The 72,089-nt window shown below is 38.3% G+C and overlaps 2 protein-coding genes across 2 annotated transcripts; one reads left to right on the top strand and one right to left on the bottom strand.

Annotated features, from left to right (window-relative positions):
- Positions 1–4,090: 4,090 nt before the first annotated feature.
- Positions 4,091–59,861, bottom strand: LOC147911653 (membrane-bound transcription factor site-2 protease-like). Its single transcript, XM_087427836.1, has 10 exons — positions 59,787–59,861; positions 56,316–56,464; positions 54,878–55,111; positions 46,052–46,131; positions 42,367–42,506; positions 41,260–41,440; positions 20,934–21,028; positions 20,386–20,575; positions 18,655–18,730; positions 4,091–4,313 (listed from the first exon to the last, which is right to left on the bottom strand). Exons 1-10 carry the CDS (start codon positions 59,859–59,861, stop codon positions 4,091–4,093), a joined length of 1,443 nt encoding a protein of 480 aa, XP_087283962.1.
- Positions 25,564–29,087, top strand: LOC147911654 (uncharacterized). The gene is made up of 5 exons (XM_087427924.1): positions 25,564–25,743; positions 26,107–26,185; positions 26,653–27,036; positions 28,253–28,605; positions 28,986–29,087. Exons 1-5 carry the CDS (start codon positions 25,564–25,566, stop codon positions 29,085–29,087), a joined length of 1,098 nt encoding a protein of 365 aa, XP_087284050.1.
- Positions 59,862–72,089: the final 12,228 nt, after the last annotated feature.

Genomic DNA, 72,089 nt, shown 5'->3' on the forward strand with positions numbered 1-72,089 from the left:
TTTTACCTCATGCTTATATTATCTATTCAAATAAATGTGAAAAAATAATTTAAAAAAGGGGGAAATTGTAAATTCTTCTGTCTGAGATATATATTATTTTTTTTAAAATAGACTTTTTGGAGCATTATTAGGATCAGAGCAAAACTGTGTGGAATATACAGAAGTTTCCCATTTGGGCCTTGTCCTGCACATGCACAACCTCCTCCACTATATTCATCCTGTACCACAGTGGTACATTTGTCACAATCAATGAACCTACATTGACACATCATTATTACCCAAAGTCCATATTTCTATTAGAATTCACTTTCTGTGTTGTACATTCTATGGTTTTTGCCAAATGTATAATGACCTGTATCCACTGTAGCAAAAGCATACAAAATAGTTTCACTATCTCTGTACACCTCCACATACGCCTATTAATTACATTTTTACCTAACAATTGCATATGTGACACATCAGCTTATAATTGGTATCTCCAATTTATTTCTCCTGAACTTCAGACTTAGATAAAACTTCATTTTAAGGAAAACATTTACATGTTTTTATACATAGGGGCCATAAATCATCATCTTATTTTTTTACATTTGTTGATATGATTTTAAAGTCCTTTTCCACCTCTATGATCACATAAATATTCACAATCTTTTTCTTGTAATAATTTTGATTTTATTTTTAAATATTTAAATCTTTAATCCACATATAATGTATTTTGATGGTGGTGTAAACTAAAGATCCAACTTTGTGTTAGAGTAGCTTAAAAAATAAAACACGGTAAATTTGCTGATTAAAAAAGGCTATAGTCACAAAAAAGTACACCCATATGTTTTATTTACCTTAAAAAGTGATACTCCCATCTATTCCAATGCTGAAAAGCACTCCATAGTTAAAATGAGTGTGAGGTGAAACATGAATGCAGTTATCAGAAAATAAATTCTTTCTTCCCACTCTTTTATCACATGCTTACTTACTCAGCTGAATTTTACGAAAGGACATATCTACTGAAGTTTGGTCAAACATTAAACAAAAATAAAAATAGGTTATATTATGTGTCATCTAGTATTGTGGTTCCTAAAGGTGGTGTAATACAATCAGAGAAGAGAAGTGGAACAGGTTGATCTATCAGAAAATGTGCTAAATTCTCAGCCTATTTTATCTGTATAGTGGTCTGTAGCAACAAAAAGAGAATGTTTGTGTAGAAGGTGGAAATGGGGAGAGTAGGAAGAAAGTTCTACAGTACAGGTTAAAGACTGTTACAGTTAAAATACTTTCTTGAGAGATTTCCCAAAATGCAGACTAACTTACAAAGGACCTCTCTCTGGAATAAATAAAGAGGAAACATGACAGTCTTCTCATATATGCCATTTCCAAAACAGTAGCAAAAGCCCAGGAACTCCATTTAAAAATTATCCTTTTCTTGGACTGTGATACACTTTTTTTTTTTCTTTTTTTGGTGAGAAAGATTGGCCCTGAGCTAACATATTTGCCCATCCTCTTCTACTTTGCATGTCAGATGATGCCACAGCATGGCTTGATGAGTGGTATGTAGGTCTGAGCCCAGGATCCAGACCTGCGAACCCCAGGACACTGAAGCAGAATGCAGGAACTTAACCACTACGCTACCAGGCTAGTCCTGTGTAATATACTTTTGTATAGAAATTACTTGAATGGAAATTAAATGCTGCTTTTAGAGTTAATTGTGCAAAAGCAAATAAGATCTTACTGTAAGTAAAAGGGAAAGAATTCAATAGAAAAGAGTACAAATTTTAAGAAGCACAGGAAAACATATAGATAATGGTAAAGCATAAAATGCTGGAACACATTATTCCCTTATTGGTAGACATCAAATCTTACTAATTAAGATTTATTCAAGTTAAAGCTTAAAAATGAATTATAGAACAAACAATATAAATACAAAGTAGAAAAAAAATACTTGTGTACCATTAGTATTTGGATATTTAAATAAATACCTCAGGACAAAATGATGACCAAGAGCCACACATCCACAAAGCATTTATTTACAATTTACTGTTAAGACAATAACTTATAACAACAATTATCAAAAGGTCAAGTTTAACTGCATGTTTTTTCAAATCGAAATGCTGAAAAGAGTATATACATTCTTTACAGACTATAGGTAAAATGTAAACAATGTAAAGTAGGAACATTGAGAATAAAGTTGAACTGTTAGTAACACTTTCTTAAATCCTCAAAATAATTCATTTTCCAGTTGTTCTACAGAAACCAAAATGCATTATTTCCATAAAGAAGATAACATGCCAGAGACATAAAGACTACTTTTTTGTTACATATTTACAGCAAATATTCAATAATAATTTTTATAGTTTACTTAAATAGAAACATGCTTTTCTGTTTAATAAATAACACTAATCTTCCTTGATTCAACCACATTTTTCAAGCATTTATGATATCTCATGAACTGTGACAGAAATGCAAAGACTGTCCTTGACACACATGCAAGTAGAAGAGACAAACACATATTTCCTTTCTTATGTAATGAGGTCTTTCTTATACAATTATCTGAAGAAACTTGAAATTTATTATGCTATTAATATGTGATCTCAAAGGATTAAGAATAAAACCAATGCCATATTTTCCTGGGATAAACAAATAATTTGTCTGGTTTTAGTGCTGGTATTAACTGCTTTAATAAAATGTTAAAATTATATGCAATATATACAATTTGTTTAAGAAAGAAATCTGTACTGAAGTCTAAAGAGATGTGAAAGGTGATAAAAGAGTTTTAGTGGCTGTAAAAGCAACTCGATCTGAAAAAAGTAACACCACGGATTATCTCAGTTAGTGAAGTTATCGCTTTGAGTGTACAAAAGAAGCATGCAGTTTTCATCAAACTCATGCTCATACACTTCTAAGACTAATCTCTTCACACTGGCTTGTTGACTTACCAATTTCCCAGGGTTGTATCTCAGGTCTAAAACATCTTGAACCAGGCAGGGCTCTTTTGGGCTCAAGACTTTGTTCCTAGGCTCTGGCAAATCCATGTTTATATTCATGTGTAGCCAAGCTAATCATACTACAAAGTCTTGCATGGACGCACAGAGGTAGCTTAGGGGCAAGATGGAAGGCAAGGACTTATTTAATCAAACCATACAGTGAGATGAGGGAGCAGCTGATAAGACAGAGCATGGCTCAGGGATTAACATCGTTGCTTGTTGAATCAGGATCCTAGGAGCTAGGCCTCATATGACCCTAACAGTACAAATGAAAATAGCTAAGCTGGAAGGGTTCCAAGTTGCAAAGTTCTATGGAGGATGGTAACAAGGATTCCCGAAGAGTCACATTTATGCTCTTTCAAAAGACTTGCCTTAGTTCTGATTTTCTACTCTAAGTGCCCAACTGACATGCTGCAGATATGAGACTCTTTGTGTGGCTTACTCTGAATTTCAAGGCTCTTTCTATTTTATGAAGGCATAGAGGCACATTAACAAAGAGGCAACTCATGTGGGGCAAAACATGTCTCATGTAATCATAGGTCTTACTTCCAATTTTATTCATTTATTTGGCAAATATTTTCCTTTGTTGTTTTATTTAATTTTACTAATTGAATTGTAATCAGGCTTCACTTTTCAGAGTAGAAAATAATACACCATTAGTTTTAAAAACACTTTTCAAAGAAGATAAAGGAGAAGAGACATAAGGCAAGAAAATGCTGATCCTTCCACTTGGCCAAATTCTGGTCACCATCAAAGCCTGATCGTGATCCTTTTTCAAAATGTTTTTCCTGATTAATTCAACCCAATTCTGTTCTCATTTACACTTTTTAACACAATATGTAGTCACACAAAATGATATTATGTGAATTTGTACTTGTTTAGAAATTGTTTCACAAGCATCTAAAGTATGTAGTCAGTGCTTTATGCCTTTCATTTCTTTTGTTTGTCCTCCACCCCAGAGTCTGGATACTCTGGATATAAGAGTAGCTCAAAGTTGTTGGCTAAGATGTAATTTTAAGGAAACACTTTATATTTCATACCAGTAAGAGTGGCAATGTGTATTATAACACACCCATACATTGTAACTCTGAGATTCTGACAGATCAGTGCAAAAATTACCGTGCTGTAACCATCCAGAGTCCCAGGGTCACGTTGGCAGCCAAAAGTACACTGCCACCAAGTAAGATGAAAAATCCTATCAGATCTTTGACACCATTGTCTCCAATCATTGAGGTAAGGGTGGCATCCAGGAAAGAGTTTAAAATCCACTGTCCACCCAAAGCAAAGCAGGGCACTCCATTAACAATGGCCAGAGCTCCTGAGAGGGAAATCAGGTACCTGTTTATAATTAGTTAAGGAGCAGAATGTGAATGGAGTGGAAGCCATATTTCAGTGAGTCAAAAGAGTTATGTTAAGATTACAGCTAATTTCTCTAAAAGCTCTGCCCAAAGCACAGTCATTACTTTATACTTTAAAACTAATAAACTTTACATAGCAATTTTAGGATCACAGCAAAATTGAGTAGAAAGAATAAAGAGTTCTCATATTCTGCCTATTCACACTCACATATACAACCTTCTTCACTCTCTTCATCCTGGACCAGAGTAGCACAATTGTTACGACAGATGAAAAGCTACTCCTGACACATCTTCATCACCCCAAAGTCTATAGTTTACATTGAGGCTCATTTTTGGTGTTATTCATTCTATAGGTCTTGACAAATGTATAATGACATGTACCCACCATTTTAGTATCGCACATAGTAGTTTCACTTCCTGCAAATCATGTGGGCTCTGCCTGTTCATCCCCTTCACCTTAAACTCTGGCAACTACAAATATCTTTTGTCTCCATAATTTTGCCTTTCTAGAACATCTTACAGGTAGAAACCTAGAAGTAGGTAGCCTTTTCAGAATGGCTTTTTTCATTTAGTAACATATATTTAAGTTTCCTCCATGTCTTTTAATGGCTTGATAGCTTATTTCTTTTTAACCCTGAATTATATTCCATTGTCTTGATGTACCTAAATTTATATACCTGTTCATCCGCTGAAGCACATCTTGGTTGACTTCAAGTTTTGGCAATTATGAATAAAGCTGCACAAACACAAATTTTCAATTCCTTTGCCTAAATACTAAAGAGAAAAATTGCTGGATCATATGTTAAAAATATGTTTAGTTTTGTAAGAAACTGCCAAACTTTCTTCCAAAGTGGTTGTACCATTTTGCATTCCCACAGGCAATGAATAAGAGTTTGTGTTCCACCTTCTCAACAGGTTTGGATATTGTCAGTGTTTTGGATTTTACTCATTCGTGTAGTGGGATCTCTTTGTTGTTTTAATCTGAATTTCCCTGTTGACATCTGATGTGAAGCATCTCTTCATATACTTTTTTGCCTTCCGTGTATCTTCTTTGGTCTACTGTCTCTTCAGATCTTTGAACATTTTTTAATTGGGTTGTTCATTTCTTACAGTTTCTTAAATATTGAATAACAGTCCTTTATCAAATGTAACCTTTGCAAATATTTTCTACAATTGGTATCTTGTCATTTTCTTGACGTTTTTAGATAGTAGAACTTTTTAATTTTAATGATGTCTAGCTTATCAATTACTTCTTTTATGGATTGTGCCTTTGGTATTGTATCTAAGAAGTCATCTCTATACCCAAGATCATTTTTATTTTCCCATATGTCATCTTCTCGAATTTTATAGTGTTGCATTTACATTTAGGTCAATAATCTATTTTGAATGAATATTTCTGAAAGGGTGTAAGATCTTTGTCTAGATTTACTTTTTCTTTTTTTGGCATGTGGGTGTCGTATAGTTCCAGCACCACTTGTTGACTATGTTGCTCCATTGTATAGCCTTTGCTCCTTTGTCAAAGATCAGTTGACGAAATTTATGTAGGTATATTTCTGGGCTCTCTAATCTGTTCCATTAATGTGTCTATTCTTTCACCAATATCAAGCCATCTAGATTACTGTAGCTTTACAGTATGTCTTAAGATTGGGTTGTGTCAGCCCACTAACTTTGGTCTTTTCCTTCTTTATTGTTGTAGCTATTCTGGGTCTTTTCCACCAAAGTTTAGAATCAGTTTATCAATGTCCACAAAATAACTTGCTGGGATTTTGACTGGAATTATATTGAATCTATAGATAAAATTCGGGAAAACTGACAGCTTGACAATATTGAGTCTCCTATCCATGAACATCGAATATCTCTCCATTTATTTATTTATTCTTTGATTTTACTCATCAGATTTCTGTAGTTTTGCTCCTGTAGGCATTGTATATATTTTGTTAGATTCATACGTAAGCATTTTATTATTTTGGATGAAATAATATTGCATTTTATTTATTTATTTATTTAGGTGAGGAAGATTTATTTATTTATTTAATTTATTTATTTTGGTGAGGAAGATTGGCCCTGGGCTAACATCCGTGCCCATCTTCCTCTAATTTATATGCGGATGCCTGCCACAGCATGGCTTGACAAGCAGTGCATAGGTCCACACCTGGGATCTGAACCTGCAAACCCCAGGCTGCCAAAGTGGAGCACACGAACTTAACCACTATGCCATGGCGCGGCCCCAATAACACTGTATTTTTAATTCCAAATTCCACTTGTTTATTGCTGGTATATATAAAAGTGATTTACCTTTTTAATATTAACTTTGTATCCTGCAACCCTGTAACTGTTTATTAGTTTCAGAAATTTTTTGGTGATTCTCTCAGATTTTCTGTATAGGTGAATGTGTGATGTGTGAACAAAGACAGTTTTATTTCTTCCTTCCTAATATGTATACATATTATAGTCATGCACTGCATAATGTCGTTTCTGTCAATAACAGAATACATATATGGTGATGATCCTATAAGATTAGTTCCATATAGCCTAGGTGTGTAGTAGGCTGTACTATCTAGGATTTTATAAGCACTGTAGAGAAGGAAGAAATTTTCCTCTACCCTTCTAGGTTCTTCTGCTTGGTCTAAGACATAAATGGACACAAAACAGTTTAACAGGAGAAAAATAAACAAAAGTTTAATAAAATGTATACATGGGAGAAACCCAGGAAAACCAAGTAATTTGCCAAAATGACCAAACCCCTCACCTTAAATACCATCCTCAGCCTAATTCAAAAGAAACTATTGGGGGAAGGAGAGTCAGGAACTTCAAAGGGAAGAAAGATAATTCACGGGTAGGTGAAAAGAAGCATACATGTGGTAAACAAGAGTTTGTTCACACTGAAACAGAAGAACACAGAGGGGAGCCCAATAAGCAGGGTTTTCTAGGTTCTTCCCTGTCTACCATGTAGTTCATGTTATCCTAAGGTGACAGGTTACATCCCGAGACAGGTTTTTTGTTTTTGTTTTTTTTTAATCTGAATTCTTTTAGACAGGTAAGGGGGAGGTAGCAAGGAAAATTTTCTGAGTCTTTCATTTCTTAAAAACAATTAGCCTAAAATAATCTTCATGTTAGAGAGACTTATGTTGGGTGGGAAATTTTGTTCCCCTTCAGTACACTGTATGATCTCTGCACAATGATGAAATTGCCTAACAATGTGCATTCTCAGAATGTATCCCCATTGTTAAGTGATGCATTACTGTATTACCTTGTCTTCTCTTTTGCTGTAGCCAGGACTTTCACTATGATGTTGAAAAACAATGGTGAGAGAACGCCTTGTTTCTGGTCTTGTTTCTGATCATAATGGGAAAGCTTCAAGTTTCTTATCATTAAGTATGAAGTTAGTTGTGGATTTTTGGCAGACATTCTTTATTAAGTAGAGGAAGTTACCCTTTATACTTAGTTTACTAAGAGGTTTTTTTAACAATCATGAAAGCGTTTTGGATTTTATCAAAGGCTTTTTCTGCATCTATTGATATGATCATGTTATTTTTTACTTCATTAGCCTGCTGAAGTGATGGACTATATTAATTGATTTTTGAATACTGAACCAGCCTTGCATACCTGGGATACATCCCACTTAGTTGTGGTGTGTAATTCTTTCCATACATTGTTGGTTCAATTTGCCACTATTTTGTTGAGAATTTTCGCGTCTATGTTCATGAGATATACTGATCTATAGTTTTCTTTTCTTGTATTTGTCTGGCTTTGGTATTAGGGTAGTGCTGTCCTCACAGAATTGCTCAGAATATATTTCTTCTGCTTCTATATTCTGGAAGAGATTGTAGAGAATTGGTATAATTTCTTCTTTTAAAGTTTGAATGTAAAAACTCATCAGTGAACCCATTATAAGCCTGCTACTTTCTGTTTTAGAAGGTTATTAATTATTGATTCAACTTCTTTACTAGATAGAGGCCTATTAAAATTATTTATTTGTTCTTGCATGAATTTAGGCAAATTGTGTCTTTCAAGGAATTGTTCCATTTTATCTAAGTTATCACATTCTGAACATAGAGTTGTTCACAGTACCAGTTATTATCCTTTAAATTTCCATGGGACTTTTAGTGACGTCCTCTCTTTTGTTTCTGATGTTAGTAATTTGTGACTTTTCTCTTTTTTTCATAGTAAGCCTAGGTAGAGGCTTAGTGATTTTTATTGATCTTTTTAAAGAACCAGCTTTTGATTTTGTTGATATTCTCTGTTGATTTCTAGTTTTCAAAGCCACTGATTTTTGGTCTAATTTTTATTATTTCTTTTTTTCCATTTTTGAATTTAACTTGCCGTTCTTTTTCTAGTTTCCCAAGGTCAAAGGTGAGATTATAAACTTTAGATCTTGCTTATTTTCTAAAATATGAATTGAATGGTAAAATTTCCCTTTAAGCATTCCTTTAGCTGCATCCCACAAATGTTAAGTTGTATTTTTATTTAGTTCAAAGTATCTGGTTATTTTTCTCAAGATGCCCTCTTTGACCAAACTGTTATTTTAATGTTTTGTTTAATCTCCACATATTTTGGGATTTTCCTTATCTTCTCATTATTGATTTCTAGATTAATTCCACTGTGGTTTGAGAGCAGACATTGCATAATTTCTATTCCTTTTAGATTTAAATTTGGTCTACCTTGGTTAATGTTCCATACGATCTTGAAAAGAATGTGTATTCTGTTGCTGTTGGATGAAGTAGCCTATAAATGTCAATTATACCCAGTTCATTGATGATGCTGTAGAGTTCAACTATGTGCTTTCTGGTTTTCTGTCTGCTGGATCTGTCCATTTCTGATAGAGGGTATTCAAGTCTCCAACTATGACAGTGGATTAATCTATTTCTCCTTTAGTTCTGTCAGTTTTATCTTCCATATTTTAAACTGTTATTAGGTGCATACACATGGATTCCTATGTCTTCTTGATTACTGACCCCTTCATCCTTTTTATTTCTGATCAAGCTCTTTGCTCTGAAGACTGCTCTCTGTGAAATTAAGATAGCTACTCGAGCTGTCTTATTAGTGTTAGTGTTAGCATGGCATATCTTTCTCCATCCTTTTACTTTTAATCTATATGTTTCTTTATATTTCAAGTGAGTTTCCTGCTGATGACATATAGTTGAGTCTTGTTTTCTGAGCCAGTTCAACAATCTCTGTCTTTTAGTTGGTGTATTTAGAGCTTTGACATTTAAAGTTAATATTGATATAGTTGGGTCAACCTCTACCATTTGTTACTGTTTTCTATTCACTGTCCTTCTCCTTTGTTCCTATTTTCATCTTTTACTTTTTTTTTCCGCCTTTTGTGGTTTGTTTTTTACAATTTCATTTTTTCCTCCTTTCTTAGCATATTGTCTGTGTGTATGTATCTATCTATATATATACACACACATATGTGTGTACATATATGTAACATACATTTTATTTTTTTTAAATTTTGTACATTTTTTAGTGGTTGCACTAGAGTTTACCATATATATTTACAACTCTTCCAAGTCCACAAGTTCTTTATAATAACAAAACATTCCTAACTCCTCCAATTTCTTATAACTTTGCTCTCCTTCATTTCATTTACACATAAGCATATATAATTGAATATATTGCTGCTACTATTATTTTGACCAAACTATTATCTGTTAGATCAATTTAAAAAATGAAAGTTTTTATTTTATCTTCACTTATCCATTTCTAATGCTCTTTGTTTTTTTACATAGATCTGAATTTCAGACATGTCCCATTTTCTTCCTCTCTGAGGAACTTCTTTTATTTCTTGCAAGGCAGTTCTACTGGCAACAACTTCTCTCAATTTTTGTTTGTTTGAGAAAGTCGTTATTTTTCCTTTACTTTTGAAGAAGAATATCACAGGATACAGAATTCTAGGTTGGTGGTTTCTTCTCTCAAAACTTTTAAATATTCCACTGCACTACCTTCTTGCTTGCATGGTTTCTGAGAAGATAGATGTAATTCACATCTTATTCCTCTACAGGTAATTTTGTCCTCTGGCTTCTTTCAACATATTTTCTTTATCTTTAATTTTCTGCAGTTTGATTATAATAAGCGTACGGGTAGGCTTTTATTCTGCTTGGTGGTCTGAGCTTTTTGAATTGTTGGTCTGGTGTCTGACATGAATTAGGGGAGAACTCAAAGTCATTATGACTTCAAATATTGCTTCTACTCCTTTTTCTCTTTCTTCTTCTTCTGGTATTCCTGCTACACTTCGTTACACTGTTTATACTTGTCCCAGTTTCTGGATATTTTGTTCTGTTTTGTTCCCCCCCAGTCTTTTTCTCCTTGTTTTCCAGTAGAGAAATTTCTGTTGTCAAATCCTCAAGCTCAGAGATTCTTTCCTCAGTTGTGTTCATTAAATGAGTCCATCAAAGTCATTCTTTATTTCTATAATGTCTTTGATGTCTAGAATTTCTTTTTTTTTTAATTGATGTTTTAATGGTTTCTAACATTGTGAAATTTTGGGTTGTACATTTTTGTTTGTCCATCACCATATATATGACTCCCTTCACCCTTGTGCCCACCCCCCAGCCCCCCCCCCCCCCGCCCCCTGGTAACCACAGTCCAGTTTTCTCTGTCCACGTGTTGGTTTATATTCCACATATGAGTGAGATCATACAGTGTTTGTCTTTCTCTTTCTGGCTTATTTCACTTAACATAATACGCTCCAGGCCCATCCATGTTGTTGCAAATGGGACGCTTTTGTCTTTTTTTATGGCTGAGTAGTATTCCATTGTATATATATACCACATTTTCTTAATCCAATCGTCAGTCGAGGGACACTTAGGTTGCTTCCACTTCTTGGCTATGGTGAATAATGCTGCAATGAACATAGGGGTGCATAAGCCTCTTTGGATTGTTGATTTCAGGTGCGTTGGATAGATTCCCAGTAGTGGGATGGCTGGATCATAGGGCATCTCTATTGTTAATTCTTTGAGGAATCTCCATACCGTTTTCCACAGAGGCTGCACCAATTTGCATTCCCACCAGCTGTGTATGAGGGTTCCTGTTTCTCCACATCCTCTCCAACATTTGTTGTTTTTTGTCTTGGTGATTATAGCCATTCAAACAGGCATGAGGTGGTATCTTAGTGTGGTTTTGATTTGCATTTCCCTGATGATTAGTGATGTTGAGCATCTTTTCATGTGCCTATTGGCCATCTGTATATCTTCCTTGGAGAAGTGTCTGTTCATTTCCTCTGCCCATTTTTTGATCGGGTTGTTTGTTTTGTTGTTGTTCAATTGTGTGAGTTCTTTATATATTATGGAGATCAACCCCTTGTCAGATGTATGTTTTGCAAATATTCTCTCCCAACTGGTTGGTTGTCTGTTCATCTTGATTCTGGTTTCATTTGTCTTATAAAAGCTCTTTAATCTGATAAAGTCCCACTTGTTTATTTTTTCTTTAGTTTCCCTAGTCTGGGTAGGCATGTCATCCGAAAAGATTCCTTTAAAACCAATGTCAAATAGTGTATTGCCTATATTTTCTTCTATGAGTTTTATAGTTTCAGGTCTCACCTTCAGGTCTTTGATCCATTTTGAGTTAATTTTTGTGAATGGCGATAGCACATGGTCCACTTTCGTTCTTTTGCATGTGGCTGTCCAGTTTTCCCAACACCATTTATTGAAGAGACTTTCCTTTCTCCATTGCATGTTCTTAGCACCTTTGTCGAAAATTAGCTGTCCGTATATGTGTGGTTTTATTTCTGGGCTTTCAGTTCTGTTCCATTGATCTGTGTGTCTGTTTTTGGACCAGTACCATGCTGTTTTGATTACTATTGCTTTGTAGTATGTTTTGAAGTCAGGGATTGTGATGCCTCCTGTTTTGTTCTTTTTCTTTAGGATTTCTTTAGCTATTCGGGGTCTTTTGTTGCCCCATATAAATTTTAGTATTCTTTTTTCTATTTCTGTGAAGAATGTCATTGGGATTCTGATTGGGATTGCATTGAATCTGTAGATTGCTTTAGGTAATATAGACATTTTAACTATGTTTATTCTTCCAATCCACGTGCATGGGGTATCTTTCCATTTCTTTATGTCATCATGGATTTCTTTCAATAATGTCTTGTAGTTCTCATTGTATAGGTCCTTCACCTCCTTGGTAAGATTTATTCCTAGGTATTTTATTCCTTTTGATGCAATTGTAAATGGTATTATCTTTTTGAGCTCTCTTTCTGTTAGTTCATTATTAGCATATAGAAATGCAACTGATTTTTGTAGATTGATTTTGTACCCTGCAACTTTGCGGTAGTTGTTGATTGTTTCTAATAGTTTTCCAACAGATTCTTTAGGGTTTTCTATATATGCAATCATGTCATCTGCAAATAGTGAGAGTTTCACTTCTTCGTTACCTATTTGGATTCCTTTTATTCCTTTTTCTTGCCTAATTGCTCTGGCCAAAACCTCCAGTACTATGTTGAACAGGAGTGATGAGAGTGGGCAGCCCTGCCTCGTTCCTGTTCTCAGAGGAATGGCTTTCAGTCTTTCCCCGTTGAGTATGATGTTGGCTGTGGGTTTGTCATATATGGCCTTTATTATGTTGAGGTACTTTCCTTCTATTCCCATTTTACTGAGAGTTTTTATCATAAATGGATGTTGTATCTTGTCAAATGCCTTCTCTGTATCTATTGAGATGATCATGTGGTTTTTATTCTTTGTTTCGTTGATGTGATGTATCACGTTGATTGATTTGCGGATGTTGAACCATCCCTGCGTCCCTGGTATAAATCCCACTTGATCATGGTGTATGATCTTTTTAATGTATTGTTGTATTCGGTTTGCCAATATTTTGTTGAGGATTTTTGCATCAATGTTCATCAGCGATATTGGCCTGTAATTTTCTTTCCTTGTATTGTCTTTGTCTGGTTTTGGTATCAGGGTGATGTTGGCCTTGTAGAATGATTTAGGAAGTGTTCCATCTTTCTCTATTTTTTGGAATAGTTTGAGAAGGATGGGTATTAAATCTTCTTTGAATGTTCGGTAAAATTCACTGGAGAAGCCATTGGGTCCTGGACTTTTATTTTTTGGGAGGTTTTTGATTACTATTTCAATCTCTTTACTTGTTATTGGTCTATTCAGATTCTCCATTTCTTCTTGGTTCAATTTTGGGAGGTTGTATAAGTCTAAGAATTTATCCATTTCTTCTAGATTGTCCAATTTTTTGGCATATAATTTCTCATAGTATTCTCTTATAGTCCCCTGTATTTCCATGGTATCCGTTGTAATTTCTCCTCTTTCATTTCTAATTTTATTTACTTGAGCCTTTTCTCTTTTTTCTTAGTAAGCCTGGCTAAGGGTTTGTCGATTTTGTTTATCTTCTCGAAGAACCAACTCTTTGTTTCATTAATCCTTTCTACTGTTTTGTTGGCCTCAATTTCATTTATTTCTGGTCTGACTTGTAGTATGTCTCTCCTTCTGCTGGCTTTGGGCTTTGTTTGTTCTTCTTTTTCTAGTTCTGTTAGGTGTAATTTAAGGTTGCCTATTAGGGCCTTTTCTTGTTTATTAAGGTGGGCTTGTATCGCTATGAGTTTCCCTCTCAGGACCCCTTTTGCTGCATCCCATATGATTTGGTATGGCATATTATCATTTTCGTTTGTTTCCAGATAGTTTTTGATGTCACCTTTAATTTCATCAATGATCCATTGGTTGTTCAGTAGCATGTTGTTTAATCTCCACATTTTGTCACTTTCCCAGGTTTTTTTTCATGGTTCATTTCCAGTTTCATAGCCTTATGGTCTGAAAAGATGCTTGTTATGATTTCAATCTTCTTAAATTTATTGAGGCTTGCTTTGTTTCCCAACATATGGTCTATCCTAGAGAATGTTCCATGCGTGCTTGAGAAGAATGTGTAGTCAGCTGTTTTTGGATGGAGTGCTCTGTATATGTCTACTAGGTCCATCTCATCCAGTTTTTCATTTAAGTCTATTATTTCTTTATTGACTTTTTGTCTGGATGATCTATCCATTGTTGTAAGTGGGGTGTTAAGATCCCCTACTATTATTGTGTTGTTGTTGATTTCTCCTTTTAGGTTTGTTAATAGTTGCTTTATGTACATTGGTGCTCCTATGTTGGGTGCATATATATTTATAAGTGATACGTCTTCTTTATGGAGTGTCCCTTTTATCATTATATATTTCCCTTCTTTGTCTTTCTTAACCTATTTTATCTTGAAATCTACTTTGTCTGATACGAGTATGGCAACACCTGCTTTCTTTTGTTTGCCAGTAAGTTGGAGTATTGTCTTCCATCCTTTCACTCTGAGCCTGTGCTTGTCTTTAGTGCTAAGATGTGTTTCCTGAAGGCAGCATATTGTTGGGTCTTGCTTTTTAATCCATCCTGCCACTCTGTATCTTTTGACTGGAGAGTTCAATCCATTTACATTTAGGGTAATTATTGATATATGAGGGCTTAATGTTGCTGTTTTGTCACTTATTTTCTGGTTCTTTTGCATTTCCTTTGTTTCTTGTCCCATTTGTTTTGGACTGCCAATTCAGTTTGGTTGTTCTGTCTTATGACTCTTCTAGTTCTCTCTTTGTTTATCATATGTGGTTTTGCTTTGATTATTTGTTTAGTGGTTACCTTGAGGTTTGGGCAAAAAATCTTGTGTATGAGATAGTCCATTATCTGATGGCCTCCTATTTCCTTAAGCTAAGTCAATTCAATCACTTTCCTCTTCCCCGTCTAAGTTGTTCTTGTTATACCTTATTCTATCTTGTGTTGTGGCTGTGTGTTTACAGTGATGAGGTTAAATTTATTTTTGGTGAGTTTCTTCCTTTGATCTTTGAATTTGGTATTTAAGTGGTTGTTAACCTATTCTGGTAAAGATCTACTATTTTTCTGAGTTTGTCTACCTACTTTTCTCCTTGCTCCAAGCTTTGTGTTCCCTTTCTCTTCTTTTTTCAGGCCTGAGGGCCTTCTTGAGTATTTCTTGTAGTGGGGGTCTCGTGGCCATGAACTCCCTTAGCTTTTGTTTATCTGGGAGAGTTACTATTTCTCCATCATATTTGAAGGATATTTTTGCTGGATAGAGTATTCTTGGCTGAAAGTTTTTGTCTTTCAGTATTATGAATATATCATTCCAGTCTCTCCTAGCCTGTAAAGTTTCTGTTGAGAAATCCGCTGAGAGCCTGATGGGAGTTCCTTTGTACTTTATTTTTTGTTTTTGTCTAGCTGCCCTTAATATCGTTTCTTTGTCGTTGACCCCGGCTAGCCTTACCACTAGGTGTCGTGGTGAAGGCCTTTGTCTGTTAATATATATAGGTGTCCTTTTGGTTTCGCTTACTGGTATTTCCTGCTCCTTCCCCAGATTTGGGAAATTCTCAGCTATTATTTCCTTGAATAGGCTCTCTGTTCCTCTTTCCCTCTCCTCTCCCTCAGGAATACCTATAATTCTTATGTTACATTTTCTAATAGAGTCAGATATTTCTCGGAGTCTTCCTTCATTTCTTTTAGTCTTAGTTCTCTCTCCTCTTCCATCTGGAGTATATCTGTATTCCTATCCTCTAAAGTACTAATTCTTTCTTCCATATTCTCAGCTCTGTTCTTTAAAGATTCCAGATTCTCCTTTATCTCCCCATTGTGTTCTTCATCTCCATCAGCACTGATTGGTTTTTCTTTATGATTTCAATCTCTTTTGTGAAGAAACTCCTAATCTCATTGAATTGTTTGTCTGTGTTGTCTCGTATTTCGTTGAGTGTTTTTATGATAGCTGTTTTGAAATCTCTGTCATTTAGTTTATGGATTTCTGTGTCTTCGGGGTTGATTTGTGGGTGCTTGTCATTTTGTTTCTGGTCTGGTGATTTCATATATTTTTGCATTGTGGTTCCTGTGTTGGTTTTGTTTTTCCTCATCCTGGAAATCTTGGTTGCAATTTCCACCTGCAACCACTGTCTGGTGGTAAAGGGCTGTGTAGTCTAAGCCCCCTGCGCTCTGCCCCGGTTTTTCTGCTGCGATCCGCAGTTTGGTTTTTTTTTTTTCCCACTGCGATCCACGGGTCCAGTCATTTGATTAGGTCTGCTGCGGATCGCTAGGTCTGGTCTTGTTGGTTGAGCTGCAGAGTCCGGTTTGTGGGGAGGGGGGAGTTCTCTCTTTTGCCCTCTGGGTCCCTGATGTGGGAGGCTTCTCGTTTGCCCCTCTTTACCCACTCTCTGGGGTGCTCCGATGTTGATGGTAGCCCTGTGGCTCCTCTGAGTCCTCTGTGCGGGAGTTTCCCACTGGCTGAGAGTCCGAAGAGCCACAGTTTCCCCGCCAAGGGCCACCCCTCCCCTCTCTCTGGGAGCCGCATGGCCAGGATCACTGATCTGATGGGGAGGGAGAGGAGTTCTCCTTACCTCTCCCCACTTCCTCCGGGGACCCAGCACGTTCTGGTCTCAGATGTGCGGCAGTGTGTATCCCTCCGCTCTAGCTTTTAACTGTCTGGGATTCTGTTGCTGGCCTGTGACTGTTGCTTTTGTTGTATTTTGTCGGGGGAAGAGTTCACGGGAAAGCTCACTCTGCCATGATGCTGACGTCACTCTCCTAGAATTTCTTTTTGATTCTCTAAATTTTCATTTCTCTTTCTTACATTGTCCAGCTGTTCTTTACTTATATAATAATGACCTTAGTATTTTAACCACTGGTTTCTCAAATTCCTGCTCTGATAATTCGAACATTTCTGCCATATCTGATTGTGGTTCTGATGTTTGTTTAGCCATGCCAAACTTTTTTTTTTTTGCCTTTTAGTATGCCTTACAAGTTGTTAAAAGTTGGACATGATATATATACCATGGAAAACTGAAGTAATTAAGACTTTAGGAGGGTGGTGGTAAAATTTGGACGAATGGCAAGCATTCAATAGTCCTATGATTGGGACTCAATGTTTTGGTAAGCCTGTGGCCCTGGGCTGTAAACTTTGTTAATGCTTATCTCCTTCTCCCTACCTTCTTAGGTAGGACAGGATGAGCATAGGTGGCCAAAATTGGGTATCTGCCTTCCTGTGGTTGGTTAGGCTCTGGTAAAACCGCAGCAGGTTAAGCTAAAATAGTTTCTTCAGAGGGCAGACCTTGTTAAGAAGAACAGAATGCTGTGATATATTTCAAAACAGTTACTTTTCCTCTCCCTTTGTTGGAAGCCGGAGTGAATTTTTCTGTGATATTCACTAGGAGAACCTAGTAAAGTTCCTGGAGATGAAATTCACAAAATTATGGGTTTCCCCTATGACTGGGTCTTCTGGAAATTTTTTTTAACTCTCAGAGTCATCCACACTGAGCCTCTGGCAAGTCATCAATCATTGTGCAGCTTTTTTCCTCCCCAGTAGTGGTTTCTAAATAGGATTCTGCTTGTGGAATTCTGCTCTAATAAGTTGTGATTTTCTGTATCTGCTGGTCCGTCTCCAGATTTTTGGTAGCAGATTGCCCTGTGACCTTGCATCTCTGATGGATCTATGAAGAGTTAGTTTTTATGTGTTGTTAGCATGGAATGGCCTCTTCTAGACTACTTACATGCTGAAGCAGAAAGTAGAAGTAGCTCTTTTGAGAACTCTAGTATTTAAAAAATTTTTAAAGTACAAATTCCTTGAATAGATCAAAATAAGGGCCAACATGGTACATAATAGCCTAATCTTTAATGAGTTTCCAAGAAGGTGAGTCTAAATCAGGGGTCAACAAAATACAGCTCATAGGCCACATCCAACCCACCATCTGATTTTTCCAAGTGACACTTTACTGCAACAGTCATGCAAACATGTTTTTTTAAACATATTGTCTACGGCTGCTCTCACACTGACAACAGCAGAGTTGCAGATGTAATGGAGATCATATGGCCTGCAAAAGATAACATGTTTACTATCTGGCCTTTTAGAGACAAAAGTATGTTGACCACTTATCTAACCTTTAATGATATATTAAGAAAATGAATTGTGGAAGGAATAAGAAATGAGAGAAAATTACCTTTTTATTCATATAAAGTACTATCTTACATTAAAAAAAATATGATTTTGTCCCTTCAGTTGTATTTAATTTTACTATATTCTTTCCAGTGATAGCATAAAATCTCTAACAAAGCAGTGGAGACCAGAGTCATAATTGGATTATATATTTTTTAAAAAATCATTCTTTTTCCACTTTTCGTTTTGCAAATCATTGAGAAAAAAATTCATAAAAGTTTTAAAATAATAAAAATAAAGCCTTCTAAACTGTTCAGTATATTTATCAAATTCTATATCATAATCAATTTTTAAAACTACATTTTCATACATAAAAATATGCTAAATATTTTATCTAAGTAACACATTTTAAATATTTTTCACATCAGAAAGGATACTTGACAAATGTCTCCACAATCACAGGCAGATCTATGCTTAGAAAGTTGAAACGTGGGACAAAACTGGTTATACTTACTAAAAGAGAAAAACAATATTATTCATACCATATAAGCCCCAGCATCATGAATTATATCAACATTGAGCCAACTTTTCAAAATACCATCAAATACTGAGGCAGCCTATTAAATTAGTTGAGAAAAGTTCCTTCCAAATATACACAGGCAGGCTATATAGCTCACATATGAAAACAAACAATTATTCTAGAGCATCTAATGCAAATCAGCATAATGCACAAATTCAAACCCAAGTGTGTATTCCTATTTTGAGGTGAGAGTAAGAGAAAACTGATTTATATGCAGTATGACTACCAAATATGGAGAATAACTTAAAAAATATAGTAGAATTTGCAACAAAGAGAGTTTTTACCCTTTCAAAGCAGTATAACCTTAAAACCACATTTACTTCAATTATTATGCCACCTAACATATTTCTGGTCTGTTATTTTTTTCATTGTTTAAACAGGATTAAGATTAAGGGATTATTAAAGCCTGTACTAGTCTGTGGATTCAATAATCCAGTGTTTGTTCAAACAGTTAAAACTCCTCTCCAATAATTACGTAGAACCCATGGTACACATTTCTGAATTACTCTAATTGGTGACATTTTTTCTTTGTGTTGTATTTAACATTTGCAGTCTAGAGTCATTTAGTGTCAAACTAAATGTATAAGAATGACTCGTGTTATGCCTTGAAAGCCTTTTAAAGATTAACATAAAACTCAATTGTCTATCAAATGATGAATAAACAAAATATGGTGTGTATATATAATAGAACATTCTTCAGCCATAAAAAGGAATGAAACAATTATACATGTTACTACAAGGATGAACCTTGAAAACATTAGGCTAACATAAGTCTGACATAAAAAGCTAAATATTGTATAATTTGTTTCATACAAATAATCTAAGATAAGCAAATTTATACAGAGATAAAGTGATTATTGGTTGCCGGGGACTCAGGAGAGAGGGATAAATGGAGGATAACTGCTAACACAGTACAAAGTTTCTTTTTGGAGTGATGACCACGTTCTAAAGTTGATTGTTGTGATAGTTTGTATAACTCTATAAACATACTAAAAGCCATTGAATTGTACACTTTGAAAGGATGAATTGTAGTTCAATAAAACTGTTATTAAAAAAGTGACAGAAAATCTTGTACAACAAAATGAGTTATATCATTTTCAGCCACATGGAGAAACTATATATTTAAGCCAATCACGTTGTCACCGTTACTGGCCCAGTTTTGAAATTACATTTATACAAAATTCATGTGGCATGCATAAATTACTTTATAGTCCCATCTCCTTCTCTCTTTATAGTCTCTCTCCTTCTCATCTGGCATTCTCTGGAGTATTGTACTCAAAATTTTTTTGAGAAATTTGGATAAATTTAATAAATGTCACTTATTTGACTTTGGCATAAATGGTGGTAAAGGAAAATGTGTCAATCTCTACAGGCAGGAATGGGCTTCAACTGCATCTGGCTTTATAAACTCAGATTTTTCGCTACTGCTTAAATTTCATTTAAAGCTTATTAAGAACAAGTTAACAAAACTTTGATAAGTGATAACATTTGTAATATATGAAATCAATGCAAAGATTTTCACTGAATCTCTACCATTGAGAATATATGTGATAATGATTTTCTGGGAGTCCCCCACAATAATACCTACCTGTGTAGTGAAGGTGTTGTGGATGTCCTATGTACAATGTATCAATTTGAGGTGGATGTTTCACTTTTATTAAGCAAGTGTGAATTTCCAAAGAAGGTACTATGCAGAAACTTGAACCTTTTTTACAATCTTTACTGGTCCTACAAACTTGCGTGGCTTCAACTGCTTTCCGGACAGGTAGACACGAATACTATAACCAAAATATTAGTTAATTAAAAGTGATTTATAAACAATAAAAATGCAAGTAACATTCCTTCAATATTTTTCATGTCATCTACACATTAGAAAAATAGGTATATAAAAGAAATGACATTTATATGTACCTCCTACAAATTAGGTTGAAGTAAGATCTGACCAAGTAAGGTATTATTACTATAAAATGTTAAAGATTATCCAAGAAACATTAACATATGAAATAAAGAGATTTTAGCAAATGATATAAAGCACACAAATAAAAGAAAAAAGTTATCACATATTCCATTTTAATTCTACATACTTATTTTATAATAATATTATAAGATAAGCAAAGCTGCTTCACGACAACTTACCAAATGCTTATTAAAATTATTTCTGTAGGAAAAGCACACATTTGTGAGGCTGTGATTGTTACAACATTCAGTGGAAGCATCTAGCCGTTTATATGCTGAAGAGAAATACAGTTGGTTTATTAGAATCTGTTCCATAGAAGCATATTTTTAATAATTTTGCTTTCAAGGCAAAATACAATAAGTAAAATGGTATATAAATTCAGAAACAATTGTATAAATTAGAGTTCAGTTTCATGCTTTTTGCTATAGTTTGAAAAGGAATACATTCAATTTCTAATCAAGAAGTAATATTATCATCACATAAACTTACCATAAGGCTAGAGTTCCAAGATATCAGTAGGTTTCACAATATCTCTTGTTGCTCAACTAACTAGCTATTATTATGTGTCCATATGCCACTGACCCAAAATTACTGTACGCAGAAATAATGTTTTATGCCTTCTTATTAGCAATTATTTTAAAAAATTAACAACTAACAATACCAACTTGTCATGAAGGATTGTGTACAACATAGAACTATAAGTAAAAAATTTGGTAATGCTGATAACACTACTGATACATATTGATACAGGTGAGCACCAAGATTGCAAATGCAAATACTTACAGGAGTTATACAGATACCAAATACATGAAGCAGATCATGTGTAGAAAAAAACAGGAAATGGTGAGAACTATGAGAATTGTGAGAATTAAACAGCACCTTACCCTTCTCTAAGAAATTCAGCTGTGCCACTCAACTTGCAGCCCAGTATTGCCAGATTTTTCCCAAGAGAAAGGAGAAATGTGGACTCACATGAAGCCCTTAATTTCTAAAGACTTACTACCAATTAAAATAAAAAGGTTGCAAGCCAAATCTAACACAACTGTTAATCCTAGATTTGATATTTAGACTTCCATACATTGGACCTCTGGGTTAGGATTCTTCCTATGGTGATAATTCCAAAAATATCCACGATTGTACTCTCCCTGGCAAGATTAAGTACATGCCTGACATGCGGAATTTTCCAATAAAGATTTAATATTTTAAGTTTCCATGTGAGAGCTACAAGATATATTTTTTATTAACCTTTATTAATTTAAAAAGTTCTGGTTTTGGAAGAAAATACAATTTTAGAATCTTTTTTTACCTGATAACATAAAGCAGTTTCTCTGACTCAATTCTTAACCTTTATAATGGGGATGCTACAGATAATCATTAATTAATATATTTCTATCAACAGTGAAAGGTTAATTCAATTCTACTTTCTATCAATCACACAGGCCAATCCAAGACTGCAATAGGAGGTCCAGGAAGCATTCATAGGGTCAATTTAACTCTAGGAGATGAGAATTAACCTTTAGGTAACCCCAGTCTGGAAGACAATTAGAAAAATTTAAGTCCAGAGCAGTTCCATAATTCCACTACAGGAAGAATCAGTACACATCCTGAATGTACCTTATACATCTGAATGTATTTTATACATTCAGAAGGTATACTGAATTACATTGTAATTGAACACGGATATTGTTAATTGGATTACAGGCCTCAAATTTGGGGACATTTTCCTTCACATCTATTCAAAAGGAAGGAATACCAAAGCTACTGAAGGAAGTAAAAATTATATTAAAAATTAAAAAGTTACTACCTTAGAGACAGGCACCTCCACGCCCTAAGGATTCCTGGTATAGGGGGGAACGTTTATCGATCCTGACTGACTCTATTCATGAAAGACCCACCCTAAACTGTTCGGGGAAGAATTGAGAACAAGAGAGTGCTCCAGAGGGATAAGTTTGGGAGGGTCGGGGTGGAGGGGGTCCAGATGGGAACGCGTGTGTGTAACCTGATAATCGCTCGCTTTGCGCCATAGCAATTCGCGCCATAAAATGTAACTGTTTAAATGTTTTGAATTAGCCAATCATGTAAGACCGCGCCAACCTTTTCCCGCTTTGTGCTCCCAAACCCTATATAAGAATTTGCCCTTTAAGGTCCGGGGTCGACTCCTCTGTCTCCTGTGAGAGATACGTGTCGACCCGGAGCTCCGCTTAATAAACCTCTTGCGTTTGCATCAAGATCGGTCTTCTGTGTCTGTGGGTCCGTGCCTTCCCGAGACTGGAGTTGGGGTTTCCTTTTTGGGATCCTACATTTGGGGGCTTGTCCGGGATCTACGCTGTCACCCCAGACTCCGAAGACCCCTTGGAGGTAAGCCTGAGTGACTAGGTGTGTGTGTGTGTGTGTGTGTGTGTGTGTGTGTGCGCGGTGCTGCAAAGCATTGTTTTGGTTTCGGTATCGGGGCAGCCGCCGCTTCGGGCCGTGAGGACCGAGCGGCTGCAGTGGCAGACGTGCTGGGAACTGCAGGCTGCAACCCTGGGGGACGCCCCAAGGGACAAGGGGAGTCGGGAAAGCCTGACCACCCCCTTTCAGGTGGGAAAAGAAACGGCACTCCTTTTCCCAGGGAGAACACGAAAACCCCTCCCGTCTGAAGCCGCCTTCGGTTGGCTTGTAGAGACGCCGACCGGGCAAGGTTGTTTATGTTTTGGTGTGTCTTTGGTGTTCGTTGTTCTGTTTTTGTTCGTCACGTGGACCTCATTTGACGGGATGGGACAGACTATGACGACCCCCCTCTCCTTGACCTTAGACTACTGGACTGAAGTGAGAGCGAGAGCGCACGATTTGTCGGTAGAAATAAAAAAAGGGCGTTGGCAGACTTTTTGCACCTCTGAGTGGCCCACCCTCAATGTGGGTTGGCCCCCTGAGGGGACGTTTAATCTAACTGTTATTCTCGCGGTGAGGGCTATTGTTTTCCAGGAGAGACCGGGGTCCCATCCTGACCAACGACCATATATTACAGTGTGGCAGGATCTAGTGCAGAACCCACTCCCGTGGGTTAAGCCATGGGTAAAAGCGGAAAAACTAGGCCCCCAAGTCCTGGCGCTACAAGATGTGGAGACACAGAAAAAATCGAAATCAACTCGAACAGCAGAGTCGGAGACCCCTTCGGCCCCCCCCCGGGGTCTACCCTGAGATTGAGCCTCCTCCCGAATGGCCCCCTTTCTCGCCCCCCCTTACCCCCCTCCCGCTCCAGGCCCACAATCAGGACAGAGGACAACTGGCTTGGGTCCCTCCGCTGGAACCCGAAGCCACCGCGGAGCCACTCCGGACGGGCCTGATACCACGGTGGCGCTCCCGCTAAGAGAGTATGGAGGTCCTGCGGGACCCAACCAGCTGTCACCCCTCCAGTACTGGCCTTTCTCTTCCTCAGACCTGTATAACTGGAAAAATAACCATCCCCCCTTTTCAGAAAACCCCGCTGGATTAACCGCCCTGATAGAGTCCCTAATGTTTTCCCATCAGCCCACTTGGGATGACTGTCAACAGCTCTTACAGGCGCTCTTCACCACGGAGGAGAGAGAGAGAATCACACAGGAAGCAAGAAAGAACATCAGGGGCACCAACGGGCAGCCGGCAACGATAGCTGAGGTGGAAGAAGGGTTTCTACACAATCGACCCAACTGGGACTATAACACGGCTGAAGGTAGGGAGGCGCTGTCCATTTATCGCCGGGCTCTAGTGGCGGGTCTCCGGGGAGCCGCAAGGTGGCCCACCAATTTGGCTAAGGTAAGAGAGATTCAGCAAGGACCCACTGAACCCCCCTCCGTTTTTCTAGAACGATTGATGGAGGCTTATCGCAGGTACACGCCCTTTGATCCGTCCTCGGAAGGGCAGAAGGCCTCTGTCATTATGGCCTTTATTGGACAGTCAGCCCCAGATATAAAGAGGAGATTGCAAAGACTAGAGGGGCTGCAAGACTACGACCTGCGGGACGTAATAAAGGAGGCCGAAAAGGTGTATCATAAAAGGGAGAGTGAAGAGGAAAAGCGGGAGAGAGAGAGAAGGGAGGCTGAGGAGAGGGAAGACAGGAGAGACAGGAGACGAGAAAAAAATCTAACTAAAATACTGGCCGCAGTGATAAGAGAAAAAGAAAGAGAGTCGACAGGGCCAGATCACAGACAGTCAGGGAACCTGGGCAGCGCCCCACGACCGGGCTCACGCAGACGGCAACCCTTGGACAAGGACCAATGTGCCTATTGTAAGGAGAGAGGACACTGGGCAAGGGAATGCCCCCAAAAAAGGGCCACACCCAAGGTGTTGTCTTTAGGAGAGGACGAAGAATAGCAGGGACGGGGCTCGGGCCCCCTCCCCGAGCCTAGGGTAACCCTAACTGTTGAGGGGACCCCTATGAGTTTTCCGATTGATACTGGAGCTGAGTATTCAGTACTGAAGCAAAGTTTAGGGAAATTAAAAACTAAAAAGACTCTGGTTGTTGGAGCCACTGGGCAGAAACAATACTCATGGACCACTTCCTGGACAGTGGACTTGGGGAAAGGAAGGGTGTCCCATTCCTTCCTAGTGATTCCTGAATGCCCGACTCCGTTGCTAGGTCGAGACCTTTTAACCAAGCTGAAAGCTCAAATAGATTTTGCTCAACCTCGGCCTACAGTATCCTGGTCCGCACCTACCCCCATGATATTGGCCCTGAAGCTAGAGGAAGAATATCGGCTCCATCAGCAGCCTAAGCCTAGAGCTCGATTCAATATCGATAAGTGGCTGACCGAATTTCCAACGGCATGGGCTGAAACCGGGGGACTGGGGATGGCTGTGGGAATTCCCCCAGTCGTGATAGATCTCAAGGCTGGAACCCTCCTGATAAGGGTGCGCCAATACCCGATAAGCAAAGAAGCCAGAGAGGGAATCCGCCCCCATATTCAGAGGCTGCTCCAACAAGGAATCTTAGTTCCTTGCCAGTCCCCTTGGAACACCCCCCTCCTGCCTGTAAAGAAGCCTGGAACTAATGATTATAGGCTGGTCCAGGATTTGAGAGAGGTAAATAAGAGAGTGCAGGATTTACACCCTACCGTGCCAAACCCATATAACCTACTCAGCTCCCTCCCCCCATCACGAAAATGGTACACTGTCTTGGACCTGAAAGATGCATTCTTCTGCCTACGGCTTCACCCAAAAAGCCAATTACTTTTTGCTTTCGAGTGGCGCGACCCTGATATGGGGATCGTTGGACAACTGACTTGGACGAGACTACCTCAAGGTTTTAAAAATTCCCCTACCCTGTTTGATGAAGCCCTCCACAGGGACTTGGCTGATTATAGGGTTAAAAACCCTCAAGTGACTCTTTTACAGTATGTGGATGATCTACTATTGGCGGCGGAAACCCCGGGAGATTGTGAGAAAGGAACCAGGCGCCTCCTGGCCGAGTTGGGTGAGTTGGGGTACGGGGCGTCGAGAAAGAAGGCACAGTTGTGCCAGGAAGAGGTAGTCTACTTAGGCTACACACTAAAGGACGGCCAACGGTGGTTAACCGACGCACGGAAAAAGACTGTGACCCAGATTCCTGCCCCAACCTCCACTTGCCAGGTAAGGGAATTCCTGGGGACAGCCGGCTTCTGCCGATTGTGGATCCCTGGGTTTGCTACCCTAGCTGCTCCACTGTACCCATTGACTAAAAAAAAAAGTGGAAACTTTGTCTGGACTTTAGAGCACCAGAAGGCTTTTGAGACTCTAAAACGGGCATTATTAGAAGCACCCGCGTTGGCCCTACCAGACTTGACCAAGCCTTTCACCTTGTATGTAGATGAAAGAAAGGGAATCGCCCGGGGAGTCCTAACTCAAGCCCTTGGGCCCTGGAAGTGCCCGGTCGCATATTTATCAAAAAACTGGACCCGGTAGCCAGTGGATGGCCCTCCTGCTTAAGGGCGATCGCAGCCACCGCCCAGCTGGTGAAAGATGCAGATAAGCTAACTCTGGGCCAACAGATAACTGTAGTAGCCCCCCATGCCTTGGAAAGCATTATCAGACAGCCTCCAGATCGATGGATGACCAACGCCCGGATGACTCACTACCAAAGTCTGCTCCTAACTGAAAGAATCACCTTTGCCCCACCGGCCATCTTAAACCCGGCCACACTGCTGCCCGAAACGGATGACGAAATACCCGTTCACCAATGCGGCGACATCCTGGCATCAGAGACGGGGACCCGACCCGATTTGCCAGATAAGCCATGGGCTGGGGCCCCTAATTGGTACACCGACGACAGCAGCTTTATGGCAGAAGGTAAGAGGATGGCTGGGGCCGCCGTGTTAAACGGGGAAAAAACTCTGTGGGCAAGCAGCTTGCCGGAAGGGACTTCTGTACAAAAGGCTGAGCTTATCGCCCTGACACAGGCGTTGAGGTTAGCTGAGAATAAGACTGTAAATATATACACGGACAGCAGGTATGCCTTTGCTACTGCCCATGTCCATGGGGCTATTTATAAACAAAGAGGGCTGCTTACCTCGGCCGGAAAAGATATCAAAAATAAAAAAGAGATCCTGGGCCTCCTAGAGGCTATACATTTGCCTAAAAAGGTGGCAATCATCCATTGCCCAAGTCATCAGAAAGGCACCGACCCTATAGCTCAAGGGAACCGCCTAGCGGACTTGGAAGCCAAGCGGGCGGCACTAGGACCTATGGTCCTGGCTCTCCAGGAAGCTAAGGTCAACAAAACTGACTCCGATGGGGAACTAACTAAAGAAGAGAAAGTCCTTGCCGTTGCAGAAGGGCGAGAATATCTATCACATCTACACCGGCTAACCCACTTAAGCCCTCAAAAACTAATTAAAATTATTGAGGCCTCCCCGTACCAGGTACCAGATTTGAGGAAGACGGCTGAAAAAATTTATAAGGATTGTAGAGCTTGCGCTCTCACAAATGCTGCAGTTACCAAATACCGCACTGGACACAGACTCCGGAGAGATAGGCCCGGAACCTATTGGGAAATAGACTTTACTGAAATCAAACCGGCCCGGTATGGAAATAAATATCTTCTAGTATTTATAGATACCTTCTCGGGATGGGTAGAGGCTTTCCCCACCCGAAAAGAGACTGCCTCTGTAGTAGCCAAGAAGATATTGGAAAAAATCCTCCCGAGATTCAGGATCCCAAAGGTAATTGGATCTGACAATGGTCCTGCATTCGTTGCCCAGGTAAGTCAGGGACTGGCCAGTCAACTGGGGATCAATTGGAAATTACATTGTGCTTATAGACCCCAGAGCTCAGGCCAAGTAGAGAGGATGAATAGAACAATTAAAGAGACCCTAACTAAATTGTCCATAGAGACCGGCGGTGATGACTGGACAGCCCTCCTGCCCTTTGCCCTGTTCCGTGCCCAGAACACCCCACAAGGGCCCTTAAAACTTACACCCTTTGAGATTCTCTATGGAACCCCTCCCCCCTTTGGCACAAATAGGAATACATGACCCTGACATTATACCTTCTATACCTTTGTCAGCCCGCTTGAAAGCACTTGAGGCCGTCAGGCGCGACATCTGGAACCAGCTAAAAGAGGCCTACCAGCCTGGTGATCTGCTCATCCCGCACCAATTCCAGGTTGGGGACTCTGTCCTTGTGAGACGACATCGGACGGGGTCATTAGAGCCACGTTGGAAGGGGCCCTACGTGGTGCTCCTCACTATGCCCACAGCAGTCAAGGTGGACGGTATAACCTCTTGGGTTCACGCCACACAGGTAAAGAAGGCACCCCAGAATGCAGCAGATCTCTGGAAGGTGGAAAAGACTGATAACCCTCTTTTTTTTTTTTTTTTAAAGATTTTATTTATTCATTTTTTTCCCCCCACAGCCCCAGTAGATAGTTGCATGTTATAGGTTCACATCCTTCTAGTTGCTGTACGTGGGACTCGGCCTCGGGTTGGAGGGAGAGGTGGTGCCTCGGGGCACGCCCGGGATCCGAACCCGGGACGCCAGCATCAGAGCGCGCGCACTTAACCACCAAGCCACGGAGCCGGCCCTGATAACCCTCTTAAGTTGCGTTTGCGTCATGGGAACAGCGAGCAGCTTGTCCAATCCTAACCCCCACGCTCCTCAACTGCTCACGTGGCAAGTCGTCTCCCAGGTAGGAGATATAACCTGGTCAATCCACAAAACTGCTCCCCCTTGGACATGGTGGCCAGACTTACACCCTGACCTTTGTAAACTAGTTATTGGAGCCCCCGGTTGGGACTTAGAAAGGTTCACAGATAACAGTAGGGCCCCATCCCCTCCGGGACGCCATGGGTCGGCGAGACAAGCCGGAGGGTGCGGCACCCCCGATCGCCGGAGTAGACTAAAGGCAGTGCCCTTTTACGTGTGCCCCGGTTACCACAGACCTTGTTCAATTAACTCCTGGTGCGGGGGCAAGGAAGACTTCTACTGTAAGAACTGGGGATGTGAAACCAGTGGGACTACTTATTGGAAACCCTCCTCTTCTTGGGATTTAATCAGGGTTAGAGCAAATTACAGCCACCAGATAAGTCAGTGGACATGGAAGGGAGGACGAACAATTAATTGGGGCCCAGAATGCAATACCTGGTGCCACCCCTTAACCATTCAGTTCACAGAAAAAGGAAAAACAATTAAAACCTGGACCGGGAATGGTCATTCATGGGGAATAAGATTATACAAAGAACGATATGATGATGGCCTGACCTTCTCTATTAGATTAAAAATAGAACCTCCCGCCAGCAGACCAATAGGGCCAAACGGGGTCCTAGCCGATCGGAGGCCCCCTCTGTCCCAAAAATCCCCCACCAGCAGACCGATAGGGTTAAATAGCCCCAAACCCCCCCAGGCAAAGTCCACAACCCTAAATGGGACCATGGATATGGTCACCAAATCTGCCCTGCGACCACCATCTACGCCACCTCCCGCAGTACCTACTGGGCAAAGATGGCACAGACTGTTTAACTTAGTACGGGGAGCTTACTACGCCTTAAATGGCTCCAACCCTGAAATGACTGAAGCATGCTGGCTATGCCTAGCGGTCAGCCCCCCTTATTATGAAGGAATTGCCACCATGGGGGTCTATAATAACACCACAGACCACACGACTTGTCTTTGGGGCAAAGAAGGGCGGCTAACCCTAACGGATGTGTCGGGGACCGGTTCAGGACTATGCTTAAGAAAAATTCCCCCGGGCTACCAGGCTCTATGTAATAAGACTGAGGTCAGCCTTCCGACCACTCCTGGTTATTTTTTGATACCAGGGCCCAATAGGTGGTGGGCCTGCTCCACAGGCCTGACCCCCTGCATCTCAACTGGCGTACTCAATTCATCACAAGATTTTTGCGTGCTTGTGCAGTTGGTACCTAGAATTTATTATCATACTGCCAATAGTTTCGAGGATGAATTTGACCAGAGATCCAGATTATGGAAAAGAGAACCAGTATCCCTCACCCTGGCTGTACTCCTGGGACTGGCAGTTGCCGCGGGCGTAGGGACTGGCACTACGGCCTTAGTCACAGGAGAAAGGGGATTAACTGCCTTGAGCAATGCTATAGATGAAGACCTCAGGACTTTAGAACAGTCCATCTCTAAATTAGAAGAGTCCCTCACCTCCCTGTCTGAAGTAGTGCTCCAGAATAGAAGAGGATTAGACCTGCTGTTTTTAAGAGAGGGAGGACTTTGTGCGGTCCTTAAAGAAGACTGCTGTTTCTATGCAGATCACACAGGGGTAGTCCGAGATTCAATGCAAAGATTAAAGAAAAGATTAGACATGAGGCAGCAAAGCAGGGAGGCGCAACAGAGCTGGTTTGAATCCTGGTTCACTAAGTCCCCCTGGATGACGACCTTACTATCCTCCCTAGCAGGACCCTTGCTGATTCTTTGCCTACTTTTAGTTTTTGGACCGTGTGTTTTCAATAGAATTACTGCTTTCATAAGAAAAAGGGTCAATGCAGTGCATGCTATGATGCTCCAACGCCATTACCAAGCTCCCCCACGCAATGAGCCACTGATAGTAGACACCGAAAACTAAGTTCTAAGATTAGAACTAGGGACAAAAGAAGAAGTGGGGAATGAAGGAAGTAAAACTTGTATTAAAAATTTAAAAGTTACTACCTTAGAGACAGGCACCTCCACGCCCTAAGGATTCCTGGTATAGGAGGGAACGTTTATCGATCCTGACTGACTCTATTCATGAAAGACCCACCCTAAACTGTTCGGGGAAGAATTGAGAACAAGAGAGTGCTCCAGAGGGATAAGTTTGGGAGGGTCGGGGTGGAGGGGGTCCAGATGGGAACGCGTGTGTGTAACCTGATAATCGCTCGCTTCGCGCCATAGCAATTCGCGCCATAAAATGTAACTGTTTAAATGTTTTAAATTAGCCAATCATGTAAGACTGCGCCAACCTTTTCCCGCTTTGTGCTCCCAAACCCTATATAAAAATTTGCCCTTTAAGGTCCGGGGTCGACTCCTCTGTCTCCTGCGAGAGATACGTGTCGACCCGGAGCTCCGCTTAATAAACCTCTTGCGTTTGCATCAAGGTCGGTCTTCTGTGTCTGTGGGTCCGCGCCTTCCCGAGACTGGAGTTGGGGTTTCCTTTTTGGGATCCTACACTACCTAGATGCATATTAAAATGCCATAATCCATGGCTGTGTTAGCTGTGTTGCCATAATGAAAGACTAAAAGTTGGGTGGCTCAAACAGCAGAAATTTATTTTCTTATAGTTCTGGAGGCTGAAAATCTTAGATCAGAGTGCCAGCGTAGTTACGTTCTGGTGAACCTTATTGATGGCTGCCTTCTCACTGTCCTCACATGTCAGAGAGAAAGTTCTGATCTCTCTTCCTCTTATAGAGACCAGTTCTACTAGATTACGCTGCTACTAGATAATAATCTACTAGATTATTACCTCCTGATAACCCCTATCTCCAAATACAGTCTCATTGACGGTTAGAGCTTCAACTGCGTATTTTGAGGGGATACAATTCAGTTCTTAGCAACAGTTTTCTTAAGTGTCCACCTCTCCAGTGGCTAAGCCTATCATTAAAATTAATCTTGTAGTATGTTAAATGATTTTGTAGTCACTATGATTCCTGTTAGAGGCGCATGTATATTGATTAATGAATTACTTAGCTTTTGTAATTCAACACAGTTTATAATATTTTTTACAAGAACTACAGGAAATGTGTCACCGACTAGGTACCCTGAGGAACTCAGGGGTGGGTTCGGAAGCATTTAACTATTTTTCCAAGTTGTTTTTCTCTCTTTTGTTATGTTAAGGAGATGCAACCAACAACCACCTGAAACTAACCACGCCTCACTGCAAGCCCTATGCCCCTGACCTTTGCCTTACTATTTTTTTTTTGTGAGGAAGATCAGCCCTGAGCTAACATCTGCTGACCCTTCCTCTTTTTGCTGAGGAACACTGGCCCTGGGCTAACATCCGTGCCTATCTTCCTCCACTTTATTTGGGACACCACCATAGCATGGCTTGACAAGCAGTGTGTCAGCTGTGCGCCTGGGATCTGAACCAGTGAACCCCGGGCTGCTGCAGCGGAATGCAGGCACTTAACCGCTTGCACCACCAGGCTGGCCCCCTTTGCCTTATTTTTAATGCAAAGATCTCTCCAGGAGGAGCTCAGGACTCATGACCATAACCTGAAGTGTACGTGGAAGAATGTTTTCCAACTGAGCCTGCACAAGCAAATGCCCACTTCTTTTGAATATTCATTCTCCACCTGAAATAAACATCCCTGCTTTTCTTTGTTCAAGGACACCAGGACTTTGGAAATAATTCCTCATGGCCTCCTATTTGCTACAAATACACTTTACATTGTAAGACAATCTCCACTGGTGTAGAGTCTTAACTCACAGGACGCGAGCCCACTTTGTTTGGTAATAGAATTGGTGACCCAGAGGTGACATACCCCTTTGTGGTGCCTGTACTGCTGGCTTGATGTCGCTGCACCATTGGGAGACCCAGCAGGTGCACTGAGTGCTTTGCTCAGAGGATCCCTCAGTGGAGGTGAGTGGCGCCAACCCCACAGTGTGGCTATAAGAGTTTTCTTCAGTTGTCTCACAAAGCCTGCTTGTTGGGGTCTGGCTTTGGGGTTTGAGTCCCCTACCAGAGGAAGTTTGGCTCAGGGTAGTGAGAGTCCCCTGTGGACAGACTGCACAACCCAGTCACTCCAGAAGGACTGATGCTTGGTGCTGGTGAAACGGGAGCAATCCCTGGTGACTAGTCAAGGGTCAAACCCCATCTGGAGATTGAATCTCATCTGGGGTGACAAAGTGGGAGTTTGAGGCCCCCAGAGGTCACTGAGTCTGTCTTTGTGTTGTGTCTGTGATCAGAGGAGGGGTACTCTTAGATGGGGTTAAACCTCCCTGGAGGTGCTGAGCCTGTTGTTTCATTTGTATGTTTTTCTTGAGGACACGACATAGTACTTTTGACAAGAACACTTGACATTTTTGACAGGGGCACTTGAGTGTTTTTGTCAAGGACGCTCAATATCAATCTTGTTTTTCCACAGTCTGGTTTTTGTAGACTCCTAGTTCTTTTTTCCTTGCCTTCCCTATCAGTGGTCGCTGGGTGAAATCCAGAATCCACCCATTTTATTTTCCCTGTAAGGATTTAGTTACATGGCCTGGGTCTAGTTTCAGGGTATTAGAGTGCTAAACCTCCTCTGGGCACAACTTTGTGGCATCTGCATGACAAGTTGCTCCCAAGAGGCTGGAAACAGACCATAACAGAAAGCACTAGAATGGAGAAATCTCCATCTTGGCAGAGAGCCCATTGGGCTACATCCTCCAGAATTGGAGGGTCATCAGGTATTCCCCAATGACCTGAAAGCAGATGATCTTTTCATGTAACACAGCCTGGCCACAATATTCACTGGAAGATGAGGAAAAATGGCTGTAAAAAGGGACCTAAATGTTAAAAGGGAAGAAATCCCTTATATCCTGTGCTTCATGGCACTATGTCTATAAGACCTTTCTGATGAAGAGGAACCTGCTCTTCCAAATCAGGAAACATGGGACTAAGGAAAGCCCACCTCAGAGTCAACCTCACTCAGATACTCCAGCTTCAGACCAGCTAGTGAGCCCTGAGAGACCCCAAAGGCTGTAACAGGGCCAAACCCTTTATTATCCCCCTCTAACAATCCCTCTACAAGGAACTGGACTCTCCAACAACAAACGACCCTTCACCCACCTCTTCCAGATAGTACAACTAGATTAGAAACCAGTTACAAACCTGGGATATATCCCCTAAGACAGATACATGACAGTGAGGGGAGATTTATTAATGTGCACATCCCCTTGTCCACCTCTGATCTGTATAACTGCAAGGCACACACTAAAGGATTAAGGGCTGACCCAGAATTCATAAACCTGACAAAGGGAATCTTCTCCACTGATAATCCAATCTGTGCAGATATTCAAAGCCTGTTAACTATAATCCTCACGGCTGAGGAAGAGTCATCTGTTATGTTAAAAGCTAAGGAACAAGCAGATAATATGACCCTAGATCAGACATTCACAAGCCTAGTGAACAGGCTGTACCAGGGACTGACTCTGGGTGGAATCCCAATGATCCTGATGATCAAAAAGCTAGGATAGGGCTGGCCCCGTGGCTTAGCGGTTGAGTGTGTGCACTCTGCTACTGGCAGCCCCGGTTCCGATCCGGGGCGTGCACTGATGCACCGCTTCTCCGGCCATGCTGAGGCCACGTCCCACATACAGCAACTGGAAGGATGCGCAACTATGACGTACAACTATCTACTGGGGCTTTGGGGTGAAAAAAGGAGGAGGATTGGCAATAGATGTTAGCTCAGAGCCCGTCTTCCTCAGCAAGAAGAGGAGGATTGGCATGGATGTTAGCTCAGGGCTGATCTTCCTCACACACAAAAAAGAGGCTTTTCCAAAAAAAAAAAAGCTAGGATATTTTTGGGGTTTGCTTTTGAAACCCATGAAAATAGTAAGACAGCCACCCATTAACTGGTCTCAATTAAGAGAGGTCCAACAAGGCCCTGAGAAAAACCCCTCTGCTTTCAGAGGCTGTGGGACTGCCTCAGGAGATATACAAATTGGGACCCTGAGGCTCAGGGCAGTACAACGGTTCTTAATACCTGTTTCATATCACAAAGTGCTCCAGACACCTGTAGGAAACTCCAAAAGTTGCCTATGGGTGCTGATACTAACCCTGAGCAAGTAGTAGAGGCTGCTTCTAGGGTGTTCAATAACCTGGATGAAACTGAGGATGAAAACGAAGACAAGAAGATGAAAGCCAAGCCACCGTGTTAGCTGTGGCCCTCCAGTCTACACAAGCTAACCCGAAGGAGAGAAGGAAGACACCATAGGTGAGTGACTCTGGCCCCACTGAGGGGCCAAAAAAGCCACCAACAAAGCTGGGGGCTATCCCCATAGAGGGAAAGGATTGAACAAGACAGCAACTTCCCTTGACTACAGATGAGATGTGATGGGGCTGTGGGGCTCCTTGGTCAGCTCGAGGAGCCCTGGCTGACCTTAGCAGTAGGAAGAGAACATGTTAAAAATTCTAGCTCCATACTGGAGCCACATTCTCCATGTTGAATAGCCACAAAGAGAAACCTTTCTAAAGAAAAGTGTGACATAAAGAGGTATCGGGAAAAGGAGAGACCAAAAGGTTTCTGGAGCCCCTGACCTGTGAAATAGGATAAAAATGCTGGAGCATTCTTTTCTGTATATACCAGAATGCCCTTGTTCCTCCTCTAGGGAGGGACATAGATTATAAAATTAGGGACCTCCATAAGCTGGATCAAGATAAAACAGGGGCCCAAGTCCTCAAAAGTTGGGGAGTTGAACCTATGGCCCTATTGCAGGATACATTAGCACTTGAGAAGGAAGAGATCCCCATAAATGTTTTAAGCTGAGCTAACTCAGGATTATGGGCACAAGGACAGGTGGGGAGAGCACCTGTGCCATGCCAGTAAAGGTGAAATTCAAGCAGATAGGTTGCTGGTCCTGGGTAAAACAATACCCCTTGAAGCCGGGAGCCATAAAGAGGACTCTTTCCTGTAATCGTTAGGCTTTTAGAACAGGAGAATATAGATTTGTAGAAGGCTGGGAACAGAGGAATAGAGATTTGTTCAAGACCTTAGTCCCGTCAATGCTATGCAGTACTGGATTTATAACGGAAATATCTTCATTTCGTTTCTGGCAGAGAGCTCCTAAAACTCTTGTAATTTCCCATATAAGAACCACGGGGTGGGGTGGCCCAGTGGCATAGCAGTTAAGTGTGTGAGCTCCACTTCGGTGGCCTGGGGTTCATGGGTTTGGATCCCAGGCATGCACTGATGCACCACTTGTCAAGCCATGCTGTGGCAGCATCCCATATAAAGGAAAGGAAGATGGGCACAGATGTTAGCCCAGGGCCAGTCTTCCTCAGCAAAAAGAGGGTTGGCATCAGATGTTGGCTCAGGCCTAATCTTCCTCACACACACACACACACACACACACACACACACACACACACACACAAGCCATAGGGGCATCCTTTGTTATCATAAATACTTTAGTCCAATCTTTTGAAAGCCCCTAAGGCTGGGGGTTGGGTCTCAGTGAAACCAATGGTGTGATCTGGGGGTTGGAATTTTAAGTCCCATCCCCCTCCCCACACCTCCAGGGTGGGGAAAGGGGCTCAATCAAAAGATTGAGTTCAATTGCCAAAACCAATGATCTAATCAACTATGCCTGTATAATGAAGTTCCCATTAAAGGCCAAAAGGGTGGGGTTTAGACGGCTTCTGGGTTGGTGAACACATGGAGATTCAGGGAGAGTGATGTGCTGAGAGAGAGTCTGGGAGCTCCTCATCCCTTCCCTGCATACTTTGCTCTACACAGCTCTTCCATCTTGCCATTAACTAAAATGTTTTCCTGAGTTCTGTGAGCTACTCTGTCAAATTAAACCCAAGGAGGCGACTGTGGGAACCTCTCATCTGTGGCTGGTTGGTCAGAAGCACAGGTGACAATGTGGACTTGCAAGTGGCATCTAAAATGGGAGGCAAAGAGTAATCCTGTGGGACTGAACCCTTAATCTGTGGGATCTAATGCTGTCTCCAGGTAGACAGTGTCAGAATTGAGTTACATATGTTAAACTTAGCTAGTAAGGGATATAAAGTGTATAAAGAGAGGGCACCAGTATCTAAAGAGACTGTAAAGTATTTGGGGTTCATGAAAGACAGGGAATAGCTATGGGAGCTAAACCAAATGTTGGGACCCCTAAAGAGTGGTAGGCTATTCCTCAAAGCAGCTAGACACTGGCAAAAGGATGGCCCCCATGCCACCTGCCTCTTAAGCAAGAAAGCAGAAAATGGGCCAACCTATGACAGTGTGGACCCCCCATCAAGTCTCTAGCCTACTAGAGACTAGAGGACATCTATGGCTATCCCATAATAGAATACTACAATATCAAGCAACGCTGCTAGATTCCCCTCAGATTTCCGTAAAGCCCTATAATACTTTAAACCCAGCTACCCATCTCCCTGATTCCAGTGGGCCTATTACCCATGCTTGCCCAGAGGTGATTGATCAGGTTTATCTAGCCACAGAGATCTCCAGAGTGAACCATTGCCTAATGCAGAGGAAGTATGGTTTGCAGACGGGAACAACTTCATGAATAATGGACAAAGAATAGCAGGTTATGCAGTAGTGTCTCTGCTGGCAACCACCGAGGCCAAGGGGCTGACACCAGGCACCTTCGCCCAAAAGGCAGAAATAATTGCATTAACCAGAACTTTGGAACTGGGAAAAGAAAAAATAATAACAATATACACAGACTCTAAATATGCTTTCTCTGTAATTCATGCTCATGGAGCCATTTGGAAAGAAAGAGGACTCCTTAATAACAACAGTAAAGAAATTAAACATGGCCCAGAGATCCTTAAACTGCTGGAAGCAGTACAGGGCCCCAAGGAAGAAGCTGTCATCCATTGTAAAGGCCATCAAAGTGGGGAATCAGAGGCCATAAAAGGAAATAGCAGATGCAGCTGCTAAAAGAGCCACTATATCAGGAGATCTTCTCTAATTGCCAGTAATTCCCACTCTACCCTTCTGTGAGTCTACACCAGCGTATTCTCCTGATGAAGTAAGGGAAGGCACAACACAGGGTTATCAGTGGGCCCCAATAGGTAAGGGCTGGATGATAAACCCATGAGAGATAATTTAGGTCCTGAAACAAACAGCTAGAGGGCTCCTTAAGAGTGTTCATGATTCTACCCATTATGGAAAAGAGATCTTACACCTATGGCTGACCAAGGACATAAGCACCCCAGGTATAAAAGAACTTATTGAGAAAATAACTGGACAATGCATATATTGCCATAAGAATAATGTACAAACCAAACTTCCTCTACTTCCCCTGGTCAAAGCAACTCAAATTTAGGGAAGTTTGCCAGGGAAAGACTGGCAAGTTGATTTTACTGTTATGTCCACAGGCCCCGGAGGGTACAAATACCCCTTGGTGTTTGTGGACACACTGACTGGATGGATTGAAGCCTTTCCTTGTAGGTGACAAAAGGGCAAATGAAGTAACAAAAGTGTTGTTAAAAGGGGCCGGCCTGGTGGCGCAAGCGGTTAAGTGCGCGCGCTCCGCTGCGGCGGCCCGGGGTTCGCTGGTTCGGATCCCGGGCGTGCACTGACGCACTGCTTGGCAAGCCATGCTGTGGCAGCGTCCTATATAAAGTGGAGGAAGATGGGCACAGATGTTAGTCCAGGGCCGTCTTCCTCAGCAAAAAAAAAAGAGGAGGATTGGCAGATGTTAGCACAGGGCTGATCTCCTCACAAAAAAAAGAAAAAAAAAGTGTTGTTAAAAGAAATAATTTCCCATTTTGGGTTGCCTAGATCAATTCAGAAGGCAATGGGCCAGGCTTTATATCAAAAATAACCTCCGAAGTAGACAGAGGTTTAAAATTTAAATGGAGGCTACATGCCAGATGGAGAGCACAACTGTATGAAAAAACTAAGTAGGCAAACCAAACTTGAAAGAAAACCTTGGTTAAACTGTGCCAAGAGACACAGGGAAATTGGGTAAAATTACTGCCAATAGCCCTCACTCAGATAAGGCCAGCTCCAAAAGGCAAACTGAAGCCTAGCCCCATTAAAATAACCTATGGGTGGCTATTCCCTAAAAACTCAAGTTCACTCAAAAACCCAGACCCAGAGGTTTCCACGGCAACCAAACACACAATCAATCTGAAGCAGGTGGTAGATGCACTCAGTAAGTATGGAAACCTGTCTTCTCTTGCCTACAGAGGTCAAACTCCACCCATATGAATCAGGAGATTGGGTCTATCTTACAACTTGGAAAAGCAGTTCGTCCCAAGATCAGCTAAATCCTATTTGGGTATGGCCTCGCTTGGTGTTACTTGGTGTTACTAACCACACACTATTTCCTAAAATTCCCAAAAATTCCCTTGGGACCACCTCACACAGGTAAATAAGGTGCCCATGCCTGAACATCAAGAGAGATCATCCCCGACAACTGATGACTCCGAGTTTTCCTGCAAACCACTCTCTGATTTGAAACTCTTGTTCAGGTGACACCATGCAGATAAGTAATGACTGGCTATTCACCCCAGGCTCTGCCCTGGATCCTAAACAACCCCAGCACGGTATGCTTCCAAGGAGGTTGCATGTTCCTGGGCAGCAACACTAGGCCCATCAGAGAAATGGGCAACCCAGTATCTAGACTATAAAGAGCTGGTGGAATCTACAGGGCGAGCAAGTGTGCCCAGAACCTAAACATATATTAAGCACACGGAGGCTATAAAAATACAGATGGTTGTTACAAACAACTCGGGGCTATGCCTCCAGTGGCCCACAAACCTATTTGAAATTAGCTGGAAATTCTATTCCTCTACTGGACCCTGTGACAACGCCCATGCTCATCAGGAAGCAGTTACAGAAGATACACCTTCGACCTGTGCCCCTCAAGAATTAGGAGCAACATAAAACTGGGGGGGGGGGTGCCCCAAGAAACTCAAATGAGGGTTTGGAAGCATTCAACTCTTTTTCTGTTGTTCTTTCTCTTTCGTGTGTTAAGGAGATGTAACCACCAGCCATCCTGAAACTGACCAAGCCTTACCACAAGAGCTATGCCCATGACCTCTGCCTTACTTTTAATGCTAAAATCTCTCCAAGAGGACCTTAGGACTCATTACTGTAACCTGCAGTGTATGTGCAAGAATGTTTTCCAACTGTGCCTGCACAAGCAAATATCCCCCTCTCTCTTTTCTGAAATAAAAGATCCTGCTTTCCTTTGTTCGAGGACACCATGACTTTGGAAATGATTCCTCATGGTCTCCTATTTGCTGCAAATACACTTTACTTTGTGAGACAACCTCCACTGGTGTAGAGTCTTAGTTAACTCACCAGTAGGTGAACCCACTTGGGTCGGTAACAAAAGGACTTAAAGTGTGAAATAATGAATTATCTTTCATAAAGAAGATTACAAGTTACAAAATGACCTGTCTTCTGAAATGTTTTGAAAGATGTTAACTAGCACTCAAAAAAGGGAAACATTCACTAACATTACAACTTCAAAGAATCAAGTTTAGCTAGTAAATAATCTTACAATCACTAAAAATGACAAGCAGACTTGCCTCCTGCTAATGATGTGCCAGGAAGTACCGAGGACTACCTATAAAATTTGTAGTCAATAAAAAACAATATTCTGACTCTAATCAAGTCTCTAGACTTAATGAACACTTTACAGGAAATCTGCATGACAGAAAAATGGGTTAATGATGACATGAAGAAGGATGCAACCAGAAAAATTGACATTATGAAAAATTCTACAAAAAAATTACTCAATTTCTTCAACAAATAAATGGCATTTCAAAAAAATAGGAGTGGAAATTGTTGCAAATTAAAAGAGACTTTTAAAAGATATAACAACCAAATGAAATAAGCCAACTCTAAAAAGACAATTAGGGAAAACTAAATACAGTGTGGGAATCAGGAATTATTGTTAATCTTTTTAGGTTTGAGAAGGAGACAGTGGTTACGTTTTTAAGAAGTCATTATCTATTAAGGATATATACTGACATTAATGGATAAAAAGCCTACTTTAAAATACTATGAAAAAATTGGGATGATTAGATTAAAAGATTGGCAAATCTGATCATTGTTAATTAACACATTAGGGCATGTATTTACTGGAATTTAGCTATTGCTCATGGTAAGCTTGAATGCTTAGCTCTTTCGAAAGCAGAAAGAATTAGACTCTGCTGTCCTGAAAGTGAAATAAGACATTCTAGAATTAGTTAAATTCAATAACATCGTAAAGTTCAGGAAATATATATGGTAGCATCAACTTACTAAGAATAATGTCTAGTAGTTTGGACCTATTATTACTTTACTGATGAATAAAGTACTATTTCAAAAAAGTTAGAACAAAAGAAATTCACAGACATTTTCTAAGGATTGGTAAATGGCAAGTATGTTCTGGTGCTTGAAGCGTTTTATTATATTGAGGAAATATACACACCTCTAACTGGAAAGCTTAACTGCTGTAAAGTTGAGGCACTTATACAGTAACCTATTTGGGGCTCATATGTGATAGTATCTAGACATTCATTCCAATTTTGCACATTTGTAACAGGACAATCCTGTAGGTGAGTGACAAGGTCTCCCACAAACAGACCTCTGGATCCAACAGAAGGTGAGTCCTTGGGAAGAAGGCAAAACCAAATCAGATAATGTACAACTATAAGCTGTAATTAATCTGAGCAAATAATAAAGACATTGAGCTAAGTAGGATATTTTGAATAATGCAGAAAGTATTCAGCTAAAATGGCTTTGAATCCAAGCTAAAACGGCTTGAATCCAAGACACAGAATCTTAGAAAATTCTACGATTTTAAATTTTTTGGCAACTGAAATAAAATTCATTTGCTGATTCATAATATTAAAATGATAATAAAGTCTGTCCCAGGCTGCTAATTTATTTATTTTTTGTAAAATTAGTCATCATTTGCCTATGCAGGCTTTACTTTCCTATTTCCTAAGTGGGTAAAAGTATAAGACAATTCTTTTTATAAATATAGTCCTAAATATGCAGATAGAACTGTTAGCAATATGAATCAGTAAGCCAGTTGCTGCTCACAGGTAATTTTCCTTTCCCTACATCTGAATGAAACTCTTGATCTTATCAGTTTACCATCTAAGGATGTGAAATACAGAGTTAAAGAAATTACCATCACACTACTATTAAATGTTCTGGCTGGCAAGCCTAGGTTTCTTCTTTTTTATTTCTTGGGAGTACATATATTTGCTCAAAAACAGGACTCCCAACATCAAGCTAAATGATGTATTTTATCTACAGACTACAGGTAGAGACTCTTGATAATATCTTTGTAACTCAGAACAAAAACAATTTCAGGGTATTTTGAAAAAACCAATGTGTTTCAAATCATTATATGTCAGATCTGAAATTCTTTAAAAGACGCTGTTATAGAAACAGCAATTACTTTAGAAATTATAGAAATAGCAATTTCTTAACAAAGAATGAATCATTCTGTATATTAGGAAAACTTGAATAAATGCTTCTTACAGAATATGCTAAGTATTAACTCACCAATTTGGTGAAAAACTACGTCACTTAATTTATTATTTATCTCAGCGACTTCAGTGATAAGCACCCCGACTCCAGTGTAGTAAAATGGCAAGAGAATTACAAGGAGCAGAACGAGAGCTAAAATACTTAACAGTGCAAGGATGAAATTATGCCAGATACCTGAAAAAAGAGAAAAAAAGAATAAGCACAACCAAGGGCAGGGATGATGCAGGTGTTTGGACTTCATAACGCCTGAACATTCTGATAAATTAGTAAAGTGATGAGAAGTCATTGTGTTAGAGGCCTCTTTCATTTGAGATGTTGAAATTGAAACATGAACATGTGAATATCACATTTGGAAGACCATATGCTAATACAATTTAACACTAATAGAATTCATATCAATCTACTATACCACTAATTTCAGAAAATTTATATATCATTTACTTACATCTGTGTGATCTTCAAAAGAAACCTCAGGGGTATAAGCAAAAGTTAATAGAAAATTTAAAATTTTCATTGAGTTTTGCTGAGCAAATCCAAATGGCACTTGGAAAAAGAGATTGTTTTCATCTTAAATGTTAAATTATCATCAAGATTAGAACTTGTAAAACAAAAAATGTAGGTATCTTACATGATGTCACAAGTATAAAACAATCATGTTTCTTAATTACAAAAACTAAAAAACTCATAAAAGAGGAAAAAATTCACGTAGAAAAGACAGAAAAAGGAAAAAATAAAAAACAAGAATGAAATAAAATAAGAACAAGAGGCCATGACCTCTAATGCCACTGGCTCACAAGAAATCACAGTGAATATTTAGGAATACAGTCTACTTATTATTTCTTTATTCAGCTGTAACTTTTTAAAGGAAAGTTAGGTAATAGAGTTTTGTGACCTTAACATATTACAAACAATATTTTATATCAATATTTTTGTTATATATGAATGCAATAATCCAGAGAACAATCCCTCAGAGTTGGACAATTAAACTCGTTCCAAGTTCTGATGCATATTTATCATTGAATATTTGCCTGATTTCCTTATGATAAACTCCACTATGTGGAAATGAGACAATTATGGAAGGTATACATTGAAGTTTTTCATATATGTCAACAAAATGCCCTCCAGAAAAGTTGTTAACAATTTTCAATCTCACCAGTTGGATGTGGAGTTGTAGTTCCTCCCCAACCCTGCTGACACTGTGTATTATTAAAACTGAAACAGTAACAACACAAACAACATGTCTACCTATTTGATAGGTTAATAAAGTCATTTCATAAATTCTCAGTGAGGATGGTCATTTTACAATGTGTATACTCACTGTGTGTAGCTCTGAAGAATTGTAGTAAAAGATACCCAACACAAAACTTATTATTTTAACTCTTTAAGTGTATGGTTCTGTGGCATTAATTACATTCATAATGTGCAACTATCACCACTACCATCTTCAGAACTTTCTCATCTTCTCCAATTTAAATTCTATACCCATTAACAGCTCCTCTCCACTCTACCCTCCTCCATCCTGGCAACCTCCATTCTACTTTCTGTCTCTATGAATTTGACTACGCTAGTACCTCTTATAAGTGGAATCATACAATCTTTATGCTTTTGTGACTAGCTTATTTCATGTTGCATGTCTTCAAGGTTTATCCTTTTTGTAGCATATGTCAGAATTTTCTTTCTTTTTAAGGAGGAATAATATTCTGTTGTATGTTTATATCACATTTTATTTATCCACTCATCTATCAACAGACACGGGTCAATTATACCTTTTGGTTGTTGTGAATAATGCTTCTGTAAACATGGGTATACAAATACTTCTTTGAGTCCCTGCTTTCAATTCTTTTGTGTATGTACCCAGAAGCAAAACTGCTGTATCATATGGTAATTGTTTAATGTTTCGAGGACCCACCATATTATTTTCCACACTGGCTATACCATTTATATTCTCATTAGCAAAGCACAAGGGTTCTAATTTCTCTACATTCATGCCGACACTTGTTATTTGTTTGTTTGTTTTTTTTTACACGTAATAACTATCCTAATGGGTGTGCAGTAGTATTGTTTTTGGAACTTCCTGTGGCTCTAAATTTTTAAAGAGATTAATATTTACTAATTTTTGAAAGCTTTCTATTCAGTGTTTATTAATCCTTTGTTTATATTGTATATTTTGCAGACAATTCACATTTCAAATTTATTACATTTTTAGGCATGTGCAAATTTTTTTAAATGAATGTACTTCTTGGTGAGAATCCATTTCTCATTATTCTTTTGAAACATTTGAGATAGATTTTCCATTATGGTCCTGCAATGCAGTACTTTTCTTTTTTTAGAATTTTTTTTTGAGGAAGATTGGCCCTGAGCTAACATCTATTCCCAATCTTCCTCTTTTTCTTTTTTCTCCCCAAAGCCCCAGTACATAGTTGTATATCCTAGTTGCAGGTCATTCTAGTTCTATGTGGGATGCTGCCTCAGCACGGCTTGATGAGTGGTTGAGTAGGTCTGTGCCCAGGATCTGAACCAGTGAACTCTGGGCCGCTGAAGCAGAAAGTGTGACCTTAGCGTGAAAGCTATGTCACTGAGCCCGTCCAGCACATGCAAATTTTTAAAAGAATTTTATGTGGTCAAGTCTATTGATCATTTCCACTAAATAATCTACCTTTAGAGTTGTGTTCAGAAGACATTTCTCACACCTGAGATTATATACATATTCATTTTCGGGGGTTTAGTTTTCATTTAATTGTGTTTTAGCTTTTAATTAAGCAAGGTGTATCTTTCAACTTACCTACTTCAGTTATTTTACTCTTTTATTCTTTCTGATGAATGTGATAATCATCGTTAAGTACCAAATATGCCATGACACTATAATGAGTGCAATAAGTAGGAGTTTATCCACATTTTTACATTTCCAATACAGGATCATATTATGTCTCCATTTATTCAAATCTTTTACATATTTCATCAAAAACTTGCAGTTTTCTCTCTTTAGCTCCTATATATTTCTTGTAAATGTTAATTTTCCAGTTTTTTTCCTTCACTTGCATTACTTTCTAAATGGGACATTTCCCCCATTACATGAACTTGTTTCATATACACAATCACTTATTTTTCTAAAGTTATACTATGATCCACCACCAAACTAATTTGTCCATTTAGGATTTTTTTTTTTTTTTTGCTGAGGAAGATTAGCCCTGAGCTAACGTCTGTGCCCATCTTCCTCTCTTTTGTACGCAGGTCACTGTCAAAGCAGTGACCTGACAAATGGTGGAGATCCACACCTGGGATCCAGACCCACAAACCTGGGCTGCTGAAGCAGAGCATGTCAAACTTAACCACTACCCCACGGGATTGGCCCTTCCATTTAGGATTTTTTAATCTTTAAATTCTTGGTTTTACCATCATCTGCTAGAAATGATCATTCAAATCTTCTGAAATTCTTATCTAAGTTTCTCCTCTTTTTGGCCTGACAGCAGTGGCTAGACTTCCAGAACAATGTTAAATAGTTGTGATGGCAGGTTTTCTTTTGATTTTTTCCTTATAATTTAAATCATAGAATACTCAAGCAACAGAAAGGGTTTAGATTAAGTTGGCCAATTTAAGTAGTGAGACTGGGGCATGAGTAGAAAAATCTGCCTACAGGTTATTCAGGGTTTAAGACTATATCAGGGGTCAAGGTAAACAAAGTCTGCAGTTATGATGAAGGGAGAAAGGTAGACACTGACTTGAATCTGGCAAGCAGTCAATTATTATTGCGGGGGGATGAAGGTTTACTTGAACAAAGCCCCACATGTATTCAGTAAGTCTAGAATGGAAACAAAAAGGGAAAAGAAAACTACCTCAATTTGCTTCTTTAAATACACAGAAGTGATTCTGAGATGATCAGATGACTTGATACATAAAATAGTAACTCATATAATTATTTCTTAAATTACTCACAGAGGTTACATCTCATAGAATATAAACCATCACTATAATAGTGTAATATAAACAAATATGATGATTTTTGCTTTTGTTCTTTATGCTTTTCATGTCATATCCAAAAAATCACAGACATCAAGGAACCTATTCCCCACGTAAAACCTCTATTATACATTTTATGGTTTCAAGTGTTATGTTTAAGTTCTTAATCCATTTGGAGTTACTTTTTATGAGTGGTGTAAGATAAGGGTCCAATTTCATGTTTTGGCATGTGTTTATCCAGTTTTCCCAACACTATTTGCTGAAGAGGCTATCCTTTCTCTATTGGATGTTCCTGGCTCCCTTATCAAACAGTATGTTGATTGTACATGTCAGGGTTTAATTCTAGACTCTCTGTCCTTTCCACGTGTCCATTTTTATGCCAGTACCATACTGTTCTGATTATCATAGCTTTGTAATATACCTTGAAATCAGGAAATGTGATGCTTCCAGCTTTGTTCTTTCTCAAGATTGCTTTGGCTTTCAGGGTCTTTTGTATTTCCATACAAACTTTAGAATTGTTTTTCTATGTCTGTGAAAAATATCATTGTAGTTTTGATAGAGATTGCACTGATTTATAGATGGCTTTGGGTAGTAGGAATCTTTTAACAATATTGACTCTTCCAATCCATGAATACAGGATATCTTTACATTTATTTGTCTTCTATAATTTCTTTTATCAAAGTCTAGTAGTTTTTAGTATACAGATCTATCACTTCCTTGGGTAAATGTATTCCTAAGTATCTTATTGCTTTTGATGCTATTGTGAATGGGACTGTTTTATTTCTCACCCACTGTTGGTGCGTAGAAATGACATTGATATTTTACCTTGATTTTGCATGCTTAAATTTACTGAATTCGTTTATTACTTCTAATAGTTTTTTGGTGGAGTTGTTAGGATAGTTGATATAATATATACATGATATCAGCAAAGTCGATTTTACTCCTTCCTATCCATTTGGATACGTTTTATGTTTTTCTCTTGCCTAACTGCTCTGGCTAAGACTTCCAGTACTATATTGAAAAGGTGTGGTTAGAGTGGGCACCCTTATCTTTTTCCTGATCTTAGAGGAAAAGCTTTTAACCTTTCACCACTGAGTATGATGTTATTAGCTTTGAGTCTGTCATATATGTCCTTTATTATGTTATGTTCCTTCTAAATCTAATTTGAGAGTTTTTATCATGAAAAGATGTTGAATTTTGTCAAGCGCTTTTCCCACATCCATTCAGATGATCATATGATTTTTATCCTTCATTTTGTTAATATGATCTATCACATTGATTTATTTGATTATGTTTAACTATCTTTGCATCCCATGGATGAATCACACTTGACCATGGTGTATGATCCTTTTAATGTGCTGTTGAAATCAGTTTACTAGTACTTTGGTTAGAATTTTTGCATCTACCTGCATCAGTGACACTGGTTTGTAGTTTTCTTTTCTTGTAGAATCCTTATGTGGTTTTAGTATAGGGTAATGCTGGCCTCATAAAATGAACTTGAAAGTGTTCTCTTCAAGTTTTTGAAAGAGTTTGAGAAGGACTGGCAATAATTCTTCTTTAAACATTTGGTAGGATTCACTTGTGAAGCTATGTGGTCCTTCGCTATTCTTTTTTGGGAGGTTTTTTATTACTGCTTCAATCTCCTTATTTGTTATTGGTCTGTTCAGATTTTCTATTTCTTCATGATTCAGACTTAATAGATTTTATGTTTGTAGGAACTTATCCATTTCTTCAAGGTTATCCAATTGACTGACGTATAATTGTACATACTATTCTTTTTGGAGGTTCACAGCAGTCTTTGTAATTCTGTGGTATCAGTTGCAATGTCTCATCTTTCATTTATAGTTTTATTTATTGTGTCCTCTCTCTTTTTTCTTCATAAATCTAACTAAACGCTTGTCAATTTTGTTTGTTCTTTTCAAAAAACCAACTCTTAGTTTTGTGTCCATTTTGTTTATCTTTTCAAAAGCCCAGCTGTTAGTTTCACTGATTTTTTTCTATTTTTCTTAGTCTATTTCATTTATTTCTGCCCTGATTTTTATTTCCTTCCTTCTAAAGATTTTGGGCTTTGTTCTTCTTTTTCCAGTTCCTGAGGAGCATTGTTAAGTTTCTTTATTTTGTGATATTTCTTGTTTGTTGAGGTAGGCGTGTATTGCTATAAACTTCCCTCTTAGAACCGCTTTTGCCATATCCCATAAATTTCAGCATGTCATACTTTCATTTTGATTTGTCTCCAGGTGTTTTTTGATTTCTCCTTTGATTTCTTCATTGACCCAGTTATTGTTCAGTAACATTTTGTTTAACTCCACATATTTGTGGCTTTTCTGATTTTCTTCCTGTAGTTGATTTCTCGTTTAATACCATTGTGGTCAGAAAAGTAGCTGGTATTATTTCAATCTTCTTAGATATATTGAGACTTGTCTTGTGGCCTAATATGTAATCTATCCTGGAGAATGTTCCATATGTATTCGAAAAGAATGTGTATTCTGTCGTTTTTAGATGGAATGTCCTGTATATATCTACTAAGTCCATCTAGTCTAATGCGTCATTTAAGGCCAATGTTTCCTTATTGATCTGTTTGGATGATCCATCCATTGGTGTAAGTGTAGTATTCAAGTCCCCTACTATTATCATGTTGCTGTCTATTTCTCCTTTTATGTCTGTTAATAACTGCTTTATATATTTAGGTGCTCCTGCCTTGGGTGCGTAGATATTTACAAGTGTTATATCCTCTTGTTGGACTGTTCCCTTGATCATTATGTAGTGTCCTTCTTTGTCTCTTGTTACAGTTTTTGTTTTTAAAGTCTATTTTGAGTGAGATAAGTATTACTAATCTAGCCTCTTTTCATTGCCATTTGCATGCAATATCTTTTTCCATCCCTTCACTTTCAGTTTGTGAGTGTCTTTAGGTCTGAAGTGTGTCTCTTGTATGCCCTATATATATGGATCTTGATACTTTAACCAATCGGCCATAATTTGTGTTTTGATTGGAGCATTTTAGTCCATTGACACTTAAACTAGCTATTGATAAGTATGTACTTATTGCCACGTTGTAGCTTTTTTTCTGGAAGTTCTAGTAGTTCTTCTCTGTTCCTTTCTTCTTCTCTTGCTCTTTTCCCTTGTGGTTTGATGGCTTTCTTTAGTATTATGTTGTCTTCCTTTCTCTTAATTTTTATGTATTTATTATAGGCTTCTGGTTTGTGATTACCATGAGGTTCAAATGTAATAACCTAAATATATAACAATCTATATTAAGTTGATGGTCTTTTTACTTAGTTCTCTTGCTAAAAGCTCTCTTTTACTCCCCTCCTCCCACATTTTATGTTTTTGATATCATATCTAACCTCTTTTTTTGTGCATGTGTATCTCTTACCCTCTTATCATGGAAATAGATAATTTTAGTACTTTTGTCTTTTGATCTTCGTGTTATCTTCTTAGGAGGTTGATCTGTTATGTTTACTGTATTTTTGGTTTTACCAGTGATATTATTGCTTTTTATTCAATAATTCCTTATTCTTATTTGTGGTCTTCTCTTTCCCTCTTAAATACGTTCCTTTAGACTTCTGTGAGGATGATTTCTTGGTGATAAATTCCTTTAATCTTTGCTTATCTGGGAAACTATCTCTTCTTCCATTCTGAATGATAACATTGCCAGGTAGAGTATTCTTGGCTGTAGGTCTTTTCTTGTCAGCACTTTAAATATATCATGCCACTCTCTTCTAGCCTGTAAGATTTCTGAGAAGTTTCTGAGAAGGTTTCTGACTTCTGAGAAGTCAGCTGATAGCCTATGGGGTTTCCTTTGTATGTAACATTGATTTTCTCTTGCAGCTCTTTGTCTTTAACTGTTGACATTTTAATTATGATGTGTCTTGGTGTGGGTCTCTTTGGGTTTATCTTGTTTGGTGCTCTCTGTGCTTCCTGTAGCTGGATATCTGTTTCCTTCCTTAGGTTAGGGAAGATTTTAGCTATTATTTCTTCAAATAGACCTCTGTTCCTTTGTATCTCTCTTCTGGGACACCTAGAATATGGATGTTAGTGTGCTTGATGTTGTCCCAGAGGTCCCTTAGACTGTCCCCATTGTTTTTAATTCTTTTTTATTTTACCCGTTCAGCTTGGGTTATTTCCTTTAGTCTTTCGTCTGGCTTGCGGATCAGTACTTCTGTATCTTCTACCCAGTTATGGAGTCCATCTAGTGAGTTTTTCATTTCTGGTATTGTATTCTTCATTTCTGATTGGTTCTTTTCTATATCTTCCAGTTCTTTGTTGAAACTGTCACTGAATTCATCCATTCTTCTCCCAAGATCAGTGAGCATCCTTATTACTCTTAGTTTGTACTTGTCAGGTAAATTGTTTATATCTCTTTCATTTAGTTCTTTTTCTGGGGTTTTCTCCTGTTCTGTTAGTTGGAATGTATTCCTTTGTCTCCACATTTTGCCTCTTCCTCTCTGCTTATATCTAGGTATCAGATAGGCTGGCTACAGCTCCTGATCTTGGAGAGCTGGCCTTATGTAAGATATGCCTTATGAGGCCCAGCAGTGTGCTTGCCTTTCATCACCAGATCCAAATATTCCAGAACTGCCCCTGCGTGGGCTACATGTGTGCTCTTGTGGCAGAGTTGCTGTTGCTGCAGATGCCTGGGGAGGCTAGGCTGTCCCCCTGGCTGGCTGGTTGTAATGCTCAGCTGCATGTGGCTGCTATGCACACTTTAGTTGGGTGTGGGAAACCCCAGCACAGTTAAATGCAAGTTCTAATAGCACATTCCTGTTGCAGTTTTTCTGTTAAAACCTCTTTACTCACACCCTACTAAACAGCTTTTTTCAAGAACACTCTTAAACTTACACATAAATATCCATATTGGAAAACAGAGAGCAGCTGATTTCTTAATGGTTCCAAAGCACAGCTCTCTTAAGCTTTTTTTTTTTTGTGCAAGCTGTATGAATAAATTGAGCAGCAAACAAAAGAAATGATTTCTTCTCTAAACTAACACAATATTTTTGCCATCCTAATCCTAGCTGAGAGGCAAACCAAAGACATATTACCTTTAAGCCTGCTTCTTTCACTCACATCCTCTTTCTTGATGAACAATAACCAGTTGTATAAACTGAGGGTCATAATAAACTTCTCCTTCTTCCTCCAGCTCACATTCAGTTAATCACCACGGTCTGAGAACTCCACTCCAAAAGATCACTTGAATCCATCCCCTTCATTCTTCTTGACACTAATTTAGGTGTTTATCACTTATAATATGAATTACTCCAACCACTCTTTAAATGGTTTTTGGTCTAACTTTACTTTTGTCCATTTTGCACACATCTATTACACCCAGGTAAAATCAAAATTTCATGGAATGGTACTTCAGAATCTGTTCCCTATGTATATCACCTATCTTAATTCCTGCACTGACTCATTCTCTTGCCATCACTCTTAGCCTTCTTACCACCATACATGTCCTAGATATAGGTCAAAATTCCTAAAGAATTATTGGTCCTTTTTTCTTTTGTTGGTGAGGAAGATTGGCCCTGAGCTAACAGCTGGGCCAATCTTGCCCTAGTTTGTATGTGGGATACTGCGACAGCATTGCTTGATGAGCGGTGCATAGGTCCAAGCCCAGGATCAGAACCTGTGAAACCCTGGGACACCGAAGGGAGCATGTGAATTTAACCACTGTGCCACTGTGCCGGCCCCTAATGGTCCATTTTAAGAGGTGTAAAGCATAAAGTATGTGGGCTCTGAGGTCAGTGGTGGGTGACTGATCAGTGTACCACTTACCAGCTCAGACTACAGGCAAGTTATCTCTGTGCCTTGATTTTCTCATCTGTAAATTAGGGTTAACAATAATAGTTTTCTTAGGATTGTTGTAAGAATAAAATAAAATGGGCACAAAATCTTCACACAGGAAACACTGCCTATTGTTCTTGTTAGCGCTGTCAAGTAGATTCTGACTCCTAGCACCTGTGTGTCCAGCAGAGTAGAACCCTGCCCAGTTTTTTTCAGTATCCTCTCAGCTTCTGAAGCTAAGTCAGACAATGCTCTACTGCTGTAATCACAGTGTTTTCATGGCCAGCTTTTTTGGAAGTGGGTGGCCAGGTCCTTCTTCCCAGTCTGTCTTAGTCTAGAAGCTCCACTGAAATCTGTCGACCATGGGTGACCCTGGTGGTATTTGCAATCCTAGTAGCAGAGCTTTCAACATCATAGCAACATGCAGATGGCACACTATGACAACTGACAGATGGGTGGTGTGGTTCCCTGACCAGAAAATGAACCTGGGCTGCAGTGATGACAGTGCCAGATCTTAACCAATAGATCACCATGGCTGGATACTGCCTATTTACTAGGTTTTTAAAATTACTATTGTTATTCTTTCTACCTTTCCACATTATACAGCTCCTCCTCCACCTTCTTTTTCCAGGATATATGGACTCTTCAAATCCTTCTCTTGAAGCTTTTGTTTACAGTAGTCCCTACTTATTCACGGATTCAGTTACCCAGGGTCGACTGTGGTCCAAAAACATTAAATGAAAAATTCTGGAAATAAACAATTCATAAGTTTTAAATTGCACACCACTCAGAGTAGCATGATGAAATCTCCTACCATCCTGTTCTGTCCTGCTGGTGATGTGAATCATTCCTTTGTCCAGCATGATCATGCTGTATATGCTACCCATCCATTAGCCACCTGATAGCTGTCTTGGTTATCACATTGATTGTCACTGTGTTGCAGTCCTTGTGTTCAAGTCACCCTTCTCTTACTTAATAATGGCCAAAGAGCAAGAGTAAGATATTGGCAATTCAGATATGCCAAAGAGAAGCCATAAAGTGCCTCATTTAAGTGAAAAGGTGAAAGCTTCTGACAAGGAAAGAAAGAAAACGTTTGTTGGGGCTGATAGGACCTATGGTAAGAACAAATTTTCTATCCATGAAATTGTGAAGAAAGAAAAAGAAATTTGTGCTAGTTTTGCTGTTGCACCTCAAATATGTATGTATGTGAAAAAACATAGTATATATAGTGTTTGATAGTATCTTTGGTTTTAGGCATCCACTGGGGATCTTGGAACATATCCTCCATGGATAAGGTGGGACTACTGAACTCTCTTCCCAGTGCCAGGCACACCTAGCCTTCTTTCTGTTTTCACAGCACTTGTATGATACCAATTGTGGCACAATTATACCAGCTTTTTCTGTACAGTAAAAGCTCCATGAAGGCCGATATTAGATTTTTTTCCTCACTTAAGCAGAATCCAGCAAATGGTCAGTGTTTACTGAAGAAATAAATCATCCCTTCTGAGGCCTTTCACAGTGAATTTCTTAGCCTCTAAGAGCTATGACCATAGAAAAAATTCTTTATTGTTCTCTTCAACTGACTTTTACACAGCCTCATGATGATCTCTAGCTGATAAGTTTTAAAAAATCTGTTACTAACCCTTCATAGTACATTATATTAATAACCAGCAATTAAAAACATAACATTAATGGCTCATGGAAGTGGGAAGGATAAGCGTAAAAACTGAAAGTAAAAGCCAATGTTAGAGCACTTTTAAAACTCTGGTGATGTGAAATGATAAGGTATAGGTATGCACATAGGTACACTTTAAACGCTTTAAAGTAAGAAATATTACAAAGAACTTACAACCTAAAGAGTATGACTTATCACATTATTATTCACATCACAAAATCACGATGTCCATTCAAGTTCTGTGTCTTTAAGCAAAAGGGTATCATTGATTAGATTCTGTGGTAGCTGTCTCTCAAAGATGGCCCACAATGATTCCAGCCTGCTTTGTGTAATTCCTGACCTTTAAATGAACTTAATGACTTGTTTCTATCAAAGAGAATAGGGCAAAAGTGATGAAATGTTTTTGTGATTAAGATATAAAAAACTGTGACTTCAAACTTGCCTGCATTTTCTTTATTGCCTTGTGGCTTACATGTTCTAATGAAGCAAGCTGTCCTATGGAGAGGCCCATGTAATAGGGAGCTAAAGGTGGCTTCCAGCCAACAACCGGCAAGGGAATAAGGGTCTCAGTGTATCAATTCTCCAGGAACTAATCATTAAATGGGCTTGTAAACAGATCCTACCCTAGTTGAGACTTCACAAAAGAATGCAGAACCTGGGCCAAAATCTTGAGACCTTGAAGTAGAGGACCCAACTAAGTTGTGGCTGGACTTCTGACTGCTGACTCACAGATGCTCTGTTGTTTCAAGCCTCAAAGTTTAGGACTCACTTATTATGAAGCAATAAATAACTACTAAAGATTCTGAAAACCATAAAGAGAAAGGGCAAGCATTTTGCCTAAGACTAAAACGCCATTTACACATTTCAGTGATTTTAAATAAGTAGGCTTATTTTTCTACAGTTTCAACTTCTTAACACCTCAAGAATATGAATTAAACTGGCTATTTACTAATCGTTAGCAGTCTGAATAGTGGTCCATTTGTTCTACTAGTACTTAACACTGCAAGAATTTTTACTAATTCTTACCAATGTTTATTTTAACGCATATAATTTGCCATACCTTAAGACAATTTATTTTTATATTTTTATAACGGGTAAGAATTATACCACATAGTGTAATATTTTATAACTATACTTAAACTTATTTGTCTTAAAAAAGAGGCCACTTACCACAACTTGTAGCACTTGCTCATTGTGAATTGAAGAGGAGGAGGAAGAAGACAAAGAAGAAGAGGAAGAAGAGGAGGACGAGGAAGAAGATGAGAGAGAGTCAGCCATCATTTGTGCCAAAGTCTGCATCAGTGTTCTTCCAAGGAGGAAAAAGGAACCAAACATGGCAATTATTCCAAACACCATTCCAAAGTTGAACCTGTCAAAAGGAAAATCACATAAATGTACAATTTCTCATTACTCAAAACACAAAGAAATATATCAGTTACATTTTACAGCTTCAAGAAACCGGCTAAAAATATCTGTAATTCTGCTTCTTTCACTCATCTGAACTTCAGATACTTCACTGAAGCATTTGCACTAATCTATTTAAGCAATTTTAGAAATTTACAATTTTATGATAACCGAAAAGGCTGAATACTGTTCCTAATTAACAAAAATTGTTTCAGTTTACTTTCATGTATTTTGTTCATTTACATGTCAATGTTTTCATTTTGTTCTCAAATATTTATGAAGGCTTTGTCAACACGACATCATTTTTACCTATTCTATTTATTTTAACTTTGTTTTGTAACAAATGAGTTTATTAATGTGGTGTAATATAATGATATTTTCCTTCTTTTGTTGTTTGAATAATTAAAAGTTACCTGTCTATATTTGGGATTGACCTATTATAATTTCTATCAACTTTTGGATAAGTTATGTTTCTCAATGAACTTATCAACTTCATCTAACTTTTCAAATTAATAGGCAGTTCAGAATAGTCATTATTTTTAACGTCTGTAGATTCTGTACGGATGTCACCTTTTTCAATGCTGATTTTTGGTTACTTGTCTTCTCTCTCTTTCTCTTTTTTTTCATCAGTCATACTAGAGGGTTTATTAAGTTACTCAGTCTTTCAAAGAACCAACTTTGGCTTTGCTGATTTTCTGTAGTATATGTCTGGTTGGTATTTCATTTATTTCTGCTATAATCTTTATTATCTCCTTATTTCTACTTCCTTTGCTAGGGCCTTTTCTGTTAACTTTTCTGATGATTTGTTTGTTTGCATTTATTTTTACTCCATTTGGAGCTAACTTTTTAACAAGAAGGAATTTAAAGTACCCCGATGTCCCTAAGTACTAGAAATTCTCTATATATGACAATAACCCGTTCAGTCTCTAGTGTGTTTCAGAGATCATTATAAACCTCCAAACACAGGCACCATAAACTTCTTGATTTCTAATATATGAAAGGAAGCAAAATGATGCAATTGTTTGGGTTAATAGAAAAATCAGAACATAGGTAAATTGTCAACATTTTAAAACTTGGTAAAGTAAAAAATGATCGAAATACCTAATTTAACAAGCTATTTACCATCATCACAATGAAAAATTTAAATCAAAAAGAAATGTGAAGAGTACCACAGGTAAAGCATCCTTGCTGTCCGTCGTCCCCAACTGTAAAAGGTGCGATTGAAAACAGCTGTTTGCCATCTTATGTGGAAAGGGGAGATGTTTAATCCATTGTTTTCCAGCCAGTCTTCATAAGAATGCTTAAAATAGACAGATGACTAAGAAAGAAAGAAAAGTTCCACATAACTCAATTTTGAAGAATAATTTGTACTGTTTAAGAAAAGCAAACAGAAGTCTTTTCTACAGATAAGCACGATACTGGCTGCCCAAATTTACAAGTTTGAAGCTTTCTGTTCAGTCGTGAGGCATCTAGACAGAAGATATTAAACTAAGCATCTCAGACTACCTGATCTATATTTACTCCAGAACGCTTGTTTACTCTGGAGAAGAAAGGAGTCTGGTATTGTGGTTTAAAAAGATCCCCAAACAAGGCATCACAAAGGATATGTTATTGACTTATGAAACAGGCTACTCGGAATCAGTGCTCTCTATTTTCTTCCTGAACAACTACCCCCATGAAATTAGCCTGACTTTGACTACACAAATTATTTAAAGTCTCTTAAATTCTCTGAGATTTGGTGGGATAGCTACTTATAGGCAGACTGAAAAGAATGCTACCCTCAAAAAAACAAGCAAAATCTGATAGAACCATTAAGGAGAGAAGATAAACCCCACAATTAGAGTTGGAGATTTTGAAACCCCCCTCTTTTTAATTAATAGAACAATCAGACTGAATATCAGCAATGAGAAACCAGATTTCAACTATGCTATCGATGAATTTGACCTGATTAACCTTTATAGAACACACCACTAACAGCAGAATAAATCACCCTTTGAAATGCATGTAGAATATTTACCAAATAGCAATCTATGTCAGTTACCATATTAATTAAAAAAGGGAAACTACATGGTCATTTCAACAGATGCAGAAAAAGCATCTGCCAATTCAGCATACACTCTGAATAAAGGCTCTAAGGAAATAAGAAATAAGAGGGGAACTTTCTTTTATCCATAGAGCTGAAGAATGAAAAACCCACAGGTAAATTAGTTATGGTGAAAGACTGAATGTTTCCCCTGAAAAGAAGGAACAAGTCAAGGATACACACTCTGACCACTATAATTCTAGCCATTGCAATTAGGCAAGAAAAAATAGTAAAAACCATCCAGATTGGAAAGGAAAAAGTAAAATTCCCTTTGCAGATGATACATGATTGTTGAGAAAATCTCATGCAACATGCAAAAAGCTACTAGAACTAATAAGTAAGTTTAGCAAGGTTGCAGTTTATAAGATCAATATATAAAACCTTGTTGTATTTCTAAACGCTAGGGATGGGTAATAGAAAATTCAAATTTTAAAAATTCTGCATAACAGCATCAAAATTATGAAATATTTAGGGATGAATCTGACAACAGATGAAAAAAGTGTGAACTGACAACTACAAAATATTGTTGAGAGAAATTAAAGAAGACTTAATTGTAGGGAGAAATATATCCAGTTCATAGGTCAGGAAAGTTGATATTGCTAAGATGTCAACTCTTCCCAAATTGATGTAATCGAGTGAACGTAATCCAAATAAAAATCCCGCAAGAATTTTTCTGTCCAAGTTAGTATGCTGATAGCAAAATACACACAGAAATGCAAAGAACTACAAATAGTCAAAACAACTTAGAAAAATAAGAAAGTTGGAGGAACTACCTTGTTTCAAGAAAAATTAGAAAGGCTACAATATTCAAACAGCATAGTATGGAACAGAATACAAAGTGTAGAAATAAATACAAACAGAAATATTTATACACAATAACGAATGACTAATTTTTGACAAATACCCAAAGATGATGCAGTAGAGCAAGGATAGCTTTTAACAATTTTAACAGATTAACAATTGGATATTTATACGCAAAAACATTGAACTTCATGACTCAAAATGAGTTAATGATGTAAATGTAAAACCTAAACCTATGAAACTTCTAGAAGAAAACAGAAGGGAAAAATTTGAGATTTTGGATTAGGCAAAAGTATAATCCACAAACTAAATGGATAAACTGGAATTCAAAATCAAAAGCTTCTGCTTTGCATAAGTAAGTGTTAATGAAAATAAGACAAGCCACAGATTGGGAAAAAAATCTCTGCAGCATAGATATCTGCTAAAGAATCTGCATCTAGAATACACAGAGAATCCTTAAACCTTCTTAGATAATAAATTCTTGAATAAATATATTCTTAGAATAAGAAAATACCTAAATTTTTAAAAAGAGCAAAAGATCTGAAGAGACATTTTACCAGAAAAGATATATGAATGGCAAATAAGCATATCAATTGATGCTCAGTATTACTAGTCATTAGGAAAACGTAAAGTAAAACCACAATGATATACCACTATACACTTGTTAGAATAGCTAAAATTGAAGATTTAACATACTAAGTATTGGTGAGAATATGAATGTTAGAATGTTAGGATTCTAAAATGGCCCAAGCACTTTGGAAAACCGTTTGGCAGTTTCTTAGAAAGTTAAACATACACTACCACGTCCAGTCATTCCACTCCTAGGTATTTACCCAAAACAAAAGGAAATATGTGTCCATACAAAGATGTTTACAAATGCTAATAGCTTTATTTATAACAGCCAAAAACTGGAAACAATGCAAATGCTCAACAGATAAAGGGATAAGTAAATTGGCACATCTATGCAATACAATACTACTCAACAATAAAATGGAATGAGGTATTGCATGTAAATTATACTGAGTGAAAAGAATTTAGCCCCCTTGCCAAATCATATCATATATGATTTGATTTACATAAAACCTTGGAAAATGGGCACTGGGGTAACAGGAAATGGAGTAAAGCTTGTGAGAAGAGATTACTAAGAAGTAGGAGGAAATACAGGGGGATGACAGAAATGTTTACTATATTGATGTGGTGACGGTTTTATGGATGTATAGTTATGAAAAAACTTCTCAAACTATAAACGTTAAATACGTGTACACTTTAAAAAATTGTACATTCAAATACTGTATGTCAACTATCTCAACAAAGCTGTTTAAAGAAAAGGTGGTCTACTTTGTACTTTATGTGGTTAGCAGTACTTAATAGTTTATTAGACATGCAGTATCTTAGACCAGGTCCCAGGCCCTGCTAAATCATAATCTGCGTTTTAACTGGAACCCCAGATCATCTTAAGCATTTTAAAGTTTCAGACCACTGCTCTAAATTACGCCTTGATTTTATTCATTCCAATACCAGCGTGTCTAGAGGGTTGTGAACTTCATTAAGACAGAAAACAATGCTTTTCCTAAGTAACCGTTTTATTTTTCCTTCTCCCTTCTGACCCCGCCACAATCGCCTCCAGGACAGGATTCGAAGGCTGCAATGCCTGCACCTACGGTACTGCGACACATCTCTACCACCACGCGAGGCAGGCAAAAGAAAGCTTTGAGCTATGGCCCTGTGCTGCGCATTCTTGGGACTCAGGCCTCACCTTCAGCACCAAATCAGTTAAGCAGATAACAGTCCAGCCGCCCACCACCATAACTACCAGCGACACAGGAATCATGGTGTCGGCGGACAGAAGGCCTTCTCCTTTCCAGCCACAACCAGGAGACCGTGGGGCTCCTGCAACTCCTGCATCCGCGCGGGAACCAAGCTGCTACTGGTCCCTTTCTCGCGGTGGCGCCGTTTCCCTACGGACTTTCCCGGTGGGGACACATAGACAAGCAGGCGCTGAAAACGGCGGCGGGAGCTTCTTACGGTGCACACTGGGTGCTGCTGTCGCCTTAAGCACTGCTCCCAAATCTCCAGCGATTAACGTTGCAGCCATTTCTCAAGAGTTAGGCCTTTCTGGCTATCTGCTTTCCATGACCACAGGTTCTGCTACGATGTGTGCTGTTCTGTTCTTTTTAATCTAGGGAACGCCTTGGGTCGTCAGAAGTAATAACGCTCTCTGACTTCCCGACCTTGGTGGGATATTTGTTGTTTATTTAGTTTGTTCCTTCTTTTATATATAAAAATCATATATAAAAATAGAATTGTGACCAACAATCTGCAGCAACCAGCTGGAGAAGCCAGCCTATTATCTACAAATTAGTCCATGATCTCTAGCAACCAGCCCAGGAAGGCAAACAATAACACTTGTATTAATCAGCCAGACAGGCCCAGTAGTTCATTAATAACTGACAGCTTCCCTATTTTTTGTCCTGCTTCCAATTTAAGATGTGGGAGATCAAGATTTGGCCATCCTGAAATATTTCTCTTTACCTTGATTGTTTTCTCTGAGGGACATTTGACCTCCCCCACTAACTGCCTAAAGAATTTGACATGGTGTCTCCTTCCTGGAACAGATCTTCTATCATGATGGCTGTAAAGATAATGTAGGATAGAGGTTATAACAGGAAAGGCAACAAGCCTCTTTTATCAAAAACTTTGTCTCTTCCTGACCACATTACCTATAGATGACCCTGAAAAGAATTGTCCTCCTGCCCTCTGAAGTCCCAGGCCACTACCCACCTCCAACACGTGCCTCGCCTTCAGCTGCAATACTTAAGCAAGCAGCTTAGACAGAGGGGCGAGTTGCTCATTTCTGAGTTTCTCCCATGTATACATGTTATTAAACTTGGTATTATTTTCTCTTGCTAACCTGTCTTGTTGATTATTTGGCCAGCCATAAGAACCTTAAGGAAAAGGGCAGAAGGAGATTCTCCCTCTTCCCCCGACAAAGACCAACCGGAGCCAGCCAAATATGCACCCCAAACCCATCACATAGGATGCCCTGCTTTCCCTAATTGCCGCTATAAAACTTTCCAACCTTCTGCCTGCCTTTGAATCTCTGCCAAACACAATTGATGACGGCAAATTCTCTTGCTATGGCAACTGATAAATAAATAGCCTTTGTTTGTTCTCACTTGGGTGGTCTTCATTTATTTCCCTAGAATGTGCTTTATGTATAGTGAAATGCATATGTGTTAACTGTACAGTTTGATGAATTTTAATAGATCTACACACCACTGTTACAGAGAATCAGGGTAGAGAACTATTTTAGTCTGTGGTAAATTCCTTCATGCTCTTATCCAGCTGATCCTCCACCTTTACCATTGTTCCTATTCATTGCGTTACAGATTTCTCTGTACCTAAAGATTACATAGTAAATGAAACCTGAAAGGTTTATTTCACTAAATGTAGGATTTTTTTTAGACTCATCTATGTTGTTTAATTAGCCTATTTGTGTCTTAGCAACTTCCATTGAAAAGTTTGAAATTGTTCTACGGATAAGAAGAAATGGAGCTCTGAATATCTGCACATATTTTTATACTAAAATGTACTTAATCATAGATAGCAGTAGAACAGTGGTTCTCAACGTTGCCTGCACATTAGAATGACCTTAACATATTCTTTAAAACTCCACATGCCCAGGTTGCACCTCATACCAATTTGGAACCTCTAAGGGTGGACCCAGGAATGAGTAGTATTTTAAGTTCTCCAGGTAATTGTACAGATAAAATGAAAAAGTTGAACTAGATGATCTTTAATGGGAAAAAAAATATTTATCATGAGCTTTTCTTTATTTTCTTAATTTTCAAAGCTCTACTTGATTTTAAAATTTCTGGAAACGAATTATTTGGCTAATAGTTAATACTTAATATTAACAATTAATATTTACTAATAGCCAAATATTGACAACATAGTGGTCTTAAGAACTAGTATTCCAAATTAAAATGAGCCCCAACACCATTCAAAGTGAAAATATGAGTAACAACGGAGACATACATTACAGATATAACACTAATTTGCCTCTGTTTCCCATGTTTTTGTTAAACTTTTAATAATTCACTAACCCATTTCTCCAGCTTCAAGAAACCCTAAGACTCAGTTTTACATCCTCTTGCACATATGTGGATAGTGTTCTATAGGTTGCTTCAAGGAAATTTTGGAATACTTTGGTATAAATTATAATTTATAAAATTTTATGTTCAAGCACTCTTTGACACATTAGTCATGTACTTATTTGAAATGAACTTTGTTTGAATTATAGTATAAGTGAAGTTTTTGACAATACTCCTTCGTTAGAGAAAACACCTTTTCTGTGGTTAGCAGTAAACTCTTATCTAAACTGTTTGCTAGGCTGAATATCAGTTACTCTGTGGCTGATAAGCCAATATATATGGAAAATAAATTGACAGACAGGCATGCCTTGTTTTATTGCACTTCACTTGAATTCCACTTCATAGATATTGTGGGTTTTTTTTTTTTACAAATTAAAAGTTTGTGGCAACCTTGCATCAAACAAGTCTATCAATGCCATTTTTCTAACAGCATTTCCTTACTTTGTGTCTCTGTGTCACATTTTGGTAATTCTAATATTATTTCAAACTTTTCATTATTATTATATGGTTATAGTGATCTGTGATCTGACAGTTATAGTGATCTGACCTTTAACGTTACTATTCTATTTGTGTTGGGGTGCCACAAGGGCAAACTTAATCAATAACTTTGTGTGTGTTCTGACTCCTCCACCAATAGGCTGTTGCCCATCTCTTTCCTTCTCCTGAGGCTTCCCTATTCCCTGAGATATAACAGTATTAAAATTAGGCCAGTTAGTAATCCTACAATGACCTCTAAGTGTTCAAGTTAAAAAAACGGTCACACATCTCTCATTTTAAATGAAAAGCTAGAAATGAGTAAGTGTAGTGAGGAAAGGTTGTAGAAAGCCCAGACAGGCTGAAAACTAGGACTCTTGTGCAAAAAAGTTAGCCAAGTTGTGAATACAAAGAAAAAGTTGTTGAAGGAAGTTAAGAGTGTTACAATAAGAGTAACACTCTTATTGCTGATATGGAGATAGTTTCAGTGGTCCACATAGAAGATCAAATGGCCACAACATTCGCTTAAGCCAAAGCCTAATCCAGAGCAAGGCCCCAGCTCTCTTTAATTTTGTGAAGGCTAAGAGAAGTGAGGAAGCTGCAGAAGAAAAGTTTGAAGCTAGCAGAGATTGGTTCATGAGGTTTAAAGAAAGCAGCCATCTCCATATCCTAAAAGTGTAAGGTGAAGCAGCTAGTGCTGATGTAGAAGCTGCAACAACTTATCTAGAAAATATAGCTAAGATAGTTAATGAAGTTGTCCACACTAAACAGCAGACTTCAATCTAGACAAAACTGCATTATATTTGAAAAAATAAAAAACCATTTAGTACTTTCCTAGCTAGAGAAAAGAAGTCAATGCTTGGCTTCAAAGCTTCAAAGGACAGGCTGATTCTCTTGTTAGATACCAATGCAGCTGGTGACTTTAACTTGAAGCCAGTGCTCACTTACCATTCCAAAATCCTAGGAGCTTTAAGAATTATGCTAAATCTACTCTGCCTATGCTCTATAAATGTGAAAACAAAGCCTAGATGATGACGTGTCTGTTTACAATGTGGTTTACTGAATATTTTGAGCCCATTTAGAGACTTACTGCTCAGAAAATAAGATTTTCTTCAAAATATTACTGTTCCTTGAAAATGCACCTGAAGAAGATGTACAATGAGATTAATGTTGCGTTCATGCCTGCTGGCACAACATCCATTCTTCAGCTCAGGGACCAAGAAGTAATTTTGATTTTCAAGTTTTATTATTTAAGAAATACATTTTATAAGGCTTTGGCTGTTGTAGACAGTAATTCCTCTGATGGATCTGGACAAAGTAAATTGAAAACCTTCTAGAGAGAATTTACCATTTTAGATACCAATAAGAACATTGTGATTCATAGGAAGAAGCATTGTGACTCATAGGAAGACGTCAAAGTATCAACATTAACAGCAGTTTAAATAAGTTGATTCCTTATTTTTGAATATGTCTCCCCAAGAAAAGGAAATAATAGACAAGATAAACAAATAGGGCTACATCAAACTAAAAAGCTTCTGCACAGCAAAGGAAATGATCAACAAAACAAAAAGACAACCTAACAATTGGGAGAAGATATTTGTAAATTATATATCTAAAAAGGGGTTAATATCCAAAATATATAAAGAACTCATATGTGTCAACAACAAAAAACAAACAACACAGTTAAAAAATGGGCAAAAGACCTGAACAGATAACTCTCCAAAGAAGATATACAGATTGCCAACAGGCGCATGAAAAGATGTTCAACATCACTAATTATTAGAGAAGTGCAAATCAAAACTACAATGAGCTATCACTTCATGCTCATCAGAATGGCTATTATTAACAAGAGAAGAACTAAAGCATGTTGGAGAAGATGTGGAGTAAAGGGAAATTTCATACACTGCTGGTGGGAATGTAAATTGGAGTAGCCACTATACAAAACAGTAGGGAGATTTCTCAAAAAATTAAAAATAGTAATACCATTTGATCCAGCTATTCTACTTCTAGGTGTTTATTCAAAGAACAAAAAAACACTAATTCAAAAAGATATATGCATTCTTACGTTCATTGCAGCATTACTCACAACAGCCAAGACTTGGAATCAACCTAGGTGCCCATCAATGGATGAATATATAAAGAAGATGTGGTATATATATATATATACACAATGGAATACTACTCACCCACAAAAAAGATGAAATTGTGCCATTGGCAACAACATGGATGGACTTTGAGTGTATTAAGATGAGTGAAATAAGTCAGACAGAGAAAGACAAATACCATATGATTTTACTCATATGTGGAAGATAAACAAACACATAGATAAGGAGAACAGATTAGTGGTTACCAGAGGCGAAGTAGGTGGGGGGAAGAATGAAAGGGGTGAAGGGACCCATGTCCGGTGACAGATGGCAACTAGACTTTTGTTGGTGAATATGATGCAGTCTATACAGAAATCAAAATATAGTGATGCACACTTGAACTTTATATTGTTACAAACCAATGTTACCTCAATAAAAAAAATTTAAAAATAAATCAAGAGTCAGGCTTGACAGCTTAGTGGTGATGGTTTGGCACGCTACACTTTGGGGTCCCAGGTTGGTTCTTGGGTGCAGAACCACATCACTCCTTGCTGTGCAGTGGCTCACACAGAACCAGAAAAATGTACAAATATACACAACTATGTACTGGGGCTTTGAGGGCAGGAAAAGAAAGAAAAAAGAGGAAGACTGGCAACAGATGTTAGGTTAGGATGAATCTTCCCCTGAAAAAAAATAAAAGTAAAAAAACAAATAAATAAATAGATTCCAACCCTCATGGATAACTTTGAAGTGTTCAAGACTTCAGTGGAGGAAGTAATTGCAGAAGTGGTGAAAATAGCAACAGAAATAGAATCAGAAGTGGAGCCTGAGGGTGTGACGGGATTGCTGCAATCTCATGATAACACTCTAATAGATGAGGAGTTGTTTTTTAGGATCAGCAAAGCAAGTAGTTTCTTGAGATGGAATCTGCTCCTGGTGAAGATGCTGTGAAGATTGTTGAAATGACAACAAAGGACTTAAAATATTGCATAATATAGTTGATAAAGCAGGGCTTGAGAGGATTGACTCCTATCTTGAAAGAAGTTCTACTATGGGTAAAGTGCTGTCAAACAGCATTGCAAGCTACAGAGAAATTCTTCATAAAAAGGAGTCAATCAATGCAGCAAACTTCATTGTTGTCTTATTTTAAGAAATCGCCCAGGCCACCCCAACGTCAGGAGCCTGCAACCTGATCAGTCAGCAGCCCTCAACATTCAGGCAAGATCCTCCAACAGCAAAAAGATTATGACTCACTGAAGGCTTAGGTGACGGTTAGCATTTTTCAGCAATAAAATATTTTTAAAGGTATGTACATTTTTTTTTAGATATAATGCTATTGCACACTTAATATACTACAGTATAGTGTAAACATAACTTTTATATGTACTGAGAAGCCAAAAAATTTGTGTGACTCACTTTATTTTGATATTCACTTTGTTTGGGTGGTCTGGAACTGAACCTGCAATATCTCCAATGTATGCCTGTATATAAATACATAATTAGCTATTCATCTGAGCATTGGTGATCTTCTCAGTAGGTGCAGCAGTCGAAACAGAACACTGTTTAGTATTACTGGTTGTTGGAATACGGCACCAAAGGAAGTGAGCTTGTCTTCACAGCAGACATAAGATAAAATATACCTGAACACCAAAAACGTAAGGAAATGAACTTACTTAGAATAAATATGTGGCAATTTACAAATACTTCAGGACAGTATCCAGTAACTTTATTTTAACACAGGACACATTGCCAAGTTTTTATTGATATTATTTTTATTTAGAATATTATTTAAGAGGTGCCAAAATACCCATTTTCGTCAAATGCTAAATAGCTGAATGTTAAACATTAATATTTGACTGAAGTAGAATATCACCATCATATAATAAGATAAAAGAAAAATATAAAAAATTTAAGTACTATTACATTTTATCATTAAAACTGTTAGTATTTAAGTTTTTGAAAATTGACAGTATATGGCAATACATTTTTTGACAATGTAAGCTGATTCTTTGATTTTGGAGTTATTATACTCTACATTTAAGACACCAAAATTGTGTTAGATAAGTGCCGTTATGCCTTGGAAACAAACTCTGAAATTCTGATGATTTAAAATATCAAAGATTTGTTTATTTTCATTTGTGCTGTGTATACAGTATGAGTTCCTCAGAAGGCACAGGGTCTGCTCCACATAGCAGACTTCTGAAGACACCAGCTTGTAAAGCCCACATTTGAGGGTTTATTGCATGAGGGGATGAGGGGAATAGAATGTGTACCTTTGGCAGTTAAATTGTATAGCTCAGATATGCACATGTTATTTTCACTCACATTTCCTTGGCCCAAACTAGTCAAGTCTAGTCAATCTAGTCATGCCTAACTTTAAAAAGATTAGGGAGATGTTAGTTCAGTTTTTACCCCAAATTAGAGAAGAATATATCTACAAGTAAGAGTTCATCTATTACATAAAGAGATGCTCATTTTCACCTAAGGGTAGAGTAGCAGGTAGTGTTTGGTTAGCTCTGTTATTGTGAAACACTACTAGTGTTGACAATACCACAAAAATCAATAAGCTTTTTATTCCCTTTCATAGTGGCTGACTAAAGGGGACTTATCTCCAGTTTAAATTCTAGTCTTGTTGTGGTTGCTGATAATGGTGCAGTTTGATTGAAACAGTTCACAAAGAGAAACTTTGAGTGCCACTTGAAGAAATTGTTTTCTAATTTTCTTTGAATTGACAAATTCAACTGAATTGATTTATTATTTGTTCATATTTTTATACTTTTTTTGTTGTGATAAAAAATACATAAAATTTCCATCTTAATGATTTTTAAGTAAATAGTGTAGTAGTGTTAAGTCTGTTAGCATTGTTGTGCAACCAATCTCCGGAACTCTTTTAATTTTGCAAAATTGAAACTTTATATCCATTAAACAACTCTGTTTTCCTCGCAATGACCAACCCCTGGTAACTACCATTCTATTCTCTGTTTCTAATAATCTGACTACTTTAGATACCTTATATAAGTAGAATCACACAAAGTTGGCTTTTTGTGAAGGGATTATTTCTCTTAGCGTAATGTCATCAAGGTTCAACCATATTGTACCATATGGCAGGAGTTCCTCTTCTTTTAAGGCTGAATAATATTCTATTATATGTATCAACCACAAATGGGTATTCATTCATTCAGGAACTTTGGATTTGCTTCCACCTCTTGGCTATTGTGAATAGTGCTACTATGAACATGGTTTGCAAATAGCTCTTCAATATCCTGCTTTCAATTTCTTTGAATATATACCAAGAAGCGGGATTGCTGGATCATATACTATTTCCATTTTTAATTTTTTGAGGAAACTGCAAACTGTTTTCCATAGTAGTTGCACTATTTTACAGTGTCATCAATAGTGTACAGGGATTACATTTTCTCCACATGCTTGTGAATACTCACTATTTTTGCTAGTAGCAAAAATAGGGAAGGGGGGAGAGGACTATTTTTGCTAGTAGCCATCCCAATGGATATGATGTGATATTTTATGGATTTTATTTGCATTTCTCCAATAATAATAATGATGTTTAGCATCTTGTCATGTACTTGTTGGCCATTTGTATATCATCTTTGGAGAAATGTCTATGCAAATCCTTTGCCCATTTTATAAATGGATGGTTTGATTTTTTTTGTTGTTGAGTTGTAGGAGTTCCATATATGTACTGTATATTAACCTCTTATCAGATATGACTTGCAAATATGTTCTCCCATTCCATAGGATGACTTTCCACTCTGTTATGTTGTTTGACACACAAAAGATTTAAGTTTGATGTAGTCCCATGCATCAATTTTGGATTTTGTTGCCTGTGCTTTTGTTGCGGTATCCAAGGAATCATTGCTAAGTTCAATTTCATGAAGCTTTTCCCCAACGTGTTCTTGAAGAAGTTTTATATTTGTAGGTCATGTGTTTATGTCCGTAATCCATTTTGAGTTTGTTTTTGTATGTGGTGTAATGAGTCCAGCTACACTACTGCTTGTGGATATCCAGTTTCCCAACACCGTTTGTTGGAGAGACTTTCTTTTCCTTATTGAATGGTCTCGGCAATATTTCAGAGATCATTTGGCCATATACATATGGGTTTATTTCTGGGCTCTATATTCTTTTATACTATTCTACATGTCTGTCTTTGTGCCAGTGCCACACTGTTTTGATTACTGTATCTTTGTATTAAATTTGAAATCAGGAAGTAAATTCTCCAATGTTACTCTACTGTTTTCTTTTTGGTGAAGAAGATTGACCCTGAGCTAACACCCATTTCCAACCTTCCTCTTTTTGCTTGAGGAAGACTGTCCCTGAAATAACATCTGTGGCAATCTTCCTCTATTTTGTATGTGGGACACTGTCACAGCATGGCTTGATGAGCGGTGTATAAGTCCATGCCTGGGATATGAACCTGTGAACTGCCGAAGTGGGGTGTATGACCTACACTTCTTTTTCAAGCTTGTTTTGATCATTTTAGTCTTTTCAAACTTTGTATGAATTTTAAGATAAATTTTTCTGTTTCTGAAAAAAATTGGATTTAGTAGGAATTGCATTGAATTTGTAGACTGATTTGGGTAGTATGGATATCTAAACACAATTAAGTCTTCCAATCTGTCAACATAAGGTATTTTTCCACTTGTGTCATCTTTAATTTCTTCCCATAACATTTTATTGCTTTCAGTGCACAAGTCTTCCACCTCCTTGGTTAGGTTTATTCATAAGTATTTTATTCTTTTTGGTGCTATTGGAAATGGAATTATCTTCTTAATATCTTCTTCCAATTGTTCAATGTTAGTTTATAGAAAATGCAACCAAGTTTTTTTATATTGATTTTGTATTCCACAACTTTGAATTTATTTGTTAAACAGTTTTTTTTTAATGTGTGAAATCTGTAAGGTGTTCCACACATAAAATCAGACAGTCTGCAAGCAGATAATTTTACTTCTTCCTTTCCAATTTAGATGTGTTTTATTTAATTTTTTGCCTAATTACCCTGGCTAGGACTTCCAGTGCTGTGTTGAAAAGAAGTGGAGGGAGCAGGCCCCTTCTGACTCTTGCCTTGTCCTGATCTTACAGAACAAGTTTTCAGCCTTTCATCATTGAGTATGATAGCTGTAGATTTTTTATAAATGACCTTCATTATGTTGAGGAAGGTTGCTTCTATTCCTAGTTTATTGAGTATTTTTATCATGAAAAAGTGTTGAAACTTTTCAAATGCTTTTTGTACATTAATTGGGATAATCATATGTTTTTTTTATACCTTTTGTTCTCTTAACGTGGTCTGTTACATTGATTGATTTTCGTGTGTTGAAACATCCTCATATTCCAGGAATAAATCCCATGTAGCCATGATATATAATCCTTTTCATGAGCTCTTGAATTTAGTTGGATAGTATTTTGTTGAGGTTTGCATCAATATGCATCAAATATATTGGTCTGTAGTTTTCTTTTCTTGTGTTGTTTTTGTCTGGCTTTCGTATCAGAGTAATGCTGAGAGTAAACTTGGAAGTGTAACCTCTTCTTCAATTTTTTAAATTTTGGAATTTTAGGAGGTTTTGGTTTTAACTCTTCTTTAAAAATCTGGTAGAATTCTTCAGTGAAGGCTTCTAGTCTAGGGCTTTTCTGTGAGAGGTTTTTGATTATTATTTAAACCTCTCAATTATTTGTATGTTCAGATTTTCTATTTCCTTTTTTCAGTTATTTTATTGAGGTCATATTGGTTTATAACATTGTGTAATTTCAGGTATACATTAATATCTGTCAGTTTCTGTATAGACTGCCTTATGGTCATCACTAGTAGTCTGATTTTTATCTGTCATGGTAGATATGTGCCCCTTTACCACACTTGCCCAACTGCCAACCCTCTTTCCTTCTGATAACCGGTAATCTGTTCTCTTTATCCATGATTTTATCTTCCACATATGAGTGAAATCATGCGGTGTTTGTCTTTCTCTCTCTGGTTTACTTCACTTAACATAATACCCTCAAGGTCCACCCATGTTGTTGCAAATGGGACAATTTTATCTTTTTTATGGTTGAGTAGTATTCCATTGTGTATATATACCACATGTTCTTTATCCATTCATTAGTTGATGGGCACTTGGTTGCTTCCAAATCTTGGCTATTGTGAATAATGCTGCAATGAATAAAAGGGTGCATAAATCTCTTTAAATTGTTGATTTCATGTTCTTTGGATAAATACTTAGCAGTGGAATAACTGGATTATACGCTAGTTATATTTTTAATTTTCTGAGAACTCTCCATACTGTTTTCCATAGTGGCTGCACCAATTTGCATTCCCACCAGCAGGGTATGAGAGTTCCGTTTTCTCCACATGCTCTCCAACATTTTTTATACTTGTCTTGTTGATTATAGCCATTAAAACGAGTGTAAGGCAATATCTCATTGTAGTTTCGATTTGCATTTCCCTAATAATTAGTGATGCTGAATGTCTTTTCATGTGCCTGTTGGTCATTTGTATATCTTCTCTGGAAAAATGTCTGTTCATATCCTCTGCCCATTTTCTGATTGGGTTGCTTGTTTTTTTTGTTGTTCAGTTATATGAGATCTTTATAAATTTTGGAAATTAATCCCTTGTTGGATATGTGATTTGCAAGTATTTTCTCCCAGTTGATGTGTTGTCTTATTGTTTTGTTCATGGTTTCCTTTGCCTTGCAGAAGAGTTTTAGTGTGATGTAGTCTCATTTGTTAATTTTTTCTTATGTTTTACTTGCCTGAGTAGACTTGGAATTTCAAAAGATGCTGCTAAGACTGATGTCAAAGAGTGTACTGTCTATATTTACTTCCAGGAGTTTTATGATTTCATGTATTCAAGTCTTCAATCCACTTAGACAATTTTTGTGTGTGGTGTAAGATATTGGTCTTCTTTTATTCTTTTACATGTGGCTGCCCAGTTTTCCCATCATCATCATTGAAGAGACTTTCCTTTCTCCATTGTATGTTCTTAGCTCCTTTGTCTAAGATTAGCTGTTGCTAGATGTATGGTCTTATTTCTGGGCTTTCAATTCTGTTCCATTGATCTGTGTGTCTGTTCTTCTGCCACTACTGCACTGTTTTGAAAACTATAGCTTTGTAGTATATTTTGAAGTCAGGGATTGCAATGCCTACACCTTTATTATTTTTTTTTCCTCAAGATTGCTTTGGCTATGTGGGGTCTTTTCTTGTTCCATAGAAATGTTAGGATTCTTTTTTCTATTTCTGTGAAGAATGTTATTGGGATTCTGATTAGGATTGCATTGAATCTGTAGATTGCTTTAGATAATATGGACATTTTAACTATGTTTATTCTTCCAATCCATTAGCATA

Source organism: Ceratotherium simum, chromosome Y, assembly GCF_057802395.1.
Source record: "Ceratotherium simum simum isolate JZ-2026a chromosome Y, ASM5780239v1, whole genome shotgun sequence".
In the NCBI taxonomy this organism is placed as follows: domain Eukaryota; kingdom Metazoa; phylum Chordata; class Mammalia; order Perissodactyla; family Rhinocerotidae; genus Ceratotherium; species Ceratotherium simum.

Excerpts from the sequence above, each read along its gene's own strand:
- LOC147911654 (XM_087427924.1), top strand. The coding sequence starts at position 25,564 with ATGGCTGTGGGAATTCCCCCAGTCGTGATAGATCTCAAGGCTGGAACC. Across the intron at positions 26,186-26,652 it reads GCGCCTCCTGGCCGAGTTGG|CCAGTGGATGGCCCTCCTGC; the intron begins GTGAGTTGGGGT and ends TGGACCCGGTAG. Across the intron at positions 27,037-28,252 it reads CAGCAGCTTTATGGCAGAAG|CCCGCTTGAAAGCACTTGAG; the intron begins GTAAGAGGATGG and ends TACCTTTGTCAG.
- LOC147911653 (XM_087427836.1), bottom strand. The coding sequence starts at position 59,861 with ATGATTCCTGTGTCGCTGGTAGTTATGGTGGTGGGCGGCTGGACTGTT. Across the intron at positions 41,441-42,366 it reads TAAATAATAAATTAAGTGAC|GACTCACCTTCTGTTGGATC; the intron begins GTAGTTTTTCAC and ends CTTCTTCCCAAG. Across the intron at positions 18,731-20,385 it reads ACAACACCTTCACTACACAG|TAAGTATAACCAGTTTTGTC; the intron begins GTAGGTATTATT and ends TTTCTCTTTTAG.